The sequence below is a fragment of the Lepidochelys kempii genome, chromosome 1 (genome assembly GCF_965140265.1).
Source record: "Lepidochelys kempii isolate rLepKem1 chromosome 1, rLepKem1.hap2, whole genome shotgun sequence".
Taxonomy (NCBI): domain Eukaryota; kingdom Metazoa; phylum Chordata; order Testudines; family Cheloniidae; genus Lepidochelys; species Lepidochelys kempii.
Genome location: NC_133256.1, coordinates 269930661 through 270002749, shown reverse-complemented (window position 1 = coordinate 270002749; position 72089 = coordinate 269930661). Strand labels below are relative to the sequence as shown.

Here is a 72089-nt window from a genome sequence, read left to right as displayed (position 1 = left end):
GGCCATCTTTTCTTGAATTGACAATGAAAACATAACAGGAACTAACAGTACTTATGAGCTAAAAGAGAAATGTAGCAACACATTACAAAGCAGATACTTAAGGGCTGCAGTCGCTAATCTCTGCCAAATGTAAGGGGCATCCCCACAAAAAGCATGCTGGGAAACCTGCCAGGGGGAAAATCAGTGACCACCAAGCAGTCACCAAAAAAGGTGCTAAGAAACAGGCCCTAACACAGGTATCATATTTTATCTGCATTCAATCTATCAAATGCTGCAAACTAACTTAGCGAGACAACAATCCAGTACTTAGATCTCTGGGTCTGATTTTGGTCTTAGTTATACCACTGTAACTCCATTTACTTCAGGAGAGTTACTCCTTGACTAAATAAGAGGTGGATCAGATCCAGAGCGCATGTGATATGTACCTTCCTTTGTCCTAGCCTCAAAATGGGACTCTTGTGGGTCGACATGGTTAGCGCTTCTCTATCTGAGCCAATAAGAACTATTCTGAGCTCTTTCAAAGCTGAAAGTCTTTTAGATCAGGTGCACATTACACACTGCAAGCAGCATTTGAGCTAATGCCAGATAATTCAGCACTTTTAGATCTTTCATCAGCTTTTTCTGCAGTCGTGGTGCTCTGTTCCCTTGGCACAGATTGCCTAGCTTTCCCTACAAGGAATATAAACTCTATATCCACCTATCTTACATGTGATATATTCTGGAGGAGGCCATTCACTATGAAGGAATGAGGTTGCCTAGCTTTCCCTACAAGGAATATAAACTCTATATCCACCTATCTTACATGTGATATATTCTGAAGGAGGCCATTCACTATGAAGGAATGGGGATGCCAAGACAGAAAAACTTGCAGAAAACTATCAAAATCTTCATATGGTTCTACAGAGGACGCTCTTAAACAAGGTACTGAAGTATGTGCCTACCTAAGCACAAGAGTAGTCTCATTAAAGAAATGAAATCGGTGGGGCTTAAAAGTGTTACTAAAGCAATGGCATAAAGGGGAAAGTGCCCAAGAAAAGAAGAAACAATCTCCTCCTTCTCTCCTCTTTCAAACTAATGAGAAAACAAGCTCAGGGAGCTCCCAGACTCAGACTGCACCAGGAAGCAAGGAGAGACTGAGAAACTGACTGATTTGCTTACAGGGAAGGAATAAACCATTTACAATAAACTTAAGGATGGTTTGTCTTCCCCTGGGGAAGCAAGCCCTCATTTGTTACTCATTTTGTACTTTTTTTTTAGGGGGGGAGGGAAATGGAGGGGGGGGGGAAATCAGGCTGAAGAAATTCCTGATTCCTCATACATTGGTCAGAGTAGAGAAATGCACTGGGAAGACACTTATAGTGGAAAGAGAGATTGCTTGGTTTCCTTCCCCTCCCAGGCTCAAGTGGTTTGGGTATGCTGTACGGATGTAAAATCTTTTTATTTATATATTTTATTTATTGTTTAGGAATATTCATTCCTAGACAATCATTTGACTGGATACCACTTTCTGTAAGAGGGAAGCAAGAACGACACCTCAGAAAACCATTAAAAGAGATGTCGCTGTCATAGAAACAGGCAACAATGAAACAAGAAACCTGTCATTAGACAGATGGAGATGGAAACACTGGGTTGCCTCATGCATCACAAGGCATGAGAGCATCTAATAATAATAATAATAACCCTGTGCTCTGCCAGTTCTGCTCCCTTTCACATTTCTCTTACAGTGCCTCCTTTCTTCCATACACCCCTATGCTCGGAATGATTTCCCTGATTCTGGGTGCCATGCAACCTCCCGGCTTTCAAGTCCCTGCTAGAAAATGTTCCTTACAGCTCTCTCTCCATCTTTGGCCACATCTTTGTGCAAGTTGTAAATACTGAAGGCAACAAAATAAATGAATACATTTTAAAAACTAAAACATGAAGCACTCAAAGAAGATTTGTAACCTCATGACATTTTCCTGGGTAAAATTCCCTCCATCTCCATCCCAAACTTCTAACTCACCTCTCTTTCCGTAAAGCTATGCTTTGTCTGACCTAGATTGAAGGCCCTTCAGCACAAGGACTGTGTCTTATCTGTTTATTACGTGCCATGCATGCCTATGCTCCTGTATAAACATGAATAGAGCCCTGCAAATCTGCAGATATCCGCAGCCATGTATGTGGATATCCAGGGACCAGGTTTGCTGATTGCGGATCGGGTGCAGAGACAAATTTTGTATCCACGCAGAGCTCTAACCATGAACTAGTATTATTATTATTATAGGAGAGGAAGGATGCAGTTAAGGCAGTAGACAGGGACTCAAAAGATCTGGATTTAATTCTCAGCTCTGCAACAGACTTCTTGTGTGACCTTGGGCAAGTCATTTAAACCCTCTGTGCCTCAATTTCCCACCTGTAAAATGCAGATAATAGTACTTCCTTTCAACCATCCTCTCTGCCTGCTGTATTTAGATTATAAGCTCTTCAGGACAGCACCTCTCTTTTACTATGTGTACTTACAGTGTTTAGCACAATGTGATCCCATTCACAGTTAGGGCCTCTAAGTGCTACTATAATGCAAATAATCACTGATATCTGATTATCACCATTAATATATCAGATTACTGGAAAAGCTAAAATACTTTCCTTTGCATGTGTGTCTCTCTTACACACATAGTCTTTCTTTGGTCACCACCACACATGCATTGACCTTTGAAATATGGAAATAAAAGTGCTCTGAAATCAAGCTGACAGGCTCAGCCGTCTGACTGTCATCATTTGGAGTCTGAAACAAGTGGGGCTATAGTTTGCAAGCTGTCTTCATAATTACTTGAAGCAGTTGTCACTCTGGCTCTAGTTTGTTCATTACACCCCAAACGAACAGCTGATATTTGTTAGAGCACATAAGCCACTTTGTTGGTGCACTGTTCGATATTGTGGGAAACCCTGCAGCTGCAAGTCACATGCAGTTCATAGTATTTTCTGATTTCCTTGCTTTATTTGCTTGCATGCATTCCCTTTATAACGATGCCCTTTTACTGTAGGGGAAAAAAGTCACAATAAGGTAACTATTAGCTAACAAAAAGCTCGAAAGGCTTAAGGTTTATGATCCAAATCTGGTTCTCATTAAACAAATACATTTGCAGTGGCAAGGAATTCTCAGCAATAAGCAAGTAAGGGCTGGAACTCAGAGCCTCTGAAATTCAGTAAAACTGCAGCCACTTACAGTTGAGTGCAGTGGCCTGAAGTGGAAACATTTTGACAGAATCAGTTTCAGATGGGTTAGATTGGTTCTGAAAAGTTCAGTTTCCTTCCTTCTGTCCCATCCAAAATAAGGAGCTAGCTGGTGAGTATCTGGCCACCCACACAACCTAAGGGAAGAAGGAGGATCCTGGGAACTACAGGCCAGTCAGCCTCACTTCAGTCCCTGGAAAAATCATGGAGCAGGTCCTCAAAGAATCAATCCTGAAGCACTTGCATGAGAGGAAAGTGATCAGGAACAGCCAGCATGGATTCACCAAGGGAAGGTCATGCCTGACTAATCTAATCGCCTTTTATGATGAGATTACTGGTTCTGTGGATGAAGGGAAAGCAGTGGATGTATTGTTTCTTGACTTTAGCAAAGCTTTTGACACGGTCTCCCACAGTATTCTTGTCAGCAAGTTAAGGAAGTATGGGCTGGATGAATGCACTATAAGGTGGGTAGAAAGCTGGCTAGATTGTCGGGCTCAACGGGTAGTGATCAATGGCTCCATGTCTAGTTGGCAGCCGGTGTCAAGTGGAGTGCCCCAGGGGTCGGTCCTGGGGCCGGTTTTGTTCAATATCTTCATAAATGATCTGGAGGATGGTGTGGATTGCACTCTCAGCAAATTTGCGGATGATACTAAACTGGGAGGAGTGGTAGATACGCTGGAGGGGAGGGATAGGATACAGAAGGACCTAGACAAATTGGAGGATTGGGCCAAAAGAAATCTGATGAGGTTCAATAAGGATAAGTGCAGGGTCCTGCACTTAGGACGGAAGAACCCAACGCACAGCTACAGACTAGGGACCGAATGGCTAGGCAGCAGTTCTGCGGAAAAGGACCTAGGGGTGACAGTGGACGAGAAGCTGGATATGAGTCAGCAGTGTGCCCTTGTTGCCAAGAAGGCCAATGGCATTTTGGGATGTATAAGTAGGGGCATAGCCAGCAGATCGAGGGACGTGATCGTTCCCCTCTATTCGACATTGGTGAGGCCTCATCTGGAGTACTGTGTCCAGTTTTGGGCCCCACACTTCAAGAAGGATGTGGATAAATTGGAGAGAGTCCAGCGAAGGGCAACAAAAATGATTAGGGGACTGGAACACATGAGTTATGAGGAGAGGCTGAGGGAGCTGGGATTGTTTAGCCTGCAGAAGAGAAGAATGAGGGGGGATTTGATAGCTGCTTTCAACTACCTGAAAGGGGGTTCCAAAGAGGATGGCTCTAGACCGTTCTCAATGGTAGCAGATGACAGAACGAGGAGTAATGGTCTCAAGTTGCAGTGGGGGAGGTTTAGATTGGATATTAGGAAAAACTTTTTCACTAAGAGGGTGGTGAAATACTGGAATGCGTTCCCTAGGGAGGTGGTAGAATCTCCTTCCTTAGAGGTTTTTAAGGTCAGGCTTGACAAAGCCCTGGCTGGGATGATTTAACTGGGAATTGGTCCTGCTTCGAGCAGGGGGTTGGACTAGATGACCTTCTGGGGTCCCTTCCAACCCTGATATTCTATGATTCTATGATTCTAAGAACTGTTGATGAGTTAGTTTTATGGGTCCCTTCTGACAATGATCTGCATGGTCAGTTGGGAAAGGGTTTCCCTTTGGTACCTGAGGTGGGCGGGTCTTCCTTGACTGTTGGCAAGGTGTCCCATAGCTGGAGTGAGGGTGGAGAAGGTGCATGTGGTGGTTTTCACCTGGATTGTGAGTTGGCTGGGGAGGAAAAAGGCTCCTTTCTAGTATCGCTTCCTCTAGCTCTGGGCTGGGAAGGCAAATACCAACAGGAGGGACAGACTAACATGGCTGCAGAGCTCCCACTCAGTTCAGCAGCAAGGGCAGGGGTTGTGGGGACTAACAAGGTGTATATCCCATGCAGTCCTCCCAGGATGGTGGGGAAGCTCCATTTGCAACAGCTGTCATGGTTACTGGAATGGCAGGCACACCTGTGGCACAATGTGTCTATTCTGCATAACTGTACCAATGGAATATGGGTTAGCTGCAGCTATAGACAAGGACAAACTGTTTCCTGCACTATGTCAGGTAATTGTGATTAAACCTCAGCTGAAACAGAGCTGAATACAGTTTGTCCTTGTCTACATTTGCAATTCAATTGTGATCAGCACCACTTCAGCTTCAGCCACTCAATTTTGTCAGTAATGAGATAATATAGAGGAGGCCTCAGGGAGGGCTGAAATGGTAACAAGCAGAGCTAGCCTGAGCATTTTGGGGCAAGCCTGCAAAAGGGCAGAGGATATCAGTCTGTTATGGCCCAGCTAGAGACCCTGGGCTCAAGCTACAAAGTGAGACTCATGCTTTTAGCTCTTGAGGTCACTGGTGTGTCAATCAAGATGGCAGCTGTCACACACTCGCTTATCCCACATCATCAGTATTAAATGGGAAATGGGGGACAAAGGATTAATTGATACTAGATATTATCCTGCCCCCCCTCACCTCCCCAAGCCCTATATATCATAAGAGAAACACCTGTACAAAACAGACCACTGTGCTTCTTTTCCTAGCTGTGTCTAGTTTCTGCATGTATGAAAAGACAGCAGCTTTTAAAAGAGCTTTTGCAAATCTGACTCTCTACAAAGGAGCTATTCACGTTACACCCCTGTGCACCACTGCCAATAAAACACAGGGCTATATCGTTTAAAGTGGATAACAACAATGAAACGTCTCCAGACTATACTTGTCTCACTGTGCCCTCATGAGCTTGGGACTTTTATGTGGGGGTAGGTGGGGAGTGCCATAAAGAGAGGTCAGAACCTAGACTCTGCCTGATCCTCAGCTGCCTTAACCGTGCGCAGCCACTGACACCAGTGCAAAGCGAACGTATGACACTATCAAATCAGTGGTGCTGGGCCTTGAAGAATCAGGTCCCTTCATCTTCAGGAACGCTTACGAGACAGGCAGAAAAAGGGCTCTGAGCAGTATGACCACAGGAGTAAGGCCTGCTCTCCTGGGAGTTAAAGCTGCTGAGCACTGCAGAAGGTTTATACATTTGGAATGGGAGTCAGTCTTTCCTTTTTAAAGGTTAACAAATCCCTCTCTCAATAACAATTTTCTTGGGCCCACCTATTAGTCCGAAGTGTCTGTTTTCAGATGCTGCAAAGTCTGTTGCTGTTGCTGAAGAGACAGGAGTAGCCATGCATGGAGAAAAAGAATAGAAAACCCTTCAATAAAACAATAATGCTAGTTGCATCTATTGCACTCCTAGTATCTATTTATCCATACTACAAATTACATTGCAACAGGCAGGGCTTGAAAGGTAAATGTTTAACAATGGGAAATCTGGGTGGGAGGAGGCAGGGGGTTATGTATTCTCCCCCTGCCTCTTCTCTCTATTTCCTAATCCTATTTCTTTATTTAAACAAGTTAACAAAATGAGCAGCGTTCTCCATCAATTTGAGCCTAGTAACAGGGCAGTAGAAGAAAGTGACAAGACTGTCATTCAAAGAAGAAGATTACACTAGTGCCTTGGTACTTCATTTTCTTGACAAAGAGTGCATCTGACATTTAATACCTCATATCTTTCAAGAAATACAGTGAAGTGCTCCACCATTTTGACCTTGCCTGGGCTGTTTATTTCTGACTGGAGCAACCATTTCACTCCTCCCTAGTCATGATGGACTCATCAACCAATGAAATGATGATTATAGTCTAGTGTAGTGAAATAACACAAATTTAAAAGAGGCACTATCAAGGTTTTTAGGCCCCAAAATCTGACATACCTTAGAATTCTTACAATTGATCATTAGAATCCACAATATTTTCTTTAGCTGGTTTTTATTCATTTCCAACCTCATCACATGAATTTTGTTAAGAATGTGTGTGCTCCCTCTTCTGCTCTTGGTAACTCAGAAGTGTTCTCATGAGTGCGCTGGGATGCGCAAACTGATGATTTGCCATGATCAGGCACATTCATTCACAGAACTGAGAGAAAAGACTTGCTCGCTCATCTCTAGTTCACTTCCCTGCCACTGCAGGACTGTTCCCTGCTATATGTGTTTTCTGTGTGTGCTTTATGTGCCCTGGTATAACTATCTCAAGCAATGTAATTTATACAAACATTACAATAATTAGGGTGAGCATATTTCCCAAAGGGAAAACAGGACACCCTGTGGGGCTAGCCCAAGCTGCTTGCCTAAGCCCTGCCCCCCTGCCCCACATAGGGCTGGTGTCACTGCTCGCCCGAGCCCTGCCTGCCCCCCCACGTGAGGCTGGGGCTGGTGTCACTGCTCACCCAAGCCCTGACCCCCCCATGAGAGGCTGGGGCTAGCGTCACTGCTCGCCGGAGCCCTGACTACCCCCTGTGCAAGCCTGGGACTGGCGTTGTTGCTCGCTCGAGCCCTGACTACCCTCTGTGCGAGGCTGGGGCTGGCATCGCTGCTTGCCCGAGCCCTGACTACCCCCATGCAAGGCTGGGGTTGGCATCGCTGTTTGCCCAAGCCCTGACTATTCCCATGCAAGGCTGGGGCTGGTGTCACTGCTCACTTGAGCCCTGTATGCCCCCCTGCACGAGGTTGGGGCTGGCATTGCTGCTTGCTGGAGCCTCACCTGACCCCCACCTGAGTTCTGCCTCCCGCCCCGGAATGGGGCCGGCATCGCCACTCACCCCCCCACCTATGTTCCTCTGCACTGCACCCCACATTTTTGACAAAAGTGGGCATTTGTCCCATTTGCTCTTTTCAACCAACCAAGCTGGCAAGAGCAAACATGACAAATGCCCACTTTTTCCAAAAAAAGTCGGGACAGCTGGGACAGGGCTTAAAAAAGGGACTGTCCTGGCCAAAACAGGACTTATGGTTATCCTAACAATAATAATAGTCATACCTAGCTCTTACCTAGTATTTTTCAGCTACAGTGCTCACAGCAATTTACAAAGGAGGTTAGCATCATTATCCACACATTATAGGTGGGGAAACTGAGGCACAGTGTGGGGCAGTGACTTACCCAAGGTTAGTCAGCAGACTAGTGGTAGAGCCAGTTATAGAATCCAGGTTTCCCGAGTTCCAGGCCAGTGTTCTCTCCAGTAGGCCACATTGCCAAAAAGTAAAGCCAGAAGCAAAGTTCCGGCTTCCAAGGGGTTAACACAAAAGACGATGAGCAAAAGTATATTGCAAGGCTACTGCGCTGTGCCCCCTTCATCCACTCTTGCTAAACTCTTTCACAAATAAAATACTATTGATATGCTGCAGTTCACAGCAATTACAATAGATCAATGAGTGTATCACAGCTGGTGGCTGCCAGCAGCCTTGGTTTCTCCATGTGCTGGAGCGACCCAAATTATGAGCCATATTATCACAAATACTCTGAAGTAACCCTGGTTTCTATGGAAGTTACCATGCATTCAGTGCAGCGCAGCATACTGCTCAGTCAACAACTTGTACCAGGGAGGCAAGGGGAGGGAGGCACAGATGAAAAGTCACTTTACGTTACCGCGTAGGAAAATGGGCAAGAAATTCATTATTTGAACTGTGAAGTGCCAAGAAACAGATTTGATTAAATGGAAGCTAAAATCTTAACGGCAAGCCTGTGCCCATTCCACTAATGTAATTATTGGAGCCACCTCACCCCACTGCTTTCTAAAAAGCTGAGCTGGCACCAAGGGCTCTAATAAAGCTCCCTGGAAAAAAAAAAAAGCCAGCAATTAATTTGCCATGAAAAGGCTGAACTGGAAAATTACACGCTGAAACGAAAAGAGAAAAACCAGATCTTTTCATTACTGACAAGCTTGGAAATACGGTAGCTATATGTATGCAGCAAGTGCTTTAAGAGACCAAAAATAAATAAATACAAACCCAAACATGCCTTATGGATAGGAAGTCTGGGCCTCTCTTTGCTGTTCTCCACAGTGTGATCATCTAGTACGTTTTAACCTGAAGCAGATTTTATAGTTAAAGAAGCAAAATAAATCAGAAAAGCAAATTATTGTAGGCTAGCACAGTGAGCATTAGCCCTTCCTTTCAGCACAACCCAGTAGCACTTACCTGTAGCCATTTTCCTTGAGAAGTAAGGCACAGTGGCTAGTTACAGCCCTCTCCCGTTCTGAGATTTTTGGGGGCCCTTCTATCTGCATCTTCCGGAGGAAGGAAGTAGAAATAGACCCCTGCTCTTGAAATCCCCCGGCAACATTTTCAGGGTGAGGGGGTTCAGGAATACCCCTGCTAGCTTTCTCATAGCCTAGGCCTTGAGCTGCCCCACCTATGATAACTCGCATTGAAATGCCCCTTGTTACTGCATGATGCAGCTGGGGATACCTCAGACCCTACCTCGTTCTAGGGCTGTGTGAGGAGACAGCAGCAAGAGTCACTCCTGACCCACTGTTGCTGAATGGGAGGGAAATGGATGGGAAGTGTTTCCCCCACAAGATTGTTGCCACAAGAATGGGAGGAGGGACAGTGGGTCTCTGTTCTGGCTGTTCAAAGACAGGAGACAAAAAAATGCATGAACATTAACTTATCTTCCTACCGCCATTACTAAGTGCATAGGAATTACCAGCCCTGTTTAATAGATAGGGAAACTGAGGCAGAGCAGAAATTGACTTGCATAAGGCCACACAGTAAGTCAGTGGCAGAGCCAGGATTAGCATTTTGGTGTTTCCATTAGAGCTCCCAACACAGTATTCATTCTTCTGGACCAAGCTGCCTCCCTACATCTGCTGCTATTCTTCAAATTCTGTGGTAGCTGTTACTGCAGTCACCATCCTCCCTGCCTGGCCCCCACAGTTCTTTTTCTACCCTTGTTATTTTCCCTTATGTCGTTCCAAAATACAAAAATATTCCTGAAAATTAACACTTCCCCTCCAACAGGAATACCACCCACACGTTGATATCAGATCCTGCAGGCCCTATGTAATGAGAGGACACACGATGATTTTAATATCAATTCCATACTACATAACTTTAAAAATATTTATTTTCCATCCTTATTGTTTCCCTCCTTGAAGCCCCTTTCCCATTCCTGCTTTCCCTCATGATACTTCTGGCTTAACCCTGAAATGCTCTTATGTTTACTAAAAAGGCAGCCCTTTGAAGTTGCAGTGACCTAGGAAGAATTGAGACATTTCAGAAAAGCAGATTTCAGGGCAACAATGTTTTTCCTCTGCTCATGACTGAATTCTGAAAGCTTTACACCTCTGTTTTTGCCTTTCAGGCTTCTGTGAGCAGTAAATACAACATCTGAAGCGGCTCTTAGAAGGAAGACATTATGGATAGTGAGCGATCAGCTGTTGTGACCTGCACAGGATGTGCCATGTTTGTCTTTCCCGCACAGGATAGAAGGGACTTCATCTGTACAAAGTGCAATCTGGTCTCCATATTGGAAGAGACGGTTAAAGGACTAGAGACCCAAGTACCAACCCCGCGTTGCATCAGAGGAAAAGAAGATTTTCTGGATAGAAATCAGCTTTTGGTACCACAGGCACAGCATGCTGAAGAATCTGAGAGGGCTGTGCAGAACGGGGAAGCACATTGGCAGCATGTGACCTCCAGAAGAAGAAAGAGGAGAACCTATGCACCCTCAGTGCAGAAAGAGGTAAGAAACTGTTTTCAGGCTCTCTGCACAGGTACTACGGTGAAGAATGGTTTGGAAGAGTCATCTGAGGGAAGGGATCAGAAGGAGATCCCATCAACTGGAAGGCATGGGATGCATTATCTTAGGGATGAGGATTCCACGACCACCACTCCCAAAAGGAAGAGATGGGTAGTCATGGTTGGGGACTCCCTCAAAAGGGGGTCGGAATCATCCATCTGCTGACCAGACCGAGAGACTCGAGAACTGTGCTGCTTGCCTGGAGCTAGAATTCAGGATGTGACGGAGTGTCTGCTGAGACTGATCAAGCCCTCGGACCCCTACCCCTTCCTGCTTCTCCACATGGGCACTAATAAAACTGCCAAGAATGACCTTGAGCAGGTCACTGCAGACTACATGGCTCTGGGAAGAAGGATAAAGGAGTTTGAGGCCCAAGTCGTGTTCTCGTCCATCCTCCCTGTTGAAGGAAAAGGCCCAGCTACAGACCATCGAATTGTGGAGGTAAATCCGTGGTTAAGCAGGTGGTGTCAGAGAAGGGGCGTTGGATTCTTCGACCATGGGATGTTCCAGGAAGAAGGATTGCTAAGATGAGATGGGATCCACCTAACAAAGAGAGGGAAGAGCATCTTCACGGGCAGGCTTGCTATCCTAGTGAGGAGGGCTTTAAACTACGTTCGCCAGGGGATGGTGACCTAATCCCGGAGGTAAGTGGGGAAGTGGGATACTGGGAGGAAACATAAGGAGGAGGGTGCAACAGGGGAGGCCTCCTGATTCATACTGAGAAAGTAGGGCAATCAGCTAGTTATCTTACATGTTTGTACATGAACGCAAGAAGCCTGGGAAACAAGCAGGGAGAATTGGAAGTCCTGGCACAGTCAAGGAACTATGATGTGACTGGAATAACAGAGACTTGGTGGGGTAACTCACATGATTGGAGCACTGTCATGGATGGGTATAAACTGTTCAGGAAGGGCAGGTATGGGAGAAAAGGTGGAGGAGTTGCCCTGTATGTAAGGCAGCAGTATGATTGCTCAGAGCTCCAGTATGAAACTGGAGAAAAGCCTGTTGAGAATCTCTGGGTTAAGTTTAGAGGTGAGAGCAACAAGTGTGATGTCGTGGTAGGCATTGGCTATAGACCACCAGACCAGGAGGATGAGGTAGACAAGGCTTTCTTCAGACAACTAACAGAAGTTTCCAGATCACAGGCACCGGTTCTCATGGGGGATTTCAATCACCCTGACATGGGCTAGGAGAGCAATACAATAGTGCACAGACAATCCAGGAAGTTTTTGGAGAGTCTTGGGGACAACTTCCTGGTGCAAGTGCTGGAGGAACCAACTAGGGGCCATGCTCCTCTTGACCTGCTGCTCACAAACAGAGAAAAATTGGTAGGGGAAGTAGAAGTGGGTGGCAACCTGGGCAGCAGCGACCATGAGGTGGTCGAGTTCAGGATCCTGACAAAAGGAAGAAAGGAGAGCAGCAGAATATGGACCCTGGACTTCAGAAAAGAAGACTTTGACTTCCTCAGGGAACTGATGGGCAGGATCCCCTGGGAGGCTAATATGAGAGGGAAAGGAGTCCAGGAGAGCTGGCTGTGTTTTAAAGAAGCCTTATTGAGGGCACAGGAACAAACCCTTCCAATATGCAGGGAGTATAACAAATATGGCAGGAGACCAGCTTGGCTTAACAGAGAAATTTTCGGTGAGCTTAAACACAAAAAGGAAGCTTACAAGAAGTGGAAACTTGGACAGATTACTAGGGAGGAGTATAAAAATATTGCTCGAACATGCAGTGGTGTAATCAGGAAGGCCAAAGCACACCTGGAGTTGCAGCTAGCAAGGGATGTGAAGGGTAACAAGAAGGGTTTCTACAGGTTTGTTAGCAACAAGAAGAAGGTCAGGGAAAGTGTGGGGCCCTTAGTGAATGGAGGAGGCAACCTAGTGACAGATGGTGTGGAAAAAGCTGAATGCTTATTTTTACTCAATGGTATTTTTGCCTTGATCTTCACAGACAAGGTCAGCTCCCAGACTGCTGCACTGGGCAGCACAGTAAGGGGAGGAGGTGAGCACCCCTCAATGGTGAAAGAACAGGTTAAGGACTACTTAGAAAAGCTGGACATGCACAAGTCCATGGGGCCAGATCTAATGCATCCGAGGATGCTGAAGGAGTTGGCTAATGTGATTGCAGAGCCATTGGCCATTATCTTTGAAAACTCGTGGTGATCAGGGGAGGTCCTGGATGATTGGAGAAAGGCAAATATAATGCTCATCTTTAATAAAGGGAAGAAGGAGAATCTGGGGAACTACAGACCGGTCAGCCTCACCTCAGTCCCTGGCAAAATCATGGAGCAGGTTCTGGAGGAATCCATTTCGAAGCACTTGGAGGAAAGGAAGGTGATCAGGAACAGTCACCATGGATTCACCAAGGGCAAGTCATGCCTGACCAACCTGATAGCCTTCTATGATGAGATAACTGGCTCTGTGGATATGGGGAAAGCAGTGGACGCGATATATCTTGACTTTAGCAAAGCTTTTGATACAGTCTCCCATCGTATGAATGGACTATAAGGTGGATAGAAAGCTGGCTAGATCGTCGGGCTCAAAGGGTAATGATCAATGGCTCAATGTGTAGTTGGCAGCCAGTATCGAGCAGAGTGCCCCAGGAGTTTGCCCTGGGGCCAGTTTTGTTCAACATCTTAATTAATGATCTGGATGATGGGATGGACTGCACCCTCAGCAAGTTTGTGGATGACACTAAGCTGGGGGGAGAGGTAGATACACTGGAGGGTAGGGATAGGGTCCATAGTGACCTAGAAAAATTGGAGGATTTCTGATGAGAAATCTGATGAGGTTCAAGAAGAACAAGTGCAGAGGACGGAAGAATCCCATGCACCGCTACAGGCTGGGGACTGACTAGATAAGTGGCAGTTCTGCAGAAAAGGACCTGGGGATTACAGTGGACGAGAAGCTGGATATGAATGTGCCCTTGTTGCCAAGAAGGCTAAAGGCATATTGGGTGGCATTAGTAGGAGCACTGCCAGCAAATCAAGGGAAGTGATTATTCTCCTCTGTTTGGCATTGAGGAGGCCATACCTGGAGTACTGCATCCAGTTTTGGGGCCCCCACTACAGAAGGATTGTGGACAAATTGAAGAGAGTCCAGAGGAGGGCTACGAAAATGATTAGGGGGCTGGGGCACATGATTTATGAGGGGCGGCTGAGGGAACTGGGCTTATTTAGTCTGCAAAAGAGAAGACTGCAGAAGACATTATATACACAGAGACCATATATAATGTCTTCTGCAGTTTCCACAGTATGCAGCCGATGAAGTGAGCTGTAGCTCACGAAAGCGTATGCTCAAATAAATTGGTTAGTCTCTAAGGTGCCACAAGTACTCCTTTTCTTTTTGCGAATACAGACTAACACGGCTGTTACTCTGAAACCTGACATAAAATTGTGGTTTTTCCAAGAGTTCACTTGAAAGAAAAATCATGATGGTATGACTGAGGCAACATGTAACTCTTTCATCTCAAGTTTTTTCTTCTTGTTACAAGCCAATGACTGGGTCACTTTTAGTTCTGTGAGTAACATGAGAAGGCGTTTATACCTGTATAGACTCTGAGTCATTCCACCATTCAGAAATGAAAAAACAAACAAACCCAGAACGTTCCATGTGCTCCCAGAGTTTTATTTCAATGAAAACAACTCAACCTTTTCTCCAGTTTTCTGCAATGACAAAAGGGAAAGGAAGGGCCTGGTGCTCTAAACTCAGTGCTGGGAGCCAGGAACTCCTGAGGTCTGACGCTGTCTCTAAAGAATTCCCTTTAAAATAAAATATCCATAGAGGTGGAGCTTCCCCAGAGCTCTCCTTGGTGAGAAACCTGGGAGATTTCTGCCAGCATTAATTTTAAAAACCAACAATAAGTATCAGCCAGAAGATTGAACCCTGAACCTACCATCATCCCAACGAAGATCATGCAGAGAAGTTACTGAAGATTAAGAGTACCACAGGCTGACTGAAAGGTTTGAGAACACGCTGTTGTAAAGCATGTATGGCAGACAGCTTATTTGCTCTTTTATGTTTGTAGGGATGTGCAACAGCCAGGCCTTTTCCTGAAGAGGTCAGCCTAATATGGAGTCATGATAGGCATCCCTACAGGACTTATCCAGTTCACATGGCTGCTGGTAGCTTGTGTTGGAGCAGGCCCCAAATGGGACAAACTTTCTTTAAAAATGTATATAATTTAAAATTGGCTAACTTGGTTTCTCTGAAGACTGATTAAATCCTGCTTAAAGGGGGCTTTTTAAAAAAATATGCAAGAACTACTGGCCCTCAGAAAATAGTGACTACAATGGCAGTAGTAACTCCAGGAAATAGTGTTTCTAATGGTCCACATGCACTTTAATACAGCAGGCCTATTAGTGACACTGTGATATGCAAAAGATAATGCAAAAGATAAAGGTTTTGTGCAAAACCTTATCTACCAACTGAGAAAAGTGCAGTCCTGAAGTCAATGCAATCCCAGAAGGGCAATGGAGTGGATCAAAAAAAGACAAGAGGCCTTGAAAGGCCAGGGTAGCCTTTTGTTGACCTCATATATGTATTGGAATAAAGGAATAAAAACTAAAATTAAAGGCAGAGAAACTGCTGAGTCTGCTCACTGAGCCTTTTAACTGGCCTAAGCATGTCTCACTTTAGGTTGGGAACTTGGGAAACATGCACATACTAGTTTGGGAATTTCCCAACTGAAAAAAAAAAAAAAAAAGAAGTTTTAGCTTAATGATTGTGGTATTTTATTTACCCAAACACAGCACGCTCCCACTTGTCAGGAGAGGTTTTGACCGAGTCCTTCTTTACTTTAGCAGGGAAAGAAGATACGCACAGACACCATTCTAGATTAGCCCTCTCTCCACCCCAGGAGAAGAGAGAGCTACTGTTTTTTCCAAGCTTTTATGCCCAAGACTTCATTGGGGCTCTGCATGGACGCAGGAATGCGTCTTTGCAGATCCAGCTGAGGCTTAGAGGTAGTTCAGAAGAAGTGTTCTTGGTCCCCAGCTCCCCTTCTTTGCCTCCTGTCCCCTGCCAGCTCAATCCGCAGTCCCTGAATTGCTGCACATTAGAGGAGCAATGGTAGTTACTGTGAACATCCAACATCGCTAAAATAGAAAGTAAATAAAACGCAGAGGCCAGGGAGCAGAAAAGGGCACAAGGAAAACTTGGAAACAGTATCAGATCAAAAGGGAAAAGAAAAGAATTGGGTCACTGACTCTGAGCCAGGAAAAGTATACACGTGGAAATTAGAGCAGGAAAAGCATTTCATATGAGATCATCCCAAGGATGTTCTGTCTCCTGGAAAACTACTCCAGGCAGGGAAGATTGTGGAGATGATGTCGAAATTCTTAACAGTCTAACCGGTGCTACCTAACAAATTAGGCTTGTAGCTGTACATATGTGACATGAGACATCCTCAGAGCCTGACGTCTGAGTGCTGTAGTCAGTCTCATAGCAAACAGCAGACAGCTTGTTAACCTTTTATATGTATTATATTCCTACAAAAATGTTATTAAAAGAACATTATTAAGGTTGCAAAGTCTAGCACTGAAAAGTTAGGAAATGCCAGGAAAGGTTCCCTATGCAACCTTAATTCGTAACCTTTATGTACATGTATTGTGATACAGTTTTTAATTGCATGATCATATACTCTTTTTTTTCCACAGGACCCCTGCCACTTTCAGCACACAGGTCTCAGTTCCATTCTGGTCACCTAGTCAGGCCCCGTCTCCACTCCTTACGCTTCTCATCCCAGTCTCCTTTCCCAGCCATTCTCAATTCCCCCGAGACTGGCTCCTTGTCATGGTCTCCCTCCACACTTTAGCTCTTCATCATCTGTCTCCCCTCCCCTCCACTCCCCTCCCATCTCCTCTCCCTTGCAACACTGGTTCCCAGTCTCCTTGCCCACCCAGCCCCAGTCGTCCTGGGTTCTTCCTCTGATCTCAGTTTCCCCCCATATATTAGCTCCTAGTCCCTCTTGTTTTCCCTCCCTATCCCCCTGCCCAATCTCCTTGCCCATCCAGGTCAAGTTCCAGTCCCCACTGTCCCCTTTCTCTCTCAGCTCCCAGTCCCCAGTTCCCACTCCCAGTTTCCCTCTCCCCCCACTCTCTGACTGCCTCCAATCTGAGTCTCCCACCAAGGCTCCTTGCCCTAATCTGCTCCCCCGCCCCAAAGCTGGCACCAGGTCTTGCCTTCTCCCCTCTAAATTCCAGTCAAGCGGCTTCTTCCTCTGCATTGGCTGGGCACCGGCAGAGGAGCACAGGCTCCCTGTTCTCAGGTCTGGTGCCCAGGCATGGCCCACAGTAACAATTGCAGGGAAAGGCCTGCTCACCTCCCTGCAGCCCTGCTCAGGGTAGATGGAATCTCCAGAAATTTTAGATATTAAACTCTAGCAAGTCTCTGCTGAGCATGTGTGAACTGTGATTTTTCAAAGTCTTGGCCAAATTTAGGCAGATTTTCATATGGGTGGCAACAAACACATCCCTGACATAAAGACCACCCCCCAAAAGAAATAATAATGATTTCTGACTGTAGATTTTTTTGCAAATGCATTTCCATTTTTTAAAAACTATTTAGTTCCAATGTTTAAACCTGAGTTTGGTCTGTAAATTAAGGGAATCTGTCTTAAAGATACACAATGACAGATTCACAGGACTGGAGGGGTAGCAGCTTGCACCTTCCCCATTCAGGACTCCCAGGGCTGGTTTGAACCTAGGTGCTGAAAGCTGCCTTAACTTGCACTACTATTGTAATGAATCACATGGGCCACTGCAGAGGTGCATATGTAAGTGGGGGAATAGTCCCACTCTTGTGGGGAACTTTCCTGGCTTCTGCACTACCCCGGTGAAGTGGGCTAGCGAAAGGATCTGAGTCCTCGCTCCCACTTCCTTTACCCAGTGGCCTCCCTGCCCTTGAGGACTCCCCTTCCACTCTCCTGTCTGGCAGAGTCCTCGTAACCCCAACAAGGCTGGGCCCAGGATTCCTGGGGGGTTCAACTGCCAACCCTGCTGTGGTCACCTAGGACAGGGGCTGGGTATCCCCACTCCGGGGTACTCTCTCTGCACTGGGCACTTCTCTGACCCATTGATCACTACATACAAGTTAAAGCAAATGCAAGTTATTTAATCAACAATTAATTTAAAAAAGAATAAGGAAAAATGGGAAAGGTTAAAGGAAACACATCACCCCGCTCTGTGGCAGGGAACATCACAAACAGTGTGTCTGGAATGTCAGGGCAGTTCACAGTCTGTCCTTGTAAGTCCCAGGCCTCCTTCTCAGGCCCTGGCTGTGCTGCAGGGATGCTGTGGGTTGGACACTTGCTCTGGTGGTGGCCACACGCTCTCAGGCTCTAAGTGGTAGGACCCTTCTTCCTAGTGTGGTCCCCGCCCTGTCGAGGTTACGATCCAAGCCTGGCCTGCAGAGCCCCTTGACTGAGGCGTCTCCTTGTGCTGGGCCCGCTGCCCAGGGTCCCCCTCGGTCTCCCCAGCTGCTCACCGCACCCAGCTCCGGACTGCTCCAGCCCCAACTCCACCACTCTGTCTCAGCACTGCTGCTGATCTGCCTCCAGCTCCCTGGGCTGCTTCTCTGGCCCCTCTGGCTCCGGTTGCTGCAGCTCTGCTCCCAGGACAGGTCTGCTCTGCAGGCTGCTTGTGTGACTCTGCTCCCAGCACTGACCTGCTTCCTGGGCTGTTTTTCTGGCCCCTCTGGCTCTGGTTGCTGCAGCTCTGCTTCCAGGGCAAGTCTGCTCTCTCTGGGCTGTGCCTCTGGCTTTGGAGCTGTAGCTCTGCTCCCAGGACAGGGTCTGCTCTCTCTGGGCTGCTGTTCTGGTCCCTCTGGATCTGGCCCAGCTCAGCTCAGGCCCCTGCTTTCTCCTTAGCTCAGCCCCACTCTGTCTGACCCAGGCAATTCCCGCTCACACGGAGGACGGGACCTCCCTGGCCTCCTGATTAGCCTGCCCACCCTGTCATTCAGGCTGACCTGGAGCATTGGCCTCTCCCCATTCTTCCTGGGGGCTGTCAGTCTCAGGGTCCTGATTCCCCATCCACCCTTCCCCCTTTTTAGTACTGGGAGCTAGCCAACCAAAACACCCCCACTGAACAGTCCCCTTACACATAGAACATGAAAATATCAAGCCATGCTCCTGCTCCAGATCTGTCCCTTCCTTCCTCTTCCTTTACTTTGTCTCCAGCCTGCCCCAGAACACCCCCTTCTTGGAGCTGCTACAAAGCCAGTTCTGCTGCTGGTACAGACCAAGGCCCCTGTTACAGTGGGAGTATTTTAGATGGGATTTATGAGTGTACTACCAGGGGCGGCAAGTTGTATGGGCCTGTGGTGCCCATGCTCCACCAATATGAGAGCATGGGTGCCCGGCTCCACCACTGTGCTGTGGAAGAAGGGTAGTATTCTGTTGATTCTTTACTTTTAGGCCAAAAATTAAGTCGACCCAGCTACATCACTCAGAGGTGTGCAAAATCCACACAGCTGACTGACATAGTTAAGCTGACCTAACCCGCACTGCATGGGTGGCGGGTGAATGCACCACTGGGGGAGGCCAGCTCCTGTCCCCTCTGCCCAACGCCCTATCCCCTCCCTTCCTCTCCCCTTTCATCCCCCCTTCCCCCGCTGGAGCATGCAGCACACTCCCCCTGCAGTCGCCGGCCCCCCTGTGCACCCCTAGCCCCAGCACTCCGGACAGGTGGCGCAACCGGAGCACCCCCAGCCCCCGAACATCCCCAGCCCCAGTGCTGGGTAGACGGACGGGCGGTGTAGCACGGCCGTAGCCCCAGGGCCCCCAGCCTTGTGTGCACCTGCCTGCCCCAGCCTCTCAGCTACAGAAGCGTGGGAAGCAGACAGGAGGAGGCCTGCAGGCAGAGCATGGGCATGTTTGAGGAGGCACAAGCCTTCCCCTGCCTCTGCTTCCCACTGCGCATGCCCCACTGTCAACAGTGCTAGGTCAATAGAAGAATTCTGCCACTGAGTTAGCTACCACCTCTTGGGGAGGTGGATTAACTATGCTGATGGGAGAACCCCTCCCATCACTGCAGTGAGTGACTTCATTAAAGTGCTAGAGTGGCAGAGCTGCAGCTGTGTCAAGCGTAGACAAACCCTGAGAAAGCATTCAGATGGCATATGCCATTAAGCCCGGTTTGCAAGAACTGCTGGACATTTTCCAAAATAGTATCCCTATTTATATGCACCACCAGAGACAAAGGGATTGAATTAGCAGTTCTGTGGGAAAATCTGATCAGAGCTGGTTTTAGGATTTGGAGGAGCTCGAGTGAAGTTAGTTTGAGAGGTCCTGTAAGGTCATGTACTCGCCACCCCTTTGTGGCAGACTACAATGCTGCAAGGGGTCCTCATCCGAAATTTCTTTTTGTGAAAACTGAAATGTAATGTAAAAAAGGAATTTGCAAAAAATTCTAGGCCACTCAGGAGCCAGCTAGTCTGGGAACCAGCAAAGCCTGGGAACCAGGGATCTCAGGAGTTGGGCATTCCAGGCTAGTCTAGTGAGCCAGGCAATCTGGCAGCCAACCCAGCAGCCAGCCTGCCTGGTTTCCAATGAAAGTTTCAATGGAATCAACACATCCCACAGAATGTTTTGATTCCATCCAATCAGTATTTTTCAACCGAACATTGCTCTGTCTGAAAATTTTCGACCAGTTCTAATACTCACACTTCCACCAGCTACCTGTGGAGACCACCCGAACTGCACCAGCCTTCTACGTTGGCAGAGAGGTGAAGTTTGAACTCAGAGAGGAAGCGGGACAGGGCTATCTCCTTGTGGTGAGGCACCTATGTCCAAGTGGTAAGGTTTCCACCCCAGAATCTTGGCTTCCCCTGCTGAGGATCCTGCAGTGCAGAGAGGATGCCTCACAGAGATGGCACAGAGGAGTTTTCAGCAGAGACCAGTGAGGAGGTGGTAGAACTGAGGCAACCTCAGCTCCCTCTTTGTGATTGCACTGAATCACAAAGCTGGGTCAGGTGATGGCACCTCAAGATGGGACTTGGTGAGCTGCTTCAATAGGACCAAAGACAGATCTTCAGAGAGCACCTGGACCACTGCCACTGACCCGAACTGTGAGCGGGGCTTGTGGTGGGTGGAGTAAGATGGCCAGGGAACTCTTGTGTGTTGGGCATTCACAGAGACTGTCTGGGGAGGGAGTTGAGTGGACTACTGGAGAATGACTGATTGCTTCAATCTTTATTTGAATGTTAGATTATTGCTGAATTTTCACAGATTCTATGTCCCTGTTTTCCCTAATAAAGATTCCCTTGTCTTGCGTATAGCTTTAGAGTGCTTGCGGAGGGCGGCGGGGGGTTGAGGGGGAAGGGGGAGGATTTCTGCATGCTAGGGCAACCAAAGGAGGATTTATTTATTTTTCCCAGAATTCTGGGTCAGTTTTATTCTTCAAGAGGGACCCTATATCTATTGAACTTGGCTCTACACATGACATTGCTTCAATGTACCAGCACACAGACTCACCACATATGGACACAACTTAACCCGCAAGTTCCTCCATGACTTTTTCTCTCTTTCCCTCCTTCCTGGGTGCCCCTGAGTTTTTCCAACCCACCTCAACCATGTTTTCCTTTTTGCCTGGGTCCCTGATTCTCCTCACATCTCTCATTCACTTTCTCTCCTGAATACCCCATCCATCCTATTATTCGGTCTCATTCCCCCAGATTTTGTGACTCTCCCTCTGTTCCTATTATCTGTTTGCCACCCTTCACCCACCTGCATCCCTCTCTGTTGCCTTCCTCATTACCCACACACCACTGGTGAAGGGAAAAGGGGTCTTCATCTTCCCAGATTTCTCTGTCTTCTAACTGTGCTACATTTCTTAGGAGATCTCAGTGGGGGGCTGGACTCTCTTATTCTCTGTTGCTCCTGCACCAAAGATGAGCTCCTGAAACTCAGTGCTGAGATAACATTCAGGGCCCCTTATTTCCACCTCACCATGGAACTCAACTATCTGAGCTGGGCCTGCTGTACTGGCTGTGATGCACACCATTCCCCGGCTGTGTTAGCTCTGTTGGCTTGAGGCTGCAATGGCAGCTCAGCACGGGAGACTGCAGATGCAGCCAGCTTGCTGAGAGCCAGAAGGAACTGCCAGATGGCCTAAGCCCTAGTAATGGTGACCACAACAGACCTCTTGCAGATAAAGTTGTCAGGACCTTCCAAAAACTTGGAGGTTCCTGGTCATGGACTTCACAAACCCCCAAAGTTAGCTTTGTGTGTGAACCAATTTCAATCTTTTTCCAGCACTGCAGTTTCATCCAGGTAGATGCTGGAGTCCATGCAAGTTCTGATGAATTCCAGTATGTTGATTTAGATTCTGGCTGGGCTATTTTCTGTACAGCAACCTCTGTGAAAGATAAGGAAACTGATGTGTCATTCAGCAGTCTTACAGTAACTCCAACAATACCCTATTCAACAAAACTCATATAGATTAAGAGCTTTCTTTTCCAAGAAACTATGTCTGCTCACTTGGTTCTGTCTTGTGATTTTCAGGAGAAGACTTTAAGATCAAGAATCAATAGTGAAGTGCAAGAAGAGTAGCACTCTCCCGACCTAGCCACAGGTAGCTCCTCTTATCTTCATGAGATGAAATCATTTTCATTTCTGTAGCTAGTGCCTCTTCTCTCAGAATAAATTTTTCCAGTGATGAAATATTATTGTTGAAAGCACTCCACCAGAGAGGATCGTACTTCTATAACAAATAACAGCATATGCTCTCAACAGGTATTTATTAGAGTAGGAAGCACAATACCTATTCAACCTTTGAGTTGGCAGGAAACTTTGAACTAGGAGAAAGCCATAATCTCCAGTACCCATGACATCTCTAAAGGGGACACCCAACTGTCTGAATAAAAAGGCCTTCTTTCTAAAAATCAGGGATTCCACACAGCTGTGGAGACTCTTGCTCCAAGAAGAGGGATCCTGGATAAAAAGCACTAGAAGCACTAAGTATTATTGCAATGATAATTATCATTACCTCCATCACTGTCATTAGTGTCCTATCTCCAAATCCCATGCAAAATTGACCTCCTGGTTTTCAGACTTTTTTCATTCAATTGCTCTACCCTACATTAACGTCTCCCAGTCTTGGCCTTTTCCCAGCCCAGAAGGTTCCATGCTGGCTGCAAAGCCTTCCCAAGTCCTTCAGCTGAAGTGGAATTGCCCAGTAGAACCTGGATCAAACAATCTCATGACTGGGGGTAAGGTGATAAATTGCAATAGTGGCTTACAGAGAAGAAAACCAACATTCAGATTTTTTTTTCTTATTTAATTGAGTAGGAGGAGTATAATGAGTGAAAAGAATAGAAAAATTCAACTGTAATGAATAAGCCTGGACTAAGTATGCTGGTATTTCATCAAGGATTCTATCTTGTTATTGCCAAAATCATGTACCATGCCAGGATGACTTTTGTTTCCTTTTAGTTTGTGCAATTCCTGGAAAAGAAAATGCTTCATTATGTTTTGCAGTAACTGTAGCATATTTGGATTGTGCCCCACAATGTCTAATGATCACAGCAATTTCATTTTATTTCACTCAAAATGAACAGACGGGCACTAGGAATATTTAATGTCTGCTTGTTAAAGGACTGCTTGGTATTCACAATTTAAAGCATTTTTATTATTTCAGCTGAGATGATTAATCAAAAACACCTGTTATTTGTCAGATTTCTAGTAGAGGAAGCGCATTTAAGAATGTCCTACTGAACATATTCCAATGTACTATGGAATGTGCATTGATGAATGTATCTCTACACATATTCCAAGCAGGGGAAACATCCCAAAAGTGTTCTGACATGTACTTGTGTAGAGTTTGTGTAAGACTAACAAAAAACTCCACCCATTTTGCTCAGCCCCTCAGTCTGAAAATTCAAGATAGAGGAAGTCACTTCTCTCACAACAGGTTTCAGAGTAGCAGCCGTGTTAGTCTGCATCCGCAAAAAGAAAAGGAGGACTTGTGGCACCTTAGAGACTAATATTAGAGCATAAGCTTTCGTGAGGTACAGCTCACTTCATCGGATGCATAAAGTGGAAAATATAGTGGGGAGATTTTATATACACAGAGAACATGAAACAATGGGTGTTACCATACACACTGTAACGAGAGTGATCACTTAAGGTGAGCTATTACCAGCAGGAGAGCGGGGGAAGTGGGGGGGGGGGAGGAAACCTTTTGTAGTGATAATCAAGGTGGGCCATTTCCAGCACTTTACAAGAACAGTATGAGAGGAAATAAACAAGAAGAAATAGTTTTACTTTGTGTAATGATACATCCACTCCCAGTCTCTATTCAAGCCTAAGTTAATTGTATCCAGTTTGCAAATTAATTCCAATTCAGCAGTCTCTCGTTGGAGTCTGTTTCTGAAGTTTTTTTGTTGAAGAATTGCCACTTTTAGGTCTGTAATTGAGTGACCAAAGAGATTGAAGTGTTCTCCGACTGGTTTTTGAAAGTTACAATTCTTGACGTCTGATTTGTGTCCATTTATTCTTTTACATAGAGACTGTCCAGTTCGCTACATTGATGACATCTTCATCCTCTGGACCCATGGAAAAGAAGCCCTTGAGGAATTCCACCAAGATTTCAACAATTTCCATGCCACCATCAACCTCAGACTGGACCAGTCCACACAAGAGATCCATTTCCTGGACACTACAGTGCTAATAAGCAATGGTCACATAAACACCACCCTATACGCGAAACCTACTGACCACTATACTTACCTACATGCCTCCAGCTTTCATCCAGACCACACCACATGATCCATTGTCTACAGCCAATCTCTACGGTAAAACCGCATTTGCTCCATCCCCTCAGACAGAGACAAACACCTACAAGACCTCTATCAAGTGTTCTTACAACTACAATACCCACCTGCTGAAGTGAAGAAACAGATTGACAGAGCCAGAAGAGTACCCAGAAGTTACCTACTACAGGACAAGGCCCAACAAAGAAAATAACAGAACGCCACTAGCCATCACCTTCAGCCCCCAACTAAAACCTCTCCAATGCATCATCAAGGATCTACAACCTATCCTGAAGGATGACCCATCACTCTCACAGATCTTGGGAGACAGGCCAGTTCTTGCTTACAGACAGCCCCCCAAACTGAAGCAAATACCAGCAACCACACACCAAAAACACTAACCTAGGAACCTATGCTTGCAACAAAGCCTGTTGCCAACTGTGGCCACATAACTATTCAGGGGACACCATCAAAGGGCCTAATCATATCAGCCACACTATCAGAGGCTCGTTCACCTGCGCATCTACCAATGTGATATATGCCATCATGTGCCAGCAATGCCCCTCTGCCATGTACATTGGTCAAACTGGACAGTCTCTACATAAAAGAATAAATGGACACAAATCAGACATCAAGAATTATAACATTCAAAAACCAGTCGGAGAACACGTCAGTCTCTTTGGTCACTCAATTACAGACCTAAACGTGGCAATTCTTCAACAAAAAAACTTCAAAAACAGACTCCAATGAGAGACTGCTGAATTGGAATTAATTTGCAAACTGGATACAATTAACTTAGGCTTGAATAGAGACTGGGAGTGGATGTGTCATTACACAAAGTAAAACTATTTCCCCATGTTTATTCCCCCCCCCATCCCAGCCCCCACTGTTCCTCAGACGTTCTTGTCAACTGCTGGAAATGGCCCACCTTGATTATCACTACAAAAGGTAGTGCCCCCCCACTCCCGCCCCGCTCTCCTGCTGGTAATAGCTCACCTTAAGTGATCACTCTCGTTACAGTGTGTGTGGTAACACCCATTGTTTCATGTTCTCTGTGTATATAAATCTCCCCACTGTATTTTCCACTGAATGCATCCGATGAAGTGAGCTGTAGCTCATGAAAGCTTATGCTCAAATAAATTTGTTAGTCTCTAAGGTGCCACAAGTACTCCTTTTCTTCTCTCACAATGAAACATATCTAAAATTGAATGTTATTGAAATGCATTTGGCATTTCCAAGCACAGTGGATGGCTGCCAACATCTTGCTGAAAAAGGACATGAAAGGCATGAGAGTTAAAGGTAAAACAGTTTAAAACTGCTTTAAGACCAATTTAACAACCAGAAGGAATATTTAAACATTATAGTTAGGCTACATTGCTTTTGAATTTCAGTTTTTGCTGTACACTCATTTACACTACAAGAGAATTTGAGCACCCACACCTGCATTTGAAGTCAAGGCCTCATTGTCTAAGATTGGTTGGCTGCCAATGTGGTATAAAGGGGCCGCCTTAGTGTAAATAAGAATCAGGCCCAGACCATTCAAAAAGTTAAGCTGCCCACCTCAGTATTAACCACACCGCACTTGTCCAGTATAGTATGCTACACCTGAATTTTGTCACTGAAAACCCCCACATTTTCTCGCAATACATGTAAACAAGATATGGCCTCAAAAAGTAAAAGTAGTGTGCCACCCACTGATCTCTTTGTACTGTGGTGACTGGCTGTGGGCTGGCATTACACAATAAGTATTCCAGCAACACCCGGGCAAAACCAGCAAAAAAGGGACACGTGATGGTGTTGCACTGTACATTGTTGTGCAAGAGAGGTAGTAGGCTTCAAATATACAAAAATGGTATGGTTTTAAATGAGACATTACAAAGAATTCACTCCATAAAATTAATGCCAGACAAGTCTATACTAAAGCAAACATGCACAAAACCCTTTCTTGAAACAGAATAAAGCAGAACCCAGATATTCACGGCATTAAGTCACATTCGTGCTCTCTCACTCTCTTCACTCACCACACACCCTCAAGCCGTCTCTAGCTATCATACATGTGTGCGCACACACTTGTATGATTTATCTCTGACTTCTCACACATACAAAACCGCCCATGCTCGCTTTTTCTTTCCCGACCCATCATATGTGTTTAATGGGTCACAAGAGAGGGAGAGCACAAGCACACGAAAGCACGTGAGCAGCTGTGTTTACTAGAGCTAGTGCAAGTGTAGGAGTGTGTGAGATGTGTGGAGACAATGCAAGAGCCAGAATTACCTTAAAATCATCTAAAATGCAGGAAATTGTAGCTGTCGTTTCAAAATTTTCCATGAGGGAAATCTTGGACCCACATCCACTATTTCTCTGCTCTCGCTCCCCCAACTCTCCGAAGCCATCCCACTTCTTTTTGGTTGTCTATGAGCCTTGTTCTGCACCTAAAAAGAGATCCAGTTTTGCTGGTATTATATTTAATGTAAAAAAAGAATTGCACCACTGTGACCTTAAAAGCACCCCTGTGCCAGATGGCACACCGATGTCATGATATTTACCCAAAAGGTGGCATGTAATTTATCATTGGAAAACTAATTAACTCACATATCATTAATATTCTAGCGTGATGTAGGAATGGTTAACCAGCAAAGAACTTTACAGATGGGCTGGAAATATGTGACTCAAATATGTTTAAACCAGGCATGCTGGGGGAGTTAAAAAACCATTTTTTTTCTCCAGAGAAAAAAGAGGCCATACCCGGTTTGAGGTGTTGGCCAAATTCAATGGGATATTCATTTGTATCAGAGGTTGCAGGAAGAGATCATTTGCTTTGTAAAAATCACCAGTGGGCGAGGAACTACCATGGAATCTACACCAGACAGCATGGTATTTATACCCAGCAGGGGAAAGGAGCTTTAGCTGGAGAGACCCTTCAGAAGAATACAAACTGGACTATAAAAAGAGAAGGAGGGAACCCCTAAGTTATCCATCTCTTGGGGAAACAAGAAAGCAGCACTTTGATTCTTTAAGAGTGGATCCTGGCTGGAACAGCCAGTCACACTGGAGACATTGCTCTAACTTGGGAAACCATCTTGAACAAAACTATAGCTGGTTAAATTAAGTTTTAGTCTTAGAAGCATGTTTTCTTTTTATCCACAGACATTTTTATCTTAGTTCTTTCTATTTGATATCACGTATGCCTATGCCCTTTTGTTAATACATTTGTTTTACTTTTATCATAAACCATCTTAGTGCTTTGTCTGAAGCGGAAGGTTTGTCAACCTCAGTTGAGCTAATAAGCTGCTGTGTACTGTCTCTTTAAAAGAGCAGCAAATCTGGTAAGGTTTTGTGGGTGCTACAGTGCGAGGGGCTGAGCATTGCAGATAGACATTGCTGAGGAACTCAGGAATTGCGGTTCACTGATTGTTACCTGCTAGGCCAGGTTTGGACAGGCAGAGTCCTGAAAAGTTTGCTGGCAAGGCAGACAAGCTGGTGTGTCAGGAAGCTGACACATAGCTTAGCAATAACAAAAGATGTTACCCATCTCAGCTGATTTGTTGAGGCTGAGATGGGTAACACAGTGGGTCACAGTTCTGGGAACCCCAGTCGGTTGTCACAAACACCACTAACAAAAAGCCTTTCTCCAAGATGAAACTGCCTGTACATTCAATTAAACAGAACTTAAAAGACTATCAGTAGCACTGTCTGGTAATTCCCTCTAATATTACATTAAGAGAGCACAGGTTAAGGTGGAAAATAATGAGTCAGAACCGGAAATTTTAGCTGTAGTTGCTGTCATTTTAGCTGACAGGATAGCTACTGCAGAAGATCCAATGCTTTATAATCTATAGAAAGGAACTGAAGAATGTGAATTAGTAGCTAGAACAGCAGACATCACAGGTAGTAGCGACATGAGTTATTTATACAGTCTCATACAGTAGCACTGTTAGCTTTAGTTCTAGCTGAATGGTATTCATTGGATACAAAATTAGGTGAGCATTTGTATATTAGCCCCGTTATCTATTCAGTATTCAAAAATACTGGAAGAATATCACAAGTGCACAAATGGCACACTAGATTTTTAACAAAGTATCAGATGTTGGTATTTAAACTCCAAGCTTCAAAATTCATCAGCTAAGAATGTTTGCGGATAGGACGCACATACATATTTTATGTCCAGGACACGTATTTGTGGCTGAATAAATGTATTGCCCATTGAACACATGCATTCATTCAAGTGGGGCAGACCAGTTTTGAAGATTTGTGAATTCACAGCCTGAATGTGCTCAAATCAACTAGAAACTCTACTGTTTGCAAAATATTCCTTTTTGGAGGGAGGATAGGGTGAGGGATAGTATTTGATGAGGTCTAAATATTATCAAGATCTACTATGCTTTATTTTGTAGCAATAGTGATTAATTGGTTTTCCCTGCATAAATCATCTTTAAAATCTAAAGCTCCATGGCTTTCTGCCTTAACAAACATGTTACATATCATTTTTATTCCCATCCGCTCTCCTCTTTTAACTGCTCCACTTGCCCCAGGGACCCCATTCTTTCTCCTCATCTCCCTCACACCTATTCTCATCCCCTCCCTTACTCGTCTCCTTAACTTTTCACTCTCCTCCCGCTCTTCCCCCTCACAATACAAGCATGCTTTTCTCTCTCCTTCTATCCAGACTAAAATCATAGCCTGTCTTTTTGATATCTCCTCATGGATGTCTAGCCTTCAGCTCAAGCTCCGCATGGCTAAAACTAAGAGCTCTTCATCTTCCTCCAAGCCCTTCCCGCTACCTCCTTTCTTGATCTTTGAAGAGTACACCACTCTTCTGCCTGTCACTTAGGCCTGTAACCTGGATATCATTTTTGACTCAGAACTCTCTGTAGGTCTTCACATCCAGGCTACATCTAAGTCTTGCAGATTCTTTCTGCACAACGTCTCTAAGAAACAGCCTCTCCCATCAATCCACACAGTTAAAACTCTAACCAGGCTCTCATCATCATGAATCTTGATTATTGCAACTTCTTTTTTTCTAGTGTTGACAAGAGCAGTCTTGCCCCCACTCATATCCATGCAGAATGCAGCTGCAAAAATCATTTTCCTAGCACAATGGTCCATGACTATGTCTCCTAAGTGCTACAATATCATAATAAATCATAATAATATCTCAGATGTTAACTGTAGCAAAAGCCCTACGCAGGTGCTCAGAGCTGTTAAAGTGAATGTGAAAATTATTTCTCTGTCCCAGCTCAGTAGTGCCTGATATGGTGAAGGGTAAATTCCTTAATGGAAGGTGAGTGGGTATCAGCCCATCTGGGGCCATATATAGTTTGGATTTGTTTGTTTGTTTAGCATGGACTAGCACAAATCCTGCATACCACGTTGATAACTGTAACTATGCCTTTCAAACTTGACTGCACCTCATTCAGTCACTGAGTATAAGAAGAAACCATTTCAATGAGACACACAGGAGAGGCCAAAAGGTACTTAATCAGCCTGGCCCTGGTAAGAACTTGTTTATTGTACAGGAAAATGATTGAGCAAGCATAGGGACATAACTGTGTATTGTTTGTTATTTTCCTCTGAGGCAGAGACAAAGAACGGATTTTGAAGCTATTTGTTATGCCAGAGATTTATTGTAGATTGCTCAAAGAAAACTGATAAATAAGTGCAAAAGAGACAGGCCTCCTTTCTTCTAGGTATGGACTAGACCTGAATAGGATCAATTCAGTCCCACTGGTATCCTTGTATGCACACTGGATCATACCCTCAGCTGGCATTAATTGGCACACCCATGTCTCTCAACTTGCCTAGATCCAAATGTGTAATAAAGTATGTGATAAAGACCCAAAATGAAGGATATAAAAAAAATTATGCAGGAAGAAACAAAATGCTGAGGGACTCATTGCTTAAGCATGAAAAACTCTTTTTATAATCTCAGATTCATGGTAATTTACAACAAATTTCAACAGCAAATATGAGGGACACCAAGTTTGTGAGTCTTAGGTAATTGTGACTAAAATGAGTAACTCACTGGAAATGAGGAACAGTTGAGGGATATGGGTATAGGACAATTACACCAGTTGAAAGTCAGGCCCACGATTTTAGTAAATCCATTTGTTTTTAATCAGACTCTGAAGGCTCCCCACTACCACTGTGCTCCACTGGTAATCCCTCATCAGCATGGATCACTCCTACAGATGATGATGGGCAGAGATGTGTGTTGAGATTCTGATGTGTACGCTCAGAGAAGCGAGTAGCAGTGTAACAATACTAGAACATTGGAAAATACATGCTGTTTCTACCACTGCTACTTATGGAAACAATTTAACAACAGTGATTCTCTTTTTCCAAATGAGACATTTTTTTACTCAGCATAGTTCATAACCTTCCCATAGCAAGCACTACAGATCAGAAAAATATTTGAATAGGGCCAGAACCAAAACTCTGGATCCAAATACCCCTGAATCTTGGAGGTGTTTAGATCTGAAGCTCTACATACAAATCAACCAGAAAGTTCTGAATCCTGACAAGACCTTTTTCTACTTATAGACATTGGGATGCTGTGATGGTGGCATTTATTTACTAGGTTCCTTCCAAGCTAGAATGAATGCTTTTTGACTGAGTCTGCATTCACATGACTTACATTCTGAGTTTCAGCTTATAATTGGGGTTTTCCTGTGCTTCCACCAATACCATATGCATTTGACCGGGGACTTCCACTGAGCCTGTGCTTTCACTGTTCACATATTGTGTTCCAGATTGTAATAGGAGACTTGCCCTCCACCTATTTCTAGGTTACAGTTTCCTGGGTTCTGGATGGTCTAAGGGCATGTCTACACTGCAATCAAACACCCACAACTGGCTGTTTAATTGCTGTGTAGATGTTTGGGCTCAGGCTGGAGCCCAGGCACTAGGACCCTTCGAGGGGGAAGGATCCCAGAGCTGCAGCCCGAGCCTAAACGTCTGCCCTACAATTAAACAACCTAAATGTCTAAACCCGAGAGCCTGAGGTTAGGACAGCCATGGGTGTCTAATTGCAGTGTAGACATACCCTAAGAGTCCTTTTATTCCCCCATTTGTTCATTGGGTTCTACATGATAAAGAGGCCTGCACCTCCCTGCCATACCACATTTCAGATGGTGTAGGGACCCTTTCCTGCACTGTCTACATTCCATGTTCCATGTTGTAATAGGATGCATTTTTCTGACCCTGTGCTCACAGTTCTATTTTAAAACTGGATGGAGTTTTGGAGTTGACTATTGGCCAATTTTGTGTTCAATGCACACAATCCCAGGGATTATGACAGGCAGCACTGGGCCCATCTCCTCTTAAAGGGGCTAAGAGACCCTATGACACAGGGCTACCACATTTTTTCCATCTTGTGGGCCACATTTTAATACAAAGCCTGCCTTGTGAATCACGTCCTCACTCACCCTTTCACAATGGCACAGACCACTTCCCTTTGCAATTGTTTACTTGGAAAAGAGGTATTAGGAAAGAATTTAATGGTGTTTAGCTTCTTCTAAAGCTATTTAGCAACCGAGAAGAAGCCTACATCATGTGACTGGCCAGTCCTCCACAGACCACGAGCAACTGTTCTGTGGACAGTCAGCATTCTACAGACCACAGTCAAGAAGCTTTGGTTTACAGTAATTTGGAAGCAGCCCAATCTAATGAGGTAAACATAAAAGGTGCTTTTAGTAAATTGCAGTTCAAGTGGCACATCTGGGGTTTGCAGTCATTCCTTCACATAATCCATGAATGGAGCCCAAATGAACTCAAACTCCCTCTGTTTTGATCTTGTTTTATGTATAGCTTTTTCCAATGAAAGAATATATTGCAAGTCTTTTTACCAGTTCTTCAATATCACACAGTGTCATTTTTCTTCAACAAACCAATATATGTATTGTTGGACAGCAATATATATATATATATATATATATTTTAAAAATGCTTGAAGTTTCTTTAAAGGCGCAAAATTTTTATAAGGAAATAGTACTGATTTTTGAGAATTAACTGGATTCTATTGAAATGCACTTTCAATTTTAACTCTTTTTTTTAAGGACATGATTTTTGTTTGGTAATATTATTTGTTATAATGATTACCCTGTGCACTGAATGAGCAGGGGTCCGGTGGGGAAAAATAGCATGTAATTAAAGAGAGTAAAATAAGGCACACAAGGAGCCAGAGTTAAAGTTGCAGAAGAAACAAAAATTCAGGCATTTCCCAGTTTTTGAGTGCTTGACTTTACAGTCTAAATAACAGGGTTGTTTGTTTGTTTTAAATGCAGTTTCATGGTGGTGGGGAGAGGAGGGAGGAAAAAAGGAAAAAACAAACTGTAATGTGAAATTGTCACAGAGTGTGGGGGAGTCCAGGCCCTGCACTCCTCTTCCTGGGATTCACTGAGACTATCAGCCAGCCAGTAAAACAGAAGGTTTATTGGACAACAGGAACACAGTCTTAAACAGAGCTTGTGGGTACAACCAGGACCCCTCAGTCAAGTCCTTCTGGGGGAGCAGGGAGCTTAGACCTCAGCCCTGGGGTTCCCTGCGTTCCACCACCCAGCACCAAACTGAAACTAACCCCCCCCCCCCCCCTTAGCAGGCTCTCTCCTGCAGCCTCTGTTCACATTCCTGGGCAGAGGTGTCACCTCCCCCTCCCCCTCCTGGCTCAGGTTACAGGCTCTCAGGTCTCCCATTGAAACTCCCCTGCCACATTCCCAGGTCAACACTCCCCCCTCCCTGCTGCGTCACATTCCTCCTTGACACCATGGTTCAAACACTGAACCTTCAGCACAGCCTTACACCACTTAAGCAACAAGTTACCATGCAGGGCGCACCTCAGACCTCTCAAATGCACCCCCCTCGGGTAGCGGGCTTCACTTCTTTCACTTCTCTCTGGTGGTATACTGCAGTTCTATTGCTCATAGACTAGATCTCTGGGTTAGAGCCTCTTTATTTTCCAGTCACATTGATACAAGAAGCCCAACTGTATTTGGCACCTAGATTACTAGGGCCAAGTGCTAGGACTGCAGGCCAGGAGAAAGGCTTAGGTGCTCTCTTCCCTCCATACACAGAGGCTGTCTGTTCCTATAGTTCCCAATGCCGCACGTGCTGTGGCTGCACCTTTGGGGGCATTATGAGCCCAGCACTTTCTAATGTTCTTGTTCAGTTATTATTCTGGCAGGCTCTCAACATTTCCCTGAAGAACACCAGTGAGAGAAAGCAAATGGTGATGTTAAACCATTTATATCTTAGCTAAACCTGAATGGAATCACACGGGATAAGGACAAAGGCACTTCTTTAGTCCGAGGGCTTTCTCCCTACTAAATTTCAAAGGTTTGTGGTAACAATGAAGATGATACACCTCAAAAAAAGTTGCCCGAATCTTTTATAAAGGAAAGTGTTGGGCAACCTAAATATAAGAGTTGCTACCAGATTTTCCCCATAATTCTTCAGATTCTGACCTGTAACAAGTTCAGCTAAAACTAAGCAGAAATGTATATGAGTTATAAAAGTCTTTATGACATTTCAGTGTATTTTAAACAGCTGAATAGATTTGCATTTCCTCTAAGTTCTTAGAGAATATAACAATCACAGCAGTGGTGCAAGTGGAACTAAATCTTTAAGTCACCAGCACAAAAATGTTAAGAACGAATCACCCAAGGTAGACAGATAGATGCAGAACACATTCTACAATGTGTGAAACACACTAATAGCTGTAAAGAAACTGGCTAATAGCATAGACTAGTGTTTGAGGGTCCAGCAGATCCAATCTGACACTATTCCAGGGATATCAGCAGATGACTTCAAACACTGTATCAAGAGACAGAAAGTTTAATCGCTGCTCTCTCATACAGCACAATGAATAGTGATAATATTCCGGAATTTAGAACTCCTAAAATATCATCTGTTGCCTTTGGCAGCATTGTCTCAATACTCTGTTGAGCTCAGCTCCTTTAGTGAAGTGTGTCAAATACATCGGAGGCAGATGTTGGAACATGAGACATGCTAGAGTTTCCTTGAAAGCCTTTATAAGAAAAAGAACATTTAAAACTAGAATAAATGTATGGAAATTCTAATATTTACTCCCTTCAAAGACACTTTCAAGCCCCTCTGTTCCCCCACTCATGAACTCTATCATTCTAAGAAGTTCATTGCCAGAAGTGATTTTTATGGGATTCACTTCTTGGAGTGAGGTTCAAAAACAGGCTCCCAAATATAGAGCAAAGTATCAATTAACTTTCCTGTAATATAGATCAGTAAGTAGCCACATATTTGGAAAAAACAAAATCTTTGCAGGTATTTTGTCTATGGGATGAACTGGGCCAGATTTTCAGAACTGACCATTTGGCACCTGGTACAATTTGTCAGCAGGGTGATAGAGGTGGCTTGACTTCCAGATCCTTGAGCTGTTAGGCACTAGTTTAGTTCTGAACCAAGCAAGCAACACTGATGTTCCGCTTTCTAGGACACCAGACTAATGTCCAAGAAAGGCATGAGTGTCACCGGTGGAAGCCTGAGTTGGGATCACCTGGCTAGGTCACAGAGTAACAGCCGTGTTAGTCTGTATTCGCAAAAAGAACAGGAGGACTTGTGGCACCTTAGAGACTAACCAATTTATTTGAGCATAAGCTTTCGTGAGCTACAGCTCTAGGTCTGCGAGGTCCAAGGCACTTTTTATATTTCACTTTATTCTACTGACAATCTTTGTTTGAAACTAACTTATGAGTTGAACTGCAATAATGGCTTTTGAAGTACAGTCCATGAAGCCATTAAGTTATGAAAAATAGTTACCTTAATAAAAAAAGAACAATGGGCCATACTTATTCAGTCTGTTCACTCTGTTTGTCTAATAACTCAGGACTGAACCTCATCCAGCTGTGTTTGGCCAAGGTTAAATATAATGAAAGACTGATTGCAAATGTGGTTTTAGTAGCTAACAGTCCCTGTGCGGGTGTCCTCACTTGTGGTCTCATTTACATAACCAACTTGAGCCTGAGGGCATATTAAGCAACTAAGCTAATAGAATATGGGAACAAAAGGTTACAAGAATCATGGAAATTAAATCTGTTACAATACAGAAATCATTTTTATTTTTAAATACGACTTTACAAAGCAAAGTCACAAATGACTCCTTTAATTGTATTCCTTAATGTCACTATTTCCTTGTACACGGTACCGGCAGAGTGAAGTGAAATCATTTTCTGCAACCCAAATTTCATTAATATAGAGAAAGACATTAGAATACAAAGAAAATTCCAGTCCAGGTCCTTCCCTAACAGCTAAACAATGGCATATTAGCTATATTATGTCATGGACTGGAACATAGGCGGTCAGACCTGGTGCTCAGAGCAGTGGTGGTCAGGCCTAGCAGTCAGAGCAGGAGTTGGGAGTCAGGAACTGGGATCAGAGCCAAAGACAGGCAGGACTGAACCCAAGGGTTGGAGCCAGAGTCAGTAGCTAAGGGTAGGGCATAGAAGCAGGGAAATGGAACAAGACAGGAGGGCAGGAACCAGGAATAGGACAGGAAGACAGGAATTAGGAACAAGGCAGGATTCAGGCTAAAGGGCAAAGTCCAAAGTACCAGCCAACTAGGGATTCACCTAGTTGCTCAGACAAATTCCTGTGACTCCTTCTCGCTTAAATAGTGCGTCTAAGCCAGTGGTTCCCAAACTTGTTCCGCCACTTGTGCAGGGAAAGCCCCTGGTGGGCCAGGCCAGTTTGTTTACCTGCTGTGTCTGCAGGTTTGGCCGATCGTGGCTCTCAGTGGCCGCGGTTCGCTGCTCCAGGCCAATGGGAGCTGCTGAAAGCAGCGGCCAGTACGTCCCTCGGCCCGCGCCACTTCCAGCAGCTCCCATTAGCCTGGAGTAGCGAACCGCGGCCACTGAGAGCCACGATCGGCCGAACCTGTGGACGCGGCAGGTAAAGAAACTGGCCCGCCCCGCCAGGGGCTTTCCCTACACAAGCAGCGGAACAAGTTTGGGAACCACTGTCTAAGCCAATTAGAGAGGCCGGATTTCTCTTCCAATCAGGAGCTTTGTGGGCAGTGCTTCTGGTAAGCTAGGGTCCCCCATTCCATGTCTCCTGCTGGTACCAGTTAGCTGCAGAGTGGTAGTATCTGAAGACTGTCTGGGAACCCACCATTCCTCACACATTATGCCAAATAATTCCTTTCTAAAGTCAAAATTTTACTCCTCAATATTCACAGTGGATCTTGACTTCAATATTCTTCTCCCCCAATATCACTGGAACATCCTCATACTCTGTTCAAGATTCAATATACGGCTATAGCAGAGTGATTGGATTAGCTGATGATGAGTTGTTGTAACTCGAGCTGTTGCAGCTGGAGCTCTTGCATTACTAGCTCAAACTTTAGCAGCACTCAAGCTTCAACCCAACACTGGTTAAAGTACCACTTAACTCAAGCTGGAGATTTTTGTGTGTGCATGGAACTCAAATCAGCAGTAACAGTGGAGTTAAAACCCAAGCTAACTATGCTGTAAAGACTCACCCATAAAAAACTGAACATGGTGCTGATGAAGCTTAGGCATATCCTCAGACACTTCTCTGTGGATTCTATATGAGCATAGCTGTGTTGCTGTAGCTATGCTGACATAACCCTGTAGCATAGATGCAGCTCCCACCAGCGTAGGAACACCACCTCCCCGAAGGACAGGAACGATGTTGATGAAAGCATTCTTCCATTAACACAGCTGTATCTCCACTGGGGGTTAGGTCCACATAGCTGTGTCAGTAAGAGGTGTGAAAAATCCACACTGCTGAGCAATATGGTGATGTTGATATAACTTTTATATGAAGATTAGGCCTCTGTGTGGACAACACCAATAATTTAGCGTGTGCATAGGAGAGGAGTTATAATATTTAACGAGCTCTTTGGGCGATGTTATGAAGTTTATAAGATAATGATGAGCAATGGCAAGAATTTCAAAGATTCCAGATAGTGAAGAAAGTCATAATTAAGAACAGTAATTGCAGAAAGAAAGACATCAACAAGAAAACAAGAGAAAGGCACAAACATAGGCTAGAAGGTCAAAGGAAATAACTATATCTAGTATGTATTTTTCCTGCATGAGTAGGAAAAGTGTCATACTGAATAAAATTTGAGGTGCTGGAGAAAATATTGGGCTACATTTTGAGCAAGGCAGATGTAGAAATTGCTCGCAGAATGAGATGTCTCCGCAACTTTATAACAAGACTGCAAACAACACAAAAACCATCAATAAAAACATTCAGAAGTGACTTTCTGAATACTGTAAGAGGCCAGATAAGTGTGGGGTGCTCCAAAGATAACTATGGAAGAGAAGAATAAAATTTAAAAAGTGAAAGATCACGCGCTATCCCAATACCAACACCACCCCCAGAGGCACAAAAGAACCATTAGGGGTGAAATTCATCCCAGTGCAGAGGTTCCTGCATTAGATGAAATTCATCTTAAAATAATAACTCATGAAAAAAAAACTATATCTCAGAACCTTTGCCATTGTTTCACCAATTACAAAGAAGTCCAGAACAAGATCACGAGTGGTGACTAGACTTGAGGAAATTTTGAGAAAAATGATGCAGGAACACGGCGCTAATTTCTAAATAGAATTTTGCTTTGCACCCCCTCTCTAGTCATATGTGTGAGTAAAGTTTTGTTCAGACAAAATTTTCACAGAACATGAATTTGGGGTCTCTAGCTGAAATATATTCAATCACAAAATAAAATTCACTGCATGTGGAAGAAGTTTATGAACATTAGTTCATCCAGTCTCAGAACAGAAATAAAACTACACAAACTAAGTGACCAATCACAGAGATCATACATAAAACAAATAAAGGAATACTCACAGAACGCAGTTAGCAAGCAATCCATTGTGCAACCAAATTTCAGCCTAAACAGCCAAACAGTTTTAAAGAGTATACAAATTAGCAAAAAATTAGTCTATTGATGAGTAAAAAAAGGGGTACATCTGTCAAACCGTTTAAGAACTGTTCACTTCTTTGTGGTGACACAAATTATGACAGATTTGTTCTTTAGTGACTATTCATTCAGCAAGTCAAATTTGACAATTTAACTTTCACAAAAGGAAACAGACATGAAACAACATAGATGGAGGAAAGGAAAACAAACTGGAAATAAAAATATCCTTAACCTATGACATCCAGCACTTCCAAGAGGCTGCACATCCAGAGTGTAGGGTGCTGAAGTGGGACTTTGCAACATGGGTTCTATTCCTGGTTCTGCCACTGACCTACTGTATGTATGACCTTGGACAAGTTTCTTCACCTCTTTGTTTTCCGTCCCACAATTTGTTTGTCTTGCTGTCACGGATCCACAGGAATGGTGCTCTGGGACAGCTTTGGAACAGTGCCTGGGAGGACCCCTTCAGGGTGCCAGACCCCCTTAGGGTATGACCCTTTCACTAGGGTAAGCCACTTGGTTTCACTGCCTCCCTGGACTGAACCTGGGAGTCTTCAGCACCCCTGCTTCACACTGTGAGCTCCCATCAATAAGTCCACCTGAGTTAGACACCTGAGGGAGACTTGTACACCCAAAGGGAGCAATGCATCCCCACTTTCAGCATCTGCAATGGACTCTTACCCAGCATTGTAAAAGCAGTAGGGTTTACTAGCTGTCTAGAACATAGCATAGAAAGTCCTTGCTTAGCACTGAGAAAAGAAAGTTACAGAATAGTCCATTCTGGTTACCCAGAGCTCCAGCCAAGTAGTGTCCACGCTTGATTCCTGCTCTGTCCCTCTTAGTTCCAATTCCCAGGCCAGTCCCACTTGGCCCCTCCTCAATCCTTTGTTGTCCAGCTGGTCAAACACAGCTGGCTTCCTGTGGAGGGAGTGGGCCCTCAATGGTCGGGAGTTGCTAGGTAGTAAATATCCTGGTAATTGGATTTACCACTGTCTTCATAGACCTCCACTGACCTGGGACCCCAAACCTAAGGCAGCTAGGCACCATTCACACCTTTGTTGTAGTCTGCCCAAAAGTAAACAGCCTTTTCCCACCACCTAGTTAACCATGCAGCATATAGGGGAAACTGAGGCACACACAGTATTCAGACAAACAATTCCCACTCTGTCACACTTCCCCATTTAGACTACAGGCTTTTCAGAGAAGAGACTGTTTCATTTTTGTCTTTGTACAGCATCTAGCAAAATGGAGCCCTGACCTCAGTTTGGGCCTCCAGAACTACTGTAAAATAAATTATAACTGTAATAATATACTAATAATAATGCCAGAGCTGCCTAGTTTAGACAAATTGAGAAAATGACACCATCTAAGGGCGGATGTCTAAGAGCCCTACTCAAGACACAAGTAATGGTATCTGATAGCAAGAAATACCCCCAAGCAAAAGACCACAACTTTGTGGTGAGCTGTACAGAGATCAGAAAGGTTTAGACATGTACTTAAAAGAAATTTGGCAAGCAAAGCCATATTTGGTAAGCTGACATATTGCTACAAGCGAGGTCAGCATTTAAATCCTCTCCCTTCCCTTCTGCTTAAGGAGGGGAGGGGCAGGAAGAGGGAGGGCTACACTTAATGCTGAAAAGTCTTTTTGAAGTATTTGCTCCCTTGACTAAGAGTTCTCAGTGTGGCAACACCTAAAATCAAGATACATCAAAGGAGTTTCAAAATAAACAGAAGCTGAATGAAAATGTATGAAATGACAGACGGAATAAACAATAACTATGCATATGTTTAAATCATCTGAAAGTGATTGCAGCAATGTGTAAAATATCCTTAAATAGATATTTAAATGGCAGCTTATTTCCCCAAGGAGAAAAAAATATCTGTTTAAATCTTAAATAAATCCTGTTTATACTAAACTGCATCCTTTTTCTCCTTTGGTGAATCACTTTAGGAGCTTTCCCTACCTCTCTGGTTCACTATCTATAAAACAGAAACCACTTTGGCTCTTGCCCAGATTTGCAGCCAAGAGATAGTGGGTTTCTGGAAGCTACTGTAATGTCACTGTACAAAGCCCACAACGCTATGTAAACTACCTTTTGTGCGTACTGTGCACTGGTGTGAATTTCACCCTAAGAGAACAATATCTTTGCTATGGAATGTACATAAAGAGGATGATGATTGAGGGGAGAGCACATTTCTGAACCACTTTTCACAGTGCATTACTGCTAGGGCTTGAGGGCTGAGGAATCTTTCTTGGGCAACTTGCAATGTCTTCACCTCATAGCGAGGGGAGAGCAACAACAGGAATGCAGATAGACTCAACTGGAGGCACAGGACAACAGGAAAACTCAGGATGAGAAGAAAGAGACATGAAGACGCGAACAACATAAAGGCATCGGCTTTGGTTCCCAATCAAACTATCTTTCATGCTTTGTTATCTACGGAAATAACAAAACCACCTAAACAATGGGTCAAACCCAATGACGTTACACCAGACATTAACCTGGGCTAATATCATTACTTTGTAACAGCAGTGTATCTTTTATAAGACATTTTTAGCTGATTTTAAATTAAATTCTTCAAAATTAAAAAAAATAATTTAAAAAGGCAGGGGCACAAGCCTCTTCTCGATGGGTGCCATTAAAGAGTAAACTAATACTGTCCAGTACCATGGCTTTGTATTTCCTATATTTACAATGCAAACCATAATAAACATATTCAAACAGTACCCTAACAAACATTTACTTCTTTGCCACACAACTGTAGTTATATTTTAACAGGGTAAAAGAATAATGGCCTTTCCTTGGTGGGTTTGTTTGTTTGCTTGCTTTTGAATGTTCAAATTTCAAGTCTCCTTGCAATAAATGTTTTATAGCTAACAAGGAAAGATTAATATTTTGGGTCCAGTATTATCTGACAAGATGATGTTCCAGCAGTCATTATCAGTCACTACTCTCTTTCATGCAATGGATAAGTACAGTATATCAGTCATGGGACTCCTTTAAAATGCCCTGTTTTTAATCTATGTCTGATTGTGATAGCATATGGCAGACTGGAGGGCACCAGCTTCAGAACCATTTCACATATGTTGAACACAAGGTGTTTAAAGATAAGGCTCTGGATACCAATGTACATACTTTTACCTTGCCCCTATGTCAAATACTGCAGCATGCTTAATACATGCTCTGACTGTACTGTAACAGCAACTGCAGATTGTTTGATAGTACATTTTCACTGATATACTTTATATATACATACACACAGAGAATAATTAAAAAATATGACAGATGAAAACTGATATCAAGCCTAATTCTGCAGTCTTTACCCAAACAAACTAGACATTGCCATTATTAAGTGTGGGTAATATTAGTATTATTTGCATTATTTTATAGCACTCAGCAGTGTGATTGGTGCCTCCTAGTTCAGATATGCAAACATGTTCCCTATCCGGATGCATTTTCAGTCTAGTCTCATGCAATGGCAGAATGAAGAGGGCCACAAACTATGCAGGGGAGGCAGGAAGGGGGCTGGGGTTTCATATGATCGCTACTTGATAGGCAGGTTGAAATTTAGATCACCGTCACTCATGTTCTCTCCCTCTCTTTTTTGCTCTCATATACTGCTAATGCATCTGTCACCATGAATGTAGCCACTTACGGCCTCTGATATATGGTGCTCCAGTTATAAACCAATTCTCGTTACTTATCTCAAAGCATATTAGATAAGATTCTCTCATCCAATCCCAGCCCTTCATGAAGCTCTGTTGGTGTAAAGGGGCTGTATATTGGCAGTAACTTACTAGCAGAGAATTCCTCAGCTGGCATAGACCCTGCATAGCCAGCTTCTACACAAAACCCTCTCCTAGCCCTAGTGTAGGCACGGGTAGGTGAGGGAATGATTAGAATGCTCTGACAATTCTAAGTGGGTGAATGGTCCCCAGTTTGGGGTCATATATTAGTGGATACAGTTTAAGGTAGCCCTAAGGCTGCTCAAATCTGTGACACAGATGGAGGTAGCGACTGGCCTGAGAATTGGCAAGCCCATTATCTAGCTGTCTGACAAGCCTCTGTTGCCCTCCCTTGGCCACCTCGAATGGAGACTGTGAGCAGTAGATTAACCTATAACTGATTATCCAGTTTATTAGATTTTATGCCAGTTGTCTTCTGTAGATAGTGTATTGGATTGTTTAGTTTAATATAAAACCATTAAGCTATCAGTTACAGGAAGCCTCCTTTGTACTCTGTCAATCTGTAAAATGGCCAATGTCCCGAGCTTCCTGTTCCTGGGGACTATAGATTAGTGAATAATAATCTATTCTTTTTCTTGCCTGTTGTGAAACAGTTTTTTCATTCCAGTTAATTCAGTTACTTATGCTATGTTAAATACCAATCTGTATTTCCCCCCTAATGTTTACTAGATCAGCCCAAAAGACATCACATCTCTCTCAATATGCCCCTGTAGCACTTCTAGTGTAGACTAGTCCAGAGACAGGAGCAGAAGGCATTCATATGCTAAGTCCAACCTGGTGTGTCTCAATAACAACTGGGACACGTGGCTAAATGCAGGGGCATTTTACTAGGGCTGGCATATAGGGGAAGTTTGCAAATACTTTGGGTACAGGGGCTTAAACAGTTACGATTTAATGTAAAACAATTGTAGTTCCTATTTGGGCCCTAGGGAGGACAGTCCTCTGAGAGGCACAGGGCTCCTCTGACCTAGTGTCTGGGATGCCTCTCCAATAGGGTTGCCAGTTTTGGTTGGATGTATTCCTAGAGATTTCATCACATGACATAATCTTTAATTAAAAATTAATCTTTAATTCATGGAGACTCCAGGCCAATCCTGGAGGGTTGGCAACCCTAGTCCAGCTTCTGCTAGAGACAAATAGGAGCTTGCAGGTTTCCACCTCAGGAGTACTTAGTGATGGGTCTCACTGGGGCCCCTCTGCACTAGCTGCCTGGCCAGTCTCTGCTGCTTCCCCACGAGATCTGCACAGACCTGAGTCTGGCAGCAATGTCTGGCAGGCACACCCTGTTCCAGAGGCAGTTTCCCACTCCTGCTGCAGCCTGCTGTGCACGCAGTTCCCTAGCAGCTTTCCCTGCATCCGCATTCCCTGAAGCTTCTGGCTTGCCATGTGGCTGCCATTTCCCCAAGTGCCAGGTTCCTGCCTGGGTCAGGGTCAGCTTGCCCCTCCCCCAACCAGCCAGGGAATAGAGATGTGCTCACATGGCTGTATCGCAGAGACAGAGATCAGTGGGGAGGAGGTTGATGGGAATAGTAGTTTTCTGCTTAGCAGATTCATCACAACACTTTCTGCTTCTTTCCCCATCTTCCAGTATTGGTCAGATAGCTCATATTGCCCTGAAAGTTCACAGCCAAACCTTCTTCATCTTGGCAGGGGGTTACAATAGATGATCCTTGCAGTCCCTTCTAACCCAATGGTTCTATGATTCTATGTGAAATGGGGCCCACTTTAGGCAACCTCTTCCCCCCGCCCTCCAGGATGTCCCCTACCCAGAGCTATGCAGTTTCCTCTTTGGGCACTAGGTTTCAAGCAACAGTGTTCCTCCCACCATTGGGGAAAAACTGCAGGAAGGAGCCAGCTTGAGACACCAGTCAGTAGAACTGGAGGCCAAGCAGAACTCAAAGGCTAAGCAGAGCCCTTCGAACTTCCATGATTTCAGAAAATTCTCTACAGTTTTGACTGGACTTTCTCTGCCTTGTGCTGATGGGCTGTTTGCTCCAATCTCTCTCAGTCTTTTTCATCTCAGCCTTACTTCACTCCTACCTCTCTTAACCTCCTCTCCCCGTCCTTGTCCCCCTCTTCCCTTCCATATTGCCTCTTCCTTCCCTTTTTCTTTCTGGTTAGCTTATCTCCTCCTGACTAAACCTCCCCTCATCCTCTGCAAAAAGAAAAAAATCATGGAACCAACATGCTATTTCCTGCAATCACATTGTTCACTCTGTGTGCTAGGGTCAGGGAAGGAGACTGTCTGTTTAGACTGTAAGCTCTTCGGGGCAGGACCCATCAACTACTATGTTTGTACAGGGCCTAGCATAATGGGGGCCCATTTTTGGTTGGTCTTTAAGAACTATCATTATGAACCAGATCAATAATTAATCATAATTTACTTTGATGTATCAAAACAGTGCCTTAAAAAAACCACAACAGCAAACTTTGCAGAGTTCTAAGAATGCAGAGGGAGACTTGCTTGTAACTGGAGGACGTACCTTCTAGGTCCACCTGTAATTATACATGAACAAGGAAAAACCAGAAATGTTCTAATGACCTGTTCCTACAAAGCATATGGACATGCTTAACTTTAAGTACATGAGTAGTCTCTTTGGCATCAGAGCAACTATTCACAGGTAGAAAGTTGAGCCTGTCTGATGTCATGATGTGCCTGTCTTTCTAGTATCAGGGCCTAAGATTTTACATGCAAGTTACATTTAAAAATGCTATTAATATTCTAAGGAGCTCCAGGCAAATGAAAAGGCCCTCATGTTCATGCTAAATATTTATTTTTATTGGCTGAGCTTTAATAAATGAATTAAAAGATTATGAAAGGGATGCATATTTTCTCCTGGAAACTGGAAATGTGTTATTTTGGAAATGTTCTCATGCCATCGTAACAGACTCAAGATGCATTTGGTAGGATGCCAAGGTATAAATAGCGTTACTAATATAAAATAATCATGAAGAGGGTTATGTTTATCTAACTGAGTATGTTTTTGGAAGATAAATGAAGCTTTCAAGCTTGTAGTCTGTCAGAAGGCAATTTTTTTTCTAAATATTTGTGATTCTGAAGGTCAAGAGGCAAAGAATTATTTGAAAAAGAAAAACCTATCAACTTCAGACAAAAACAAGGGAAGGTGCTGAAAATACTAGACCACGGTGAATGACTATTTATATAAAATCATGAGTTATTCTCACTAACCCAATTTTCCCACATTTCTTATTTGCAATAATGTACCAAATCATTTATCCAAACAAATTACAGACACTGAATTACCTGTAAATAGAATCCTATGATTATTCCTTAGTCACTGTATGTGACTGGACACATAAGTCATATAATATTATTTTCTGGTCCTTGATTGGATGACCTAAACTCAAGAGAGAGGCCTGAACCAGCCACTGGAGCACTGAATCCCACATAGAATTAGGGAAGAAGCATTTTAGGAGAAGGGAGACAGCAGGCCTACCAACAGAATTTTAGGACATTTTATGTCATTTCCTGACTTCTTTTGCACATGAAAGTTTGGCTAAATGCAGTTGTAGACCCCAAATTTTAAAACATCTGGGTTCTTTCTTAATACACAGAGAAAGAGAGCAGGAGATATATTGGTTGTTTATTCTATTTGCCCTTGTCACATTGGCCACCAACTAATTGGTGTGACTTTTTGCTGCGTCTCCTGCCTTCACATTTCTGCCTATGATAGCAGAACTGATGGCCCTCCTTTCTCTGAGCAGCTCTTTGACATTACACTGACAGGTGCCCCATATCCATAGCTCAGTGCCATGTGTAGAGGACAGGACTGCTTCATAGTGCACTGGCTGTCAGGCACTGCCCCACTTCAGACAGCAGGTTTTTCGTTCTGGGTTTGGAACATTTTGGAAGTCTCTCCAAGCAAGAGATTATTTGGATTTTGCAGCATTATTTTCCCCCACTCAGTGTCCCTCTCATTTATATTATATAGACCCAGGTCTTCCTGAAACCAGACCGAGACCACACAGAAATACATATTCTTCAGAAGGAATATGACAGCTTTGTAGTGCAAATTTTTGAATAAAAAATTGAAATCTATGACTTGCTTCACCGGATAAAGCATAGTTCAAAGCAGACAGGACCTGCTAGCACATAAGACCAATTGTCAAAGCCCAGTCCAAAATGCATAGGTGACCATTACACACACACACAGGTACTTACACATGGGTAATTACACGTGCAAAGTTTTACATACACAGTGTAGTAGGACTGTGAATTTTATTGTGTATTTTGAAATTCACCCTTATACAATAGACCACATAGTAGATAGTAAATGGGAAAGTCAAATATGCTGACCCACATATAATGTATTCAAAGAAAACAATTTGTGATACTCTAAGCCTGGTAGCTCTCTTCGTAACCACGGTGGAGTCTCTGAAGTCAATGGAAGTACAATTTAAAAATGTGTGAATAAAGGAAAATCTGGACCAATTCATTATACATGAATAGTGACACTATGTCTTCAAAAGACTTCTAGCTATTTGCTTAGGCAGCTGCTGAGCTGCAGGCAGCCATGTTTAAAAGATAGCCAGAGGCACCAGCCATGTTGAAAAGACTAGCCAGAGGCACCAGGCAGATGACATGCAATTTGCTGAGTTCCTGCAAAATAATTTTAACCGCAAGCACTTAGAATGGACATTCAGAGTGCAATGGCATGTGCTTCTTGAAATAGCTATAGAGACATAGCTTCAGCGTTTAGAAGCCCATTAGAGGGTTACTACAATAACTGAGAGAACATGCAAGTACCCTTTTAAAAAATCATTTGGTGCTTTCCATTGTATATAAATAAACTGCTTCTCATTGCCAGCCAGTTATTGACCCACAGTGCTTCTGGTTCACATGTTGCTTTACATCCTGGAAAATCTAGTTCATTTCCTTATTTATCTCTTTTCCTCCTTCTCAACTTGTTTTTTCATTATTAATAGACGATGTGTCTCCTCCAAAGCATTGACACCACAAAGAACACTTTGTTCAAGATGGCCCAATATAATGCAGATCATTTGTTTGGTTGGTTGTTTAAAAAGCCATATACAGACTATGAAAAGTCAAAGAGACTCTTGGTTTGCAACCACAGCATGCTTCAGAAAACAGACTCAATTGTTAGGTTGTATACGTGTTCTACAGTAGTTCATTACTTCCATGATGCCCAGGTCAACTCATATTTCCATTAGGTCAGTTGCTTCGCATCAGAAGGGGATTTAGCTGGTCTATTTTCTAAATATTTATGTACAAAATAGATTTAGTCTATATTTCACAGAAAGAATAAGGCAGCGACTTAGTTTCTTTTCTTTCTTGCTTTTATTTTTTTTAAATAAAGTAGCCTCAGTTTTGGTTCCATGCAGTTGTACTCCACAGATTTTTAGGTTCTTTGTGCAATCAGCATTCAACTCTCTGTCTGAACTTTCTATTCCTCTTACCGCATTTCAGTGGCCTTTGGAACTAGTCCCATCCCTTCGAAATTCTCTGTGGTACGGGATTTCCTTACTTGAAAGGTGAGTTCCACAGAATAACAATCAGTTCCTGTAACAGAAGATATCCCCTTTCTTCAGGGAAGATGAATTTTAAGGGAGCAAGACTATATACCAAGGAGTTTACTAGCCCAAGAGTTTTGAGGCTAGGTTAAAAGAAAAGGAGTACTTGTGGCACCTTAGAGACTAACCAATTTATTTGAGCATAAGCTTTCGTGAGCTACAGCTCACTTCATCAGATGCATACTGTGGAAACTGCAGAAGACATTATGTACACAGAGACCATGAAACAATACCTCCTCCCATCCCACTCTCCTGCTGGTAATAGCTTATCTAAAGTGATCACTCTCCTTACAATGTGTATGATAATTAACTGGCATCTTGTGGATTTGCTACATTGAGCTGTGCAAACTTGTATGAACAAATAAGCTTTAGTAAATGTAGGGCCTAAAACAATTAGTTATGGGTTATGATTCTACTGATTAATATTATTGCATTAAGACAACTTCACAATGAGTAAATTATATCTGTGCTTAAAAATAACAGATGCTTTCTGTATGTTTTATACACAAAGGTATAAGCATATGAAGTTGTGGTAGTTCTAGGATGAAATTCAGGCTCAAGTAAGTCAATGGGAGTTTGCCATTAACTTCATCCATAGGGAACTGTATTACACAGCTTGCACATAAACTACTACATACAGACCACTGTCTGGAAGAATCCTACAGGATCTCTCAGTAATTTACTAACAACTAAAGTAAGTAATGGGGTGTTCAAACTCCGTTTTTCAGGTGCAAGTTCCCTGGCAGAATATTTTTGGCATTTTTTTCTGGCCTGAGAAGAGCTACAGAGCCTGTGTCCTTACACTCACAGGTGTGGAATTTCACTAATGTATAATTTTTCCTACAAATGTTTGGTTTATGTGAAATATGACAGGTACGACAGGAAGTGTGAAGAACAGGAAAATATACAGTAATTGGGAACTGTACTGATTATCTTTTTCACTGTAAGGTAGGTTCAGCACATCTGAAAGAATTTTAAAAAATGTTTAATGGGGTCCAATGAACTGTACAAACAATATACACATATAAACAATCTACGTGTTAACTATATGTGATGACATTGACGAAAGCCAATCATGCATTCACCCATTTTCTGATAATTAACAGCTCTTATCTGACAGACACCATTTCCTACACATGCTTTTGCTCAGTGATAAGATGTGAAAAGTTTGATGAAGGCACGACTATTTTTGGACACAGTGATACTTACGTTGCTATGAGATCTCAGATTAGTGGGTAATTAGGTTCACAATGATTTCAAACAGCTGATCTGCAAAACCAAGAAGACAGAGTGGTTTACTTCCCTGCCATGTGTGTATAAGTATGTGCAAAAATTATGGGCAATCAACTTGTTTTCTTTTGGTGTTATTTAAAGAGACAGGCTGCATCCTGTTCCCCTGTGGGAACCCCCTAAAAATACTGGTTTATAATGGAAATGTTGAAATCCTATAATCATTGCCATCATAGGAAAATTGTCAAATGCCTCCAGATACAGTACATGCCGTTTTCAGTTTAAGTCTGTCAGATCTAGAATACCTTCACAGTCCCTTTTTAAAACTACTCTATGCTAGCTAGCTCTTGTTCATAACTGAATCATAACTCAGCTCACTAACCTTTCACCTTGCCCTGTGTCACTGCTCCTCACCCTACACATTTGCCCGATGAATTTGGAAGTGGGCATGCTCTGCAGCACAGTCCTAGTATGCATTAAAGCATGAGTATTTTGATTTTTCTTAATGAATGCAGCCCCCCATCACAGGGAATGAAACCCACAAATAAGCATGCAGGGGTTTTGAATGGGGGTGGGGAGCTAAGTTGTATGGGTGCAGTAACAAGCACTGTACCTATGTCTTTCTGTAGCTTTACTGCAATAGTCAGCTACAGAAATTTATGTACTCAGTGTGTGTGTGTATTGTGACAGGGTCGGGCCAGATGGCTACAGGAGAGTAATTTTTTTTTTGAAGCAAAAGATGTTTTTATTTGCATAACACACTTACAAAGTAAAAACAGCAGCATATGCAATGTGTAACACAGCAACCAATCACAATTGTTTTCTCATTAGCTTCAGGGGAGGGAAGTGTTCAAGCTTGCCCGGGCCCTGAGCAGGGGGTTTCCTCAACTCTCATGGTCTTCCACCCTTCCAAGTTATCTGGTGGCCCAGAGCGAGGGGGCTTCATCGACTCTCAAGGTCTGCCACCCCCTCGAGTTACCTGGCGCCACGCCCGAGTGTCACCAACAATTCCCTCCTCTGAAAGCACCGAACAAGAGGGGCAGGCCGTGGGGTGGACAATCTGGGAGGAGGAGGGGGCACGTGCACCCACGTGTGAAAGGACCCCTCTAAGGTGATGGTGTCCGCAGCAGCAATGGCTGGGGCTGGGGTCCCTTACTCTCTCCTCCAATCAAAGAGTCAGACAAAGGGACCCGGACGGGGACACTGAACAGAGAGCCTCGGACAGCGCCCACTGCTCCTCAAAAACATCAAGGGAGTCAGTGGACACCTCCCAGAGGAACTCCACCCGGATACGTGAACAGACCAAGGATCAGAAAACGGCCCTACAGTCACAGAAAACTCCATCGGCCAACCTCCTCTCTCGGGTTTTATAGATGGCCATTTTAGCCAGGGCCACGAGGAGGTTAACTAGGAGATCCTGCGACTTTGTGAGGCCACGGATGTGGAGTGCATAAATAAAAAGGTGAGGGGAAAAATGCAACCAAAAGTGTCATAGGAGATTTGTGAGGAGCTGGAACAGGGGCTGCAGCCTGGTGCACTCCAGATATATGTGCGCCAGGGTTTCCCTCACACCACAAAAGGGACAAGTATCTGGGATGGGGGTGAACCACGCCAAGTACGTGCCCGTGCTCACAGCTCCGTGAAGGAGCCGCCAACTGATGTCCCCAACTGGCCTCAGAACCAAGGTGGAATATAGGCTGGCCCACCGGGGCTGCTCACCCTCCAAAGGTGGCAGAAGGTCTTGCCACTTTGTGTCGGGGCGGGACACTAGGGTGAGGGCATGAAGGGTGTGGAGCGCGAGCGTGTATAGATATTTCCTTGGCGTGGTTTGGAAGCGACCGGCTGCAGTTCATGCAGCCGGCTCGCAGTGAAGGGGTAGGGGGGGGTCGATTGGCTCTGCGGGGCAGGGGTCCAATTAAAAAGTCCGATGGGCCTGGGGTAGAGGGTGGGCGGGGCATGCCCTCAAGCAGGACCCGGTCGAGGTAAGCTCGAGCAGCGGGCGGCAAAGCGGCCTTCACCTCCTGAAGTACGCACCAGGGGGTACGAGGTCTGGAGAGCCCCATGCGCCGGGCAAGCGTCAGGGGATCCAGCCAGTCTCCCCGGTAGTAGTCCAGGAGGTCTCCGACTCTCGTGACTTCTGCCAGGATCAAGCTCTGGCGCACCGAGCGGGACTCCGGCACCTGCACACGGAGCTGGGAGTTGTGTAGCAGGCGCTCCACAAGGAGATCTACCCCCTCAGTGGCTGCCACGGACCTGGTCATTAAAAATAGTTTCCAAGTCCGGACGCAGTCCTGGTAGAAGACCAGCAGCCCCGAGAGGTCTCGCGGAAGACCTCCTGGACAGAGATAAAAGGCTGCCGGTCATATCGGAGCCCTCGGATGTGGAGCAGGATGGCGTGCGCCAGTGTGCTCCACGCCGAACTGCCTGCAGCATAGAGGAGCCTCTGTAGGGCCTGGAGGTGGAAGACACGGACCTCAACGTGTAGACACTTCAGGCCCTGTCCTCCTTCCTTCAGGGATAGATGAAGGACCCCTACAGGGGCCCAGTACGTTCCTGACCAAAAGAACCCCAGAATCAATGTCCAGAGGTTGGTCAGGAAACCCGGGGCTGGGACCAGGGTGTTGAGCCGGTACCAGAGCGTGGACAGGACTAGTTGATTAAGCACCAGTGCTCTCCCTCGGAGGGAGAGACATCTGAATAGTCCCGTCCATTTCCGGAGCCGCTCTATCACCCTGCCCTCTAAATTTTCCCAGTTCTCTGGCGGAGAGGGATGCGTGGCAGAAAGATAAACGCCGAGGTAGAGCAGTCGACCCGCGCTCCACCGGATGGTCTGAAGTGCGGGTGGGAGGGAGCTCGCCTGCCGCCAGTCTCCTAGCGCCAAGCCAGAGCTCTTGACCTAGTTGACCCAGGCAGAGGAGGCTGCCGAATAGATGGCCTGGCAAGCCTCCACCCGTGCCAAGTCACTGGGGTCCTGGATTACGAGGAGCACGTCATCAGTGTACACCGACAGGACCAGCTGCAGCTCTGGCTCCCACAGCACCAACCCTGTCAACCTCCTTCAGAGGAGACAGAGGAAGGGCTCGATCGCCAGAGCGTACAGCTGACCCGAGAGGGGGCACCCCTGCTGTACTCCTCACCGAAAGCTGACCGGTTCGGTCAGGGTCCAGTTGAGCTTAACCAGACAATCTGCGGAAGCGTACAGCACCCGGAGAAAACCCACAAACTGCGGTCAGAAGCTAAACGCCTGCAGAGTGCTCAGGAGGTACCCGTGGTCCACCCTATTGAACGCCTTCTCCTGATCTAGGGACAGGAGGGTGAACGACAGACGGTCTCTATGCCCAAGTTCCAAAAGGTCCCGAACCATAAATAGGTTATCAAAGATACTGCGGTCCGGGACAATGTAGGTCTGGTCTGGGTGGATCACTTCCGCCAGCACAGACCCTAGCCGCAGCGAGATTGCTTTCACTACGATTTTGTAGTCCATGCTGAGGAGCGAGATGGGACGCCAATTTCGTAAATCGTGGAGGTCCCCCTTCTTCGGCAATAAGGCGAGCACAGCTCGCCTGCACGAGAGAGGGAGGACCCCGCTCTGCAGAGACTCAGCCCAGACGGTCACTAGGTCTGGGGCGAGGACGTCCCAAAGCACACGGTAGAACTCCACGGTCAGCCCGTCCATGCCTAGAGACTTATTAGTGGGCATAAGATGGAGGGCTTCTGAGAACTCGGCCAGAGTGAGAGGCAACTCTATCCGGTCTCGGTCGCTCACGCTGACCGTAGGGAGCTCCTCCCAAAGCACTCTGCAAGCGCTAGGGTCGGTCGGATCCAGGGAGAAAAGACTTGCGTAGAAGGCTCGGGCCCTCCTGCTGGTTCCATGCTGGTTCCCTCCCGCTGGTTCCATGAGGGGGTGCCATCTTCTTCCAGGAGGCAGGTGACGTGTTTCTTGGCCCCCCTCGTTTTCTCCAGGGCATAGAAGAAGCGGGAGCCATGATCCATCTCCCAAAGGAGGCGGATGCAGGATCTAACAAAGGCGCCCCGGGCCCAATGGTCCTCGAGGGCCCGGAGCTCCTCCCGCTTTTCCCGGCACGCTCCACAGAGGAGCAGGTCCTCGGGGCTGGTGGCCAGACACCTCTCCATCTCTAAGACCTCCCGTTCCAACTGCTCTATCGCCGCAGTTCTCCGTCGGCTGGTGCCCCGGGTGTAGTCACGGCAGAAAAGCCAGGTGTGCACCTTCCCCAGGTCCCACCATCGCCGCATTGAGGGAAAGGCACGCCGCTGCCCTCACCAGGCCAGCCAGAATTCCCGGAAGGACATCACAAAGCCCTCATCCTCCAACAGGCTGTTGTTAAAATGCCAATAGGCTGGTCCCGGCCTCTCTGCACAGAGGGAGGCTGTCACGGTGGCTAGGTGATGGTCAGAAAATGGGGCCAGCCAAATGCTGGAGGAGTGGGCTCGTGAGAGATGGAAACGTGATAGATAAATGTGGTCCAACCGGGAGTGGCTCGACCGATGGGCTTCCACCCGGACAAAGGTGAACATGGAAGTGTCATCCGGGTGGTGGTCACGCCAGATGTCCACTAGGGAGTTATGTTCAACTATCTCCCAGAGGGTGTCCGCGGTGGCTGGGCACTGCTCGGTCCCCAAGCGGTCTCGCTTCTTGAGGGTGGTATTAAAATCCCCTCCCAGGACCAGGCACTCGTGAGAATCTAAGGTGCCAAGGAAGGCGAACACCTGCTGATAGAATTGCAGCCACTCCGGGCCCGATGTCGGGGCATAGACATTAACGAGGTTAACCACGAGCCCCTCCATACAGACCCGGAGATGCAGCAGGCGACCCTGCACGGCCTCGGCAACCCCTAGCACCTCGGGCCATAGGTCGGGGGAGAACAGAGTCGCCTCTCCAGCCTGCCGAATCGTGGAATGGCTAAAGTAGACCCTGTCCCCCAGTCCAGCCACCAACTATTTTCGGCAGTCGGATCCGTATGGGTCTCCTGCAGGAAAATCACAGAGTACCCTCCCTCCCGAAGGAAGGAGAGCACCTGGGACCTGCAGAGAGACATCCTACAGCCCTGGGTGTTCAACGTTGTGATAGTGAGAGGTGTCTTGGGGAGGGCCGGGGGGGATCCTCACTGGCAGGGACACTTGCATCCCACAGCGGGCCGCGCAACAGTCCTTGACCTATCCCGTAGGTGAGTAATTGGTAACGGAAGACGCGGACCCCCCAGTAGGCAACAGCATCCTGCTTCCCCATCCCTTTACCTTCCCCCATGAGGGCCCTTGTGGCCCGGAGGATTTGAAAAAAATCCCCCCATCGCTGGAGAGCAAGCTGTACCTTGTTGCGGGAGCCACGGACATCCTCTAAAAACTTCCGCAACTCTCCTTGCAGCTCATGGGGGGGTGGGGTTACAGTTTCCCGGTTGTTCCCTGGCGGGGCCCTTGGTGCAGCCCCGTGGCCCACTAAAACAGGCAAGCAGGGTGCGGCCCCCCGACGGGGTGGCTGATGGGCTGGAGCTTCTAGGCCCGCCTCAAGCCCTGGGGCGATAGGGGGCGGTGGAGGGAAAATAGCAGCCCCTAATGGGTCAGGGCAGGAGAATGCAAAGGCCGCTCCCTGGGGGTCATCGGTTGGAAAAGGGAAGGAGACAGCCCTTGGGGCGGCAATAACATCACAGGAGGTAGACTGGACAGGGGTAGGGCCAGGGGCAGGGGCAGAGGCGAGGTTCTGGGTTTCGGGAGGCAAGCAGCTGGATGGTGGCACCTCCCGATCAGGCTCGAGGGTTAAGGGGGTGGGGAGGGAGATCTCAGTAATACCGGGCATGGGCTCTATGGTGGATTTAGCAGCCACAGCATCAGGAGGTGAATTATCTTCTGTTGGGCCCCCGCCCGGGAAGGAAGTCGATTGCTCTGCACCAACGGGGGGTGTCCCTGGTGGCTTGTGTCCTGGCCGCATGGCGCTGGCTGTCACCTGAGCAGGCTCAGTGGTCGTCAGTGGGGCTCCTTGGAGGTGGGAGCAGAAACGGCAGTTAGCGGGAGGGAGCATGGGGAAAAGAGGGGTGGAGTGAGGTTGCCCAAATCGAGGTTTGCTGGCAAAAGGTCATCCTCCCCCTGGGTGACTGGGGTCAGATCTAGGGATCTCCTCGAACATGGAGGAGAGGACACTTTCCATCACCCTGGGGTTCTCCCCGCTGGCACCCACCATGACGGTTGCCTCGGGGTTCACAGGGGCTTCGGGTAGTGTCTGGACAGAAGGGGCTTCCTCGAGGGTCTCAGAGGGGAGGGTCTCCCACTGGTGTTACCACGTCTTTCCCGGTGGATGGGACGCACTCGTGGGCAAAGCAGAAGGTTCGGCATCGGTGCCCCCCTTCCTGGTCTTCCAGGGGGCCTCCGCCTCAGCTAGATGAGGCGGAGCTTGAGCCTTCTGCTTGCCTTGCTTCCCCTGGACTAGGACCCAGCCCTCCATGGCATCATCTGGGGGCTGGTTAGCAGGGATCGTATCAGGGGGTAAAGGCGATGGCTCAGAGGCTTGGGGGTGGGGGGGACGGTGGGGCGGCATAAGGGAGGGAGGATTCTCCCTTGGGCAGGCTCTCTCCCATGCCTGGTGGTATCTCTGCCACACCCTCCTCCATAGGCCCCGCCAGATTGTCAGCAGTGAGGGCGGGGCTCTCCCACTTGTCTGGGCGTTGTAGGGGAGGTGCCCCTTGGGCCTGAGCGGGAGAAGTGGTGGTCCAAAGAGGAGGAGGGGTGGGTTCGGGTATCGGGGGGCCAGGGACGTCAGCAATGACGGGGCCGATGTCCTGCCAGGTCTCGGGGGTCCCAGGTGCCCTTCCTTGCCGGGCTAAGGGGCAGTCCCTCCGGACATGCCCCGATGCCCAGCAGAGGTAGCGCCGGGCTTCCCCCGTGGAGAAATACACCCGGTAACGGGCCCCCTGGTGGGGGCCTAGGAAGGACCCCTCGAGCGCCTCTCCGTCACACGCCGCCGACGGCCGTAGAAGCTGCATTTGCCGGCGGAAGGAAAAGATGTGATGGAGGGTGGGGTCCTTGCAGCCCAACAGGAGAGGGCTGATAACAGAAACAGGTTTCCCCAGGGTGGAAAGGGCAGATAACAGGGCAGCATTGGGGAGAAAAGGAGGGACAGAGGTCAGGACCAGGCAGACGCCCCGGTCCTCTAGCGGCTCTAGGGGGACAAACATCCCCCCCCACTGCCAAGCCCCTCTCCACTGCCTTCTGGGCGGCAGCCTCCGATGCTAAGAAGAAGACGACCTTCCCATACATTTTGGAGGCCGCCACAATGGCCGAGGGCCCCACCACCCTCGCCAACGCCTGCACGTAGGTCTCCACGTGAGGCGAGGTGGGCACCAGGAGGCATCGGACACCGTGCTTCCTTGTCATGGTGGGGAAGGGGCCCCGGCTGCTGTTGATGGTGGTGGAGGCGGTGGGCGGGAGAGATGACGAGGCAGCAGGTGGGGGGGCTGTTGCTGCCCAGGCATACATCCTGGGGGGTGAGGGAGGGACACCCACAGAGCTGGTGGAGGGGGCAGCGGGGAGGATGCCGTGGTTGGTGGCGGGGCCGCAGCAGTGGGGGTGGCCCCTGCCATGGAGGGCCTCATGGTTTTAGTGGGGCCCTTCCCCTTCTTCTTGCCCTGGCTTTTCCCGCCAGCTGGGGGGGGCTCCCCTAGAGTCTGGGGAGGCGGTGGGCATGGCAGCGGCGGAGGTCACCCCGTGCCCTCCATTGCCAATGCCCCAGCGGGGGCAGTGGCAGGTGGTTAACTGGAGTTGGGATCAGGTAAAAAGGCACAGACTGTGGGATAGGCAGTTCGGGGGGGGCACATGAACCACCGTACGCTTGTCCAGAGAGTCCTGTTTGGTTGGCTGGTGCTTCTGGCCCACATGGTGGAATCAGGGTGAGCAGCTAAGTCCAGAGGCAGATGTTAAACAGCCAGCAATGACGATGGAGGGGGCAGCGATGAGGATAGTAGTGTGGGGGGGATGGGACACAGATGGATCGGGGGACAGCTCCATTCCGCACCCCCTGTGTCCCTACAAACACAGTCACAACACAGTCAAGGCCTCCCCCCACACGAGAGCACAGTTCAAAAGTTACTCAGTCTTGGGCCCCCTCCATGGCGATCTGTAGATTCCCCGGGCGGTGTTCCTCCGGTAGACAGCTGTTTCTCTGTCTGTTCCGAGCTTTCTTTTTCACATTCCAGGGATGCGGGAGCAGATGATAAGAAATTCTCTTAGCAGGAGATGGGTCCGCAGACAAACAGCAAGCGGCTGGGTCTGTGGGCTGGGTCCTTCCACTCCCCTCCTCTGAGGAGTGGGTCAGCAGGCCCCCCCTCTCTCGGGGGGGGGGGGGGGGTTTCAGCTGGAGCGGCAGCAGCTTCCGAGGGCGGGTGGGCGGGGGGCTAACAGCCAGCGGGCAGCCGGCCAGCACTCTAGCAACAGCAGAGAAAGAAAAAAAAACAACAAAAAGAAAAGAAAGGGGGAGAGCGTTTGGCCCCGTTGGGGGCGAAGCCAAAAGCAGGGGCAAAAAGCAAGGAAAGCCCAGGCCAGAGGGCAGCAGTAGGAGAGCAGGCTAAGTAGGTCCCTTTTCCCTGGGTAAGGTAACAGGGAAGATTTCAGAACAATCAGGAACCTTCTGGAGGCAATTAAGACAGGCTGATTAGAATACCTGCAGCCAATCAGGAAGCTGCTAGAATCAATTAAGGCAGGCTAATCAGGGCACCTGGGTTTAAAAAGAAGCTCACTTCAGTTTGTGGTGTGCATGTGAGGAGCTGGGAGCAAGAGGCACTAGGAGCTGAGAGTGAGAACGTGGACAGTTGGAGGACTGAGGTGTACAAGCATTATCAGACACCAGGAGGAAGGTCCTATGGTGAGGATAAAGAAGGTGTTGGGAGGAGGCCATGGGGAAGTAGCCCAGGGAGTTGTAGCTGTCACACAGCTGTTCCAGGAGGCACTCTAGACAGCTGCATTCCACAGGGCCCTGGGCTGGAACCCGGAGTAGAGGGCGGGCCCGGGTTCACCCCAAATCCTCCTAACTCCTGGTCAGACACAGGAGGAGTCAACCTGGACTGTGAATTCAGAAAAATGGCCAAGCTGAGGGCTGCCGTGAAGCTCCAAGGCGAGCAAATCTGCCAATAAGCCCAAGACCCACCAAGGTAGAGCAGGAACTTTGTCACAGTATATAAACGGCAAAAACATGTTACGTTTGACATTGAAAGATTAGCCTTCTTGACCCCATGCCTGGGTTAGGATTAATTCATTGTTTTAATGATAGCTCCTTTATGGAGATAAAAGCACTATTGACTGACTCAATCACAGCCACAATGACAGAAGCAAATCTCTCTTTCAATATTTTTGGCTAGCACAAGGCTCCCATAGAGCAAATGCACCTGGTCTCCATACTGCCTGTGCCAAACTTACACTTGCAGTAGGGATAGAAAAAATATGTGCATCAAGCAGAGAAAACACAGCCCACAATATTCAAGCATGAGCAGAGTGGCGTTCTTCTTCGTTTTTCCCTTTTTCTTTGTCCTCTTAAGTTGAATGCTGAGGGATGGATTATAGCAGTCAGGTCACAGGCTTGTGCAGGACACAGCACAGAGCAGCGTCATCCCAGAGGGAAGACCAGAGAGATTGTGCCTGAGGCAGGCAGTCTTTCCCCATGCTGCTCTTTGAAAGAAGGGTTCTACAATCTGGTTTATTCTTCCTAATGGATGAAGCAGTTGTTTGTCCCTGTGTGTTGGCCCCACTCCACAACCTATTACAGAGGTGGGTAGGACCCAGGGCCGGCTCTAGGTTTTTTGCCACCCCAAGCAAACAATTAGCTGCCCCAAGCTCTGAGAGTGCAACTGGCCGAGCCAAAAAAAAAAAAAAAGGGGGGTGGGGGAGTGGCCGGAATGCCGCCCCTGGAATTGTGCCGCCCTAAGCACCTGCTTGCTTTGCCTAGAGCTGGTCCTGGTGGGACCACGATCCCATCTTCTCCCTGTCCTCTTTTTTTGGCATATTTTTAAGCTTGTGAAGATTAGGTTTTTTTCAGTAAATGTCAGTGAACATTGACTGCTCTGTACACACACAACCAACAAAAATATCTCCCTCAAAAATAATCAAAATTTGCGGGCAGGCAAAGTAAGAACAATGCTGGTTGGGAACTTGTTCAAGTTTGATTTAAGAATATTTACTTTGTATATTTTGACATGTGATGTTTTAAGTTTTAAAGATTTAATGTTTTGAATCAGAATGTCTACTATCATTAATAATTGTTGTCTGACCTCCCCACAACATCCCGCAACTGTGAAAATTCTAAATGATTAAACAATTTAGAAGGCTTACAAATAAACAGTGATACTATTCTTCAAGATTATAAAAAAAATAAAATTGAATTCTGCCCAATCTACGTATTTTGCATCCCTGCATGCTGAAACAAGGACCTTGGTATAGTGTTTTCCTATGATGGATTTCACTTTACAAGTAATCATCCTATTCTTTTTAACTCTTCAGTATCCGTAAGTGAGTGTCCTCACACATTGGGCTCTGAAAGGGATTTGTCAAAGCCCTCACTTTGAAATGAGCATCAAATTATTTACTTTGAGGACCAATGATGCAACACACAATGCACCACTCAACACATGTGACCCTTTCTCCCTGCAGAGAATCTGCAGAGAATCAGAGGAAGCCGGCAGGAGAATATAATTATCTCTTCTTGTTAGATACCATATAGGTTTCAAATGGTAACTGTAAATGGGGAATCATCATCTAGCGGGTGTATTTTTAATGGCTTCCCTAGGGATCAGTTCTTGGCCGTACACTATGTGACAAGGAAGAAAACATAATATCATCACTGATAAAGTTTGCAGACGACACAAAGACTGGGGGAGTGGTAAATGATGAAGAGGACAGGTCACTGGTACAGAGAGATCTGGATTGCTCAGTAAACTGGACACAAGGAAACAATATGAATTTTAATATGGCCAAATGTAAGGTCATACATCTAGGAAAAAAGTATGCAGGCTATATATACAGGATTGGGGATTTTATCCTGGGAAGCAGTAACTGAAAAAGTTTTGAGGGTCATGGTGGATAATCAGCTGAATATGAGCTCCCCGGGTGGTGCTGTAGCCAAAAGATCTAATGTGATCCGTGGATGCATAAACAGAGAAATATTGAGTAGGAGTAAAGAGATTATCTTACCTCTGTATTTGGCACTGGTGTGACCACTGCTGGAACACTACATCCATTCTGGCATCCACAATTCAAGAAGAATGTTGATAAATTGGAGAGGGTTCACAGACGCGTCAAGAGAATGATTAAAAGATTGGAAAACATGCCTTATAGCAATTGACTCAAGGAGCTCAGTCTATATAGCTTAACAAAGAGAAGGTTTAGGGGTGACTTGACCACAGTCTATAAGTACCTACATGGGGAACAAACATTTGATAATGGGCTCTCCAGTCTAGCAGATATGACACGATCCTATGGCTGGAAGCGGATGTACAATTTAATTCCAGTGTGACATTAACACTGAGGGTAATTAACCACTGGAATACTTTACCAGGGGTTGTGGTGAATTCTCCATCGCTGCCAATTTTAAATTCAAGATTTAATGTTTTTCAAAAACAGAGGCTCGAGTTCAAATGGAGAAGTTCTATGACCTGTGTTATGCAGGAGGTCAGACTAATTGATCAAATCAGTCCCAGCTGGCCTTTATTAATCTGCATACAGGCCAGAGATGATGACTAGTAAATTTGATACCACATGTAGAACTAGGATTTTAGCTACTGACGTTCAGAAATTCTCCTGGCACTTTTTGCAAGAGCTGTGACGTTAACCCCAATGTGCACACCAAGTTCAGTTTGGGTAGTTACATTCTGAATATCAGAAGTTCCCCTACTTCAATTGCACATGGTAGTATTCTCCACTTTCCATCCAAACGTATTATACAGTATTGCTGTAAGCTCTTACAGGTATGTCTACACTGCATTGTAAACCTTGGTCTGTGGGACCCGGGCTTGTAGACTCTGTTTCAAAGTGCACGCTTGAGCCTCCAGACTGCATTGTAAACCTGGGTTTACAATTGCTGGACTTAGATCTCACAATCACGCTAAGGCATACATAGTGAACTACACAGACATTCTGACTTGGGTCTGTGGCTTGAGCGGTGTTGACACTGCAAAATGACAGGGCTTGGACTTGAGTTGCAGAGGGACTCAGCTCTGACCCCCAAGCCCAGCAGGGTTCTAGGGCCTGAGTCAAACTGATTTGTGTGTAGACAAAAGGTGAGCTTCAGCTCAAACCTGAGTCAGATCCTGGCCATAATGTGCAGTGTAGGCATACCTTTAGACAGTTGCCACGTTTTGCTGCAGAAGGTAACTGTAGATCTTTGATGGGCAAAGTGATAAGACTATATTGTGAACATATATGCCCTGATGCTGTGTGGTGCTGCTGAGTTTTATCAGCACCCCTCAGTTTCCCAGAATGGGACATATTATGATAAGTCATTTTCTAAAGGTGAAAATTATCTGATTCTTATGGAGAGTGGGAAGTGAAAGGGGGAAAATTCCAGCTTTCAAAGCTTTCTATTACTCATCCATATCTCTGAGCAGTTAAAGTCTCCGTTCAAACTTCACATGGGAGGGGAATTCCCTAGGAAACAAAAAGAGGAAGTTGACATTTAGTTTGGCCTGTACCCTCACAAGAAAAGGTTAGGGTTAGAGACCAATAACAAGTAGTGAAGACTGCAGAGGTCAGCTGTAAGACTTGTAACTATGCACAAGATCTCTCATCTTCCAACAGCTTCTGGACATTTATTTTTAAACTTCTGTAACATCTCCTTTATTTTATTTCTAATCTAGTTAATTCTCTTCAGTAGCCTTTGCTCTACAGAACACTAGCAAGAGCAGTAACCTTCCAGCAAACGTTAGTCACTGGCAAAGATTCTCTAGGTTAAAATCAATGAAAAGAGAGGAGAGAAAGAATCAAATATGGGTCTTATGGGACATTAACTATGTTTGTTAAGGGTTTTCCATTACTGCTCGGTGTCTATTATAAACGGATGGTATTGCAATATAGCCCCCATGAAATCTATAGCTATCAATAATTCAATCTTGAGAGCTTTATAGGCAATGGGATCCTATCCTGGAGTTGTGTTATTAGTTTAGATGAAGATGTTAAAAGAAAACAAGAAGGGAGGGGGAAAAATGGATTAGCCTTGATTGTCTATATTAGCCATATTTCTGAATTCTGCCAGCAGGGTAAAGGGCTGTAGTGCAAATACTTTTAGCTAAAGGAACTGATCGCCAAAAGCAGATCAGCCTAACGGGAGACAAAAAGGCATCTGTATAAAGTACGCTCTGTGATGTCAGCCATGTCCAAGTATAAAGAAGGTGAGCTTCATCGCCTTCTTGAACTAACTTGCTCTAGTTGTGTAAAAGTCTTACCCAGATGGATTCAAATTGTCCAAATTAAAAGGCAGTATTTGGGTTAAAACCCTGTGAAATCCCAGAGAGTGTAGAGCATAAAAGAAAGAGAATGATTGTACAAATACACCTTGCAGCTATTTGTGAATTATTCTGTTTGTTATAGCTTGAAAACCCAGTTTTTCCTAGGGCCCACTTGCCAGATCACAAGTTAAGGATTAGGAGAATTCTATTTTATTAATTCTAACCACTAGCTTTGCCTCAGTCTTTATAACATTGAGAAACTTGCCAACAATGAATAAGATGTTTTGAGAATACAAGAAGATCCAAAGATAGTTATTTGCTCTCTGTGTTTATAACTGGATTAAATGTTCAGCTCATAAAGGCTGGAGCAAGAATGGGTACTTGAGGAATAAGGAAGTAAAAGAATTAACAAACAACATGATTGAAATCGAGTTGAAGTAATTGGCATTAGTGAAGTAAATGTATCTCATTTATCATGGAACTGTAGACTTCCAAACCTGACCTGATTATAAACCATACTTATCCCAGTTCATTGGCATAGCATCTGCTAGATAGACTGCATGTGGATGGGCCACACTTTAGAAGCACGTCACTGCGCTGCTTAGCAGTGTACAATCAAGTATTGCACCAAATATATCCTCACAACGAGATACACCACTTAACTTAACGGAAAGATAAAGGTTTGCTTGCATGACTGAACTTTCATGCTATCTGGATAAAGAGCCTGCGGAGTGTGAAATGACTCGTGTTTAGCTTCTTTCTATGAAGATCATAGAATTTACTGGAAAGGTAGTAGCACTTTGGCCAATATACTGGGTTGAAGGAATCAGTCAGTTGTTTTCTATTACATAAAGAAAGAGACAATATGTAAGGGGGGAAAGGATAATTGTTCATACAATAGAATGTTCTGCTTCCAGTCAAAAATATTGGCTTCTTTCTGTATTAGCTAGCAGAGGGCTATACTTAACTTTTAAGGCTATTAGTTGCTAAGGAACAAGTGACAGAGACTAACAATAATACATCTCTGAATAATAAAATAATAAATAATAATAGATTCTTTTGTGTACTATGCTATTGTTACGCCTCAGTATCAAAAAAACTGAAACAAAATGCCCAGAGGACCAAGAGAAAACTACAACAGCTAGTCTTTGAATACATTCTCTGACCATTCTGAAGTTGATTCTCCTCTCACCAATCCTAGTGAAAATCAGGAGTCCAGGGAGTTACCCTGATGTAAGTAAGAGGTAGGGTGACCAGATGGCAAGTATAAAAATTGGGACGGGGGTGGGGGGTAATAGGTGCCTATGTAAGAAAAAGCTCCAAAAATCGGGACATCTGGTCACCCTAGTAAGAGGAAAATCAGGACCTCTGCCTTTTTGGTTATTTTCTCTAAATGATTATTCTTTGTCTGCAAACCCATTTCAAGGATCTCAGTCACACACAATTAGCTTGCACATATTCTTTTCTTGGGAAGTAAAATTTGCCTCTTCTAGCAAAGAAATCCCAGCATAGAAGCTATCAATGGGGACTGATTGCACGCTGGGCTTGAAGTTGTATCAATCTGGGGTTTTCCCTATCATCCAGTCACCCAACATCCCATCAGCTCCAGCATCAAGTGAAAAAATAAAATACTAAATTAGATTTAAAAGAAAATTGTAGCCCTAGGATTTAAACTAGTGTACGCCAGAAAACCAATACCCAGTAACAAGAAGATATGATGTTGGAGTATCATACTGTAAATAAAAATGGCCTTTAAATATTCACAAAATATACTAGTGTGTGCGTGTGTGCCTGGCCAGTGGAGAAAGGCAGGCAAAAGACAAGTCAGTATAGCAGCAAACAGAGATTACTTTTTTTCAGCATGTGTGTTCTTGATCCAGAAGAGAACAGGGATTTTTTTAACGACACTTGTTATCAGTCAGTTTCATTCCCTGACAAAGCCTCATTAGCTTTGTTTAAATGACAGTCCTTCTTCCGTTTCAGAGTAACAGCCGTGTTAGTCTGTATTCGCAAAAAGAAAAGGAGTACTTGTGGCACCTTAGAGACTAACCAATTTATTTGAGCATAAGCTTTTGTGAGCAACAGCGTACTTCATCGGATGCATACTGTGGAAAGTGTAGAAGATCTTATTATATACACACAAAGCATGACAAAATACCTCCTCCCACCCCACTCTTCTGCTGGTAATAGCTTATCTAAAGTGGATAAAGCTTATCTTCTGGGAACTCTTCTGGCTCTATCAATCTGTTTCTTCACTTCCGCAGGTGGGTATTGTAGTTGTAAGAATGCTTGATAGAGATCTTGTAGGTGTCTGTCTCTGTCTGAGGGGTTGGAGCAAATGTGGTTGTATCGCAGAGCTTGGCTGTAGACAATGGATCGTGTGGTGTGGTCAGGGTGAAAGCTGGAGGCATGTAGGTAGGAATAGCGGTCAGTGGGTTTCCGGTATAGGGTGGTGTTTATGTGACCATTGTTTATTAGCACTGTAGTGTCCAGGAAGTGGATCTCTTGTGTGGACTGGACCAGGCTGAGGTTGATGGCGGGATGGAAATTGTTGAAATCATGGTGGAATTCCTCAAGGGCTTCTTTTCCATGGGACCAGATGATGAAGATGTCATCAATGTAGCGCAAGTAGAATAGGGGCGTTAGGGGACGAGAGCTGAGGAAGCGTTGTTCTAAATCAGCCATAAAAATGTTGGTATACTGTGGGGCCATGCGGGTACCCATAGCAGTGCTGCTATGATTTAACAGATTGATAGAGCCAGAAGAGTTCCCAGAAGTCACCTACTACAGGACAGGCCTAACAAAGAAAATAACAGAACGCCACTAGCCGTCACCTTCAGCCCCCAACTAAAACCCCTCCAACGCATTATTAAGGATCTACAACCTATCCTGAAGGATGACCCAACCCTCTCACAAATCTTGGGAGACAGGCCAGTCCTTGCCTATAGACAGCCCCCCAACCTGAAGCAAATACTCACCAGCAACCACATACCACACAACAGAACCACTAACCCAGGAACCTATCCTTGCAACAAAGCCCGTTGCCAACTGTGCCCACATATCTATTCAGGGGACACCATCACAGGGCCTAATAACATCAGCCACACTATCAGAGGCTCGTTCACCTGCACATCCACCAATGTGATATATGTCATCATGTGCCAGCAATGCCCCTCTGCCATGTACATTGGTCAAACTGGACAGTCTCTACGTAAAAGAGTAAATGGACACAAATCAGATGTCAAGAATTATAACATTCATAAACCAGTCGGAGAACACTTCAATCTCTCTGGTCACGCGATTACAGACACGAAAGTCGCTATTTTACAACAAAAAAACTTCAAATCCAGACTCCAGCGAGAAACTGCTGAATTGGAATTCATTTGCAAATTGGATACAGTTAACTTAGGCTTGAATAGAGACTGGGAGTGGCTTAGTCATTATGCAAGGTAGCCTATTTCCCCTTGTTTTTTCCTACACCCCCGCCCCCCAGACGTTCTTGTTAAACCCTGGATTTGTGCTGGAAATGGCCCACCTTGATTATCATACACAATGTAAGGAGAGTGATCACTTTAGATAAGCTATTACCAGCAGGAGAGTGGAGTGGGAGGAGGTATTTTTTCATGCTTTGTGTGTATATAATAAGATCTTCTACACTTTCCACAGTATGTATCCGATGAAGTGAGCTGTAGCTCACGAAAGCTTATGCTCAAATATATTGGTTAGTCTTTAAGGTGCCACAACTATTCCTTTTCTTCTTCCGTTTGTGTCCATTCCAGGAGAAAAACTTGGGGAAAACAACCATTTTGCCCATTGCCATTTCTCAGGGGTTTTCCATTAGCAGGCAAGCAAATATGCATCTAAGTTTTGCAACACATGCTTCAAAATTGCCATATAAGATCACAAAAAAATAACACCAAAGTGAGGTGGTTAATTGGAAAAGTTAGATACAGGTTAGCAGTTCTATTTTTATGCTTACTCAGTGGGAGGGAAAGTTGATTGTCAAATTACCAAATAATTGAGTTTCACGACAAAAACTTTTGCAACAACAACAAAAAGTTTCATCCAGTTCTTACTCCCAAGTGTCTGATCACACTGACGGGGGTTATAGCCATACTGCTGTAGATTTCACTAAGTAGATTCAGGCTTGATGTATTTTGTAAATCTTGTAATCTGAGTTTCCAGGATTCTCAGCTGAGTGCCCTGCTCTTCACCTTACTCATTCTGATGAAAATGAGAATCAGGTTACCATAGAAAAGGAAGTAAAAGAAATAGGAAAATAATATGAAGTGATGAGATTGAGCCATCCTCAGTGGCAAAAATTCATTCAAGAGTAATTTCTCTTGCAACAACATGTAGTCCTTGATCCCCAGAATTATGCCTGATATGAGGCCTCAGCCTGACAGTGGATTGTTACAATAAAGAACTGCTCAACAAATAACACATTAGAAATCTGTCAAAAGATTATTACTAAAACTCAGGAGATCTGTTTGCCAACTTTCCAGAGTACATATTTCCACTGATTTAATTTGCTTTAATGGAGCACAATGCAGTGTCATTTACCCAATAACTACTGAGAAATTCAAGTAACAATTAGGGATATCCAAAGTGTTTTGCCTAAAGTAAGAAAACAGACAGGATCTTTACACAACCCTTGAATCTAATATGAAACTTGGAGATTTCTTTAAAAGAGAGAAAGAAAGAGAACACACTTCTGCTTTTCATCAATATCATGTGATGCTTCCTCACTACTACCTGCCCTTAGCATAAGGAACTCTTGTCTGTGCCTGCCATGGTTCAGTTCCCCAACTCCACCGGTCACAGGCAACACAAGCACTCTCCTCTAGGCCTTGCTGGCCCTGCTGTCACTCTACAGATTAGCAATTGGCACACCCCAGCCCACAAGCCCTCCAAGCATCTCCCTGGAGCATCCAGCCCCTGGCCCACTCTCCTGCTGGTAATAGCAAATGGTTACATATAAGATAAAATCATAACATGCTTTCTACAACCTAGACTTAATTAACAGGATATTCTCATGTCCAATAAAGGACTGATAACTCAGAATCTGTGTAGTGCTTTACGGACAAGCTAGCTTTGACCCTCCTTTCATGATGCAGACATGCAGTCAGTTTGCCTCCTGGGTGAAGGATTCAGTGTGTCCCTTTGCACTCCAAGATATACCAGACCAATTCTGTGCGTTTATTCCTAAACAGAAAATCCCCCTGCTGTTTGTTTCTTCCTGCAGATTTCCTCTCTTGTAGATTTCACAGTCTCTCAACTGGCACCTAACTCAATATGCATCTAGGCATGTAATATACCAGACACAGATGGCCAGACAGGGAGATACGTGTCAGTTACCTCCTGCCTGAAAGGAACCTCTCCAAGATAAAGGCATGTCACCAAGAGATGTAGATACATAACTACTTAAATATTATCCCTACATATGTTTCACAGTGATTATAATGACCAATGGGCTATGGCTCTTGGTACAGACCTCACATGCCACCCTTTAGTGAACTATTATGCAGATGTCTGAACTAGGAGATGTCTGCCAGTTGGCACCAAGGGGTCCCTGGGTCACATAGAACTAGAAAGGTTGTTCTTGCAGACTTGCTGTCTTCCTGAACTAGGAATTAATGGCAGTATCAGGAAAGAACATGTTCTCATATTGCCTGCTTCACCTCTCTTTTTTAATCCCCCCCCCCCACCCCCCTGTTTTCACACAGCAGGAAAGAGGTAGAAAGTCAAGAAGTGCTTTTCCTCTACATGCTTGCTAATGCAAGATTATTCCCCACAGCGCATTAGCTAGTGTTTTGTCAAGTTATCAAAGCCTCACATCACTAGTTGTTGGAGTGTTCCTGCCTCCTGCTTCTGTGGTCAAGGTTCCTCAGTCTTTAAGACAGGAGCCATAGGGGAACCCAGGCCCTCCCCTCCACCAGGTCCCAGCCCAAGGCTCTGTGTAAGTCAACCCCTGAGTAGGGGAGTCTGTGTCCACTGCCCCGGGCTACTTCCAACTATTGCCCTTTCAGTTTGGGGCATGGCCCCAAAAGTCCAAGTTCCTGTGGTGACTTGTCTCTAGTAGTGCTCCCTAGTGGACCCTAGGTGGCATCCTGCTGCAGTCCCAGGTTCCTCCACATGTGGCAGCCATAAATTTGGCAGGGTCAAGACCCCGACAAGGTCTCCAAGCTTCAGGCACCTGGGTTCCTCTTAGGCCGGGTGCTCCTGTCAGCTATTATAGAAAAAGCGTGCTACACTAGAAAGTATTTTTGACGAGAAGCAGAGCCCTCTATTGTATGAGCAATTTCTCTTTCTCCCTTACATACTGTCTCTTTTGGCCAGGAAGATGGGGCTTACTTCCTGGTGGCTGCCTCGACTGGCAGGCTAGCGATCAGCTAGCTCTTGCCTTTTCACCAGTCAGCCCCAAACTGAGGCAGGCTCCCTCCTTTCCTCTCCCCTCCAGGCCTGGCATTGGCTGCAGGTACAACAGGACAGGGCTAACTGGCCCAAAGGCTCTCTCACCCCTTCTGTGCTGGTGGACAGTTTCTCTGCTTCACCACACTTTCTCAGGAAGACTCGTACACAACCTCATGCATCACAGCATTGGGAAGGGTTTCAGCCAAAATTGTCCCTATAAATTTGCCTCCTTCCTCTCAGACAGTCCTGCATACGACATCCTAATGCACTACTGTCCACCTTTGGAGTTTAACACCCTTCAGTTATTTGTAGACTATTGTCAGAGGGGAAGTTGTTCTAGAGGTATTAATGGGTAACACTTGCATCAAATGGTTTACGCTGATTTTGCCATAAGTTCCAGATACAATATTTACCATATATAGCACAGGCTTGTGCCAATTGGGATTTGTTCAGGTTTGAAGATAAAAGGATTGAATGTTTCTGAGGAGGAAGATATGGATAAACAGAGGTTGTGGATGCCTGGGGTTGTCAAGTACTACATTCAGGATGGTCATTAAAATGATAGCTGTTCGACACACAAACCAGAATTTCAAATATAACCTCTGGGATGTGCCTTTTTATGCATATTTGAAGATTGAGGATGTGTGTATTTTTACACGCATTTCTCTGTTTCTCTTTTGCTAAATATATATTTCCAGACAAAAACAGAGTTAAGGTTGAGAGTCCATAACAGTAATTTTAGGGTAAACTACATCACAGATGTTGTAATTATCTCCCAAACAAGTATTATAAACCTAGGAAATTCAGAACGAAGGCGTAACTTAAAAGAAATCCACACATGGTAAGGTATGGAGATAATTGAAGACACCCAAACCACTCTGTTATAACATGAGGGATTTTTGTAAATTTTATGAGTGTCTTTTAGAATCAATTTAGACTAATCTAGGGCCACACACACTAAAGTGTCACTCATAATTATTAATAAAACAATAGCTAGCTCTTATATAGCACTTTTTCTCCTTAGAGAGCAGTGATTTACAAAAGGAAGTCAGGATGTTATCCCCATTTTACATATGGGGAAATGGAGGCACAGCGAGGTAAAGTGACTTACCCAAGGTCAGCAGGCCAGTGGCAGAGCCAGGAACAGAACCCAGAGTTTCAGCCCAGTACTCTACCCACTAGGCTATATGATAGTAGAAACATTTCAATGTTTATTATAATGAAATATTTTCATATGATTGAAACAAAATATTTTGAAATAATGATTACCTTTTCATCCCAAACTGAGATGAAACCAAACCTCAGATTTTCCCATGGGAAGAAAATTCCAATTTTCAGCCAGCTGAATGGTGTCACCACAGGGCAGAGTTAAGGTTGCTCAGGTGCCCTAGAGTTCATTTCCATAGTTTCACCTATTTGGATTTCTTTCCAATCTGAAATTAATTCTAAATTTTCTCGGTTTATGATGATTGGTTTAGGGATAATTATAATATCCCTGCAGTGCAGTTTACTACAGCTGTGCAGAGAAAAGTAATTCTGTTTCACAGAAGATTCTGATATTTGAAAATTTGGTTTCATTCCAGTTTGGGAACCCCCGCAAAAAAATTTCAAAATGCTCCACAAGACAGAATTGAGATGTGACCCAGGCTCCCCAGCAACCTGCCAGGTGGGCTGCCAAAGAACGAGGCAGACAAGCTGGCAGGAAACCAAGCAAGTTTCCTATGAAAATCTGTCTGGCGGGCAGAATACTGACGGAATCCTGCCTGGTTTCCAGAGGAAATTCTTAAAAATTGTGCCAGCTCTGCAAAACATTTCAAGTCAGACAAATATGCAATTTCTGATGAAAGATGTTTCTTCTCTAGTTTGCCCTAAAGTGTTGACACATTCTATGTTCCTTACCTCCAACGTATTGCAGTTTTTGTCTGGCACCTCATATGTTGAAGCTTTTGTGCAACTGGAGAAGAAATATATTCCTTCCCCTGGGTTCTTTGCTTTCTGGTAACTGTTTATTGTTGCAAATGATTATGAACCTTCTTTCAGAGTTCAGTTACTGCAATTCTAGACATTGCAGTATTTATAAGATAAGATTCAGTTCTGCTTAACTAGGATCACAACCTGGGTGGTTAACGTTTGACAAGGAAGTCACTCTTTCCTTCTCCTCAGACGCTACATATTAACTGATTCCTTGAGATCAACAAGGACTCCCCCTTAAGTCAGGTTCCAGGTTCATTTAAGCAAATAAGTTAAATACTATAGTTCCTGTAAGAGTAACATATTTCCATTACTTTACTACACAGTGTGCTGGAGGAGAGGAAAATCCCCTTATTTCCACTGCTCTGATGTTTATGATAGAAAACTCCCAGTGATGACTCATGTTGTAGTACAAGAAGCCTGTGCATGTGATGACTGACTTTCACGGATTGGGAAAGTAAGGGGCTTTCCACAGAACACTGCTGCATTCTTGGTGCTTTGCAGGGAGATTAGCTATTGTGTCTGTTAATTGGTTTGTGTGAAATCTTGGGCAGCAGAGGGACCCCAGAAAGCACATAATGCAGCAGAAACATTGTATGGAATGGATGTACATGGTGAACTGAGCAGCTGAGCTTGAATGAATAGGGAAAGTTGTTGGTAAACTGGAGGAGTGGGAGGGTTGTAAGCCAGGGAGTTTATGAACTGCAGGAATACACACTGGGTCACTGGAACTATTGCAGGCCATAAGCTGTACTCTGTTGCAGCTACATGCTTCTTGTCTTGCAGGATTCGCTCTAGCGTAAACATCTGTGTTGGTTCTGATACACAGCCAATTTCACTGGAGCGAATGTAAAATTCCTTGCTCTTATAAAATACACAGTAATACTTTACACTATGAGCCCCAAGCACACTAGCTGTCAATAATGGTATTGCAGGGTTTGGGGATATTTTTCTAGTGTCATGCCAGAATATTCTTTTAACATAGTACATCTAGGGAGAAGGGAAAGAATACAGCTTGGAGGAACTGAAACCTTCTGTGGGTTCCACAAGTGAGCTTTTGAAGCCCTGCTATTTAGCATGCTACATGAAAAAGTCTGCTTTTGATATTTACAGCATTGTAGGCCTAGTGTGTCTCCTCTGAAGTACTACTGGAGCAGGACTGGGCCCTGTGAACATATGGTACAGCTCAATGTTATTCGTTGTTTAAATAACGTCATTTGAAATTTGTCACTGTTGCGTGACTTCCTGCAGTCCCTGAC

General features: G+C 45.2%; 1 long non-coding RNA gene across 1 annotated transcript; it reads right to left on the bottom strand.

Annotated features, from left to right (window-relative positions):
- Positions 1-19990: 19990 nt before the first annotated feature.
- Positions 19991-70847, bottom strand: LOC140906662 (uncharacterized). The gene is made up of 5 exons (XR_012157194.1): positions 70759-70847; positions 48992-49051; positions 47669-47771; positions 26838-26995; positions 19991-22168 (listed from the first exon to the last, which is right to left on the bottom strand). It is a non-coding gene; the product is annotated as an uncharacterized lncRNA (long non-coding RNA).
- Positions 70848-72089: the final 1242 nt, after the last annotated feature.